The sequence below is a fragment of the Hippocampus guttulatus genome, chromosome 2 (genome assembly GCF_054856545.1).
Source record: "Hippocampus guttulatus isolate MCC_2025c chromosome 2, RoL_Hgut_1.0, whole genome shotgun sequence".
Lineage (NCBI taxonomy): Eukaryota > Metazoa > Chordata > Actinopteri > Syngnathiformes > Syngnathidae > Hippocampus > Hippocampus guttulatus.
Genome location: NC_141262.1, coordinates 21,526,620 through 21,587,567, shown reverse-complemented (window position 1 = coordinate 21,587,567; position 60,948 = coordinate 21,526,620). Strand labels below are relative to the sequence as shown.

Below are 60,948 nucleotides of genomic sequence, written 5' to 3'. Positions count from 1 at the left end.
TGTTCTTATACACATCCTGTATTTTAATTTTTAGTTTCAGTTCAGTTGTTTTCAACTTTTAGGGCCATACTTTTGCATTTCAACTGTTACTTTAAATATTTCAGTACACTTTTTGGAACGTATCAAAGTCAGTAGGCTCTATTGTCATTTTCTTCACATATGCTGGACATTCAAGGTAATGGAAATTACGTTCCTCACATTTCCAGATGTAGATGACACAAAAACAACACATCATGGTCATGTTCAAAGCTGAGCATATTGGCTTCTATTTATTTTTTTGTTCTTGAAAATATCACACCAGACCAGAGAGTATAAAAACAAAACCAAGTTTAATATCAAAAGTTGATTTTATTTGTACATTATATTTTACAACAGCGCCACCGAGTGGCAGCATCGGTCATGACAACAAACACGTGTTTCAGTGGTAACCTTTTTACCACAACTACTGCCACTTTTGTCCTGCTAATATGCAACTTAACCATACTAGTAAACTACTGTGCTGCTACATATCTGACATCTTAAGGTCAAACGAGCAGGACTTAAGTGGCACTAGCAGTGGAAAAAGGTTACTAGCAAGCATCAAGGGTTTTCAGTGAGCTTGAAGGAAGGCGGGGGTCACGTCAGGAGTCATTGGGAAGGCCGAAGAGTTTGACGGTCCCCGCCTCGCGACTGTTGTCGTACTTGTCGTCCTTGTCGTCGCAGGAGTAGGCCAAGAGGTGACGCTTGGGGTGCCAAGCCACTGTGAACGTGGGGGAGCACTGCACCTCCCACAGCTTCTCACCTGCCCAAAACACACGCACACGCAGATAATTTCAAATTTCACACTTTGCTCAGAATGCAAAGCAAGAAAACTGCAAGATGTTTTGATTCAATTTATTCAATTTGAAAAGAAAGGCATTTAGGAGTAAACAGAGCAAACAAACTTGCTTATTGATACGTTGTGTCACCAAAGGAAGTCAGTTCTCTCATTTGCGTGCCGTACAAACCTGTTTCCACCTCGGCGATGTCGATGAAGTGGTCCTCGGACGCCGACGCCAACATCTTCCCATCGTGACTGAAGCTCAGCGTCCTCACGGGCCAGTCTAGCCTGTGTCATGTCACGTCACAAACGGTTAGTTTTTTTCCTCCTCCCATCATGTTTGATTCACTTGGACCACACAAGATTACATCACCCCCACAAAATTGATTTTATTACATTGCAATGCGAGATCCCATCATTTGACACCAAATCGCGCGGCACTGCATTCGACAAAAGCGCGCTCACCTGGAGAAGCAGCGCACGCACACCAGCTCGTCCAAATCCCAGAGGCTGACCAGCGCGTCGTTGCTGCCCGTGGCAAAGTATTTGCCCGTCGGGTCGAACTTAATGCAGATGCAGTTGGATGGGTGCGCGTTGATGGACTGGATGGTCTTCAGCTCGGGGTAACTGCAACGACAAGGCGTCAAGCAGCAGGTCCCGGCTGGCCGAGCGCAGCCCCTTGCGTTGCGCTGGCGCCGATCACCTGAGGATGTTGATGCAGCCGTTGCCATTGGTGAGGAAGAACATGTCGTTGTCGTTGTTCCAGGAGATCTCGTTGACCTCGAACTTGAACTTCTCCTCGGCTTTGGTCTTGTGCGTCTTGGCGTCGATGAAGGTGACCACGTCTTCCTTGTTACCCACGGCAACCGTCTGACCATCCGGACTCCAGCAGATGTTGATGTTCTCGCCTTTTGTGGGGAAAAACAAAATGGAAGAGAGAGATGTTACTTGAATTTTTATTTTACAATGTTAATGTTTATGTTAAAATTGGTAAAAGCAAAACATAGAAAATGTTTGTACAGTTTGTTTGTACAGTATTTTACAGATTACATGCTCTCTTATTACATGTGTATACAGTTTATGGTGTAAAATAGTTTTAAAAAATGCTTTAAAAAAGTTGTTTTCTAGACTTGGAATGGATTCAAATTTATTACATTGATTAAAATGGGAAACATAGTTTCGGGTTTTGAACAAATCGGTTTTCGAACAGCCTTCTGGAACGGATTATGTTCAAAAACTGAGGTATGACTGTAGTTGACTCATCATATCATATGAAAACTTCAAATTAGGGTTTCGAGCCAGGATATTACAATTATCACGGAAAATATGACTGCGTTCAGACCCACTGACTCGTCACCGTGCGGACATTTCTATGCATTGGACTATGTAGCCGACTGTCAGGCTGAAACGATTCAAGTGGAGATGTGAGTGAACTATCTCGGTTACCACATAATCAATTTTGTATCATCGTTGCTTTTGCCAACCTTTGGTGTTGACGACGGCCGTGCACTTGGTGGTGCGCACATCCCAGATTCGGACGCTCTTGTCGCCCGATGCCGTGACAAAGAGGTCCGGGTTGCTGGGGTGCCAGCACAGCTGATCCACGCTGTCGCTGTGGCCGCGGTAGTTGTTTTCCTTCACCTGCGCACACAAACGGCGAAACATGACGGAGGCGTCATATGCTAACTGGCGTTAGCGGCTCAGTGGGCAAGAGTTTCAAAAGGGGGGGTGGGAAACCCTTCAGCGGAAAAGTCCGGTACAAACAGTCTAACCTCGGCTTACAACAACGCTCTTGCTCACTCACCGGAACATTTGTGAAAAAGATGACTTGATTAATTGATGGGATTTCTATTGGTTTAGCTTTATCCAGGTAAGGTAACAGAAAACTGATTGTCATTTGCAATGCCGGAATAATTGACTTGAAAGGTATTCAAACGTATAGCAGTAGTCTCGAGGGCGGCACAGTGTGCAACTGGTTAGGATGTCCGCCTCACATTATAGAGGTGCAGAGTTCGATTCTGGTTACGGCGTTTCTGTGTGGAATTTGCATGTTCTCCCTGTGCCTGTGTGGGGTTTCTATAGTTTCCTCCCACATTCCAAAATCATGCATGGCAAGTTATTAGCCCGCCCTAAAACCCTAGTTGTGAGCATGAGCGCTAATGGTTATTCGTCTATGTGTACCCTGCAATTGGCTGGCAGCCAGTTCAGGGTATACCCCGCCGACTGCCCAAAGACAGCTGGGTTAGGCTCCAGCATGCCCGCGACCCTCCAGAGAGCTGCAACGGATGGATAACAAGATCATAGTTATGAATGTATGTATATTTTTGCCAACACTGTACATTGAAAAGTTGCTCTGTTTTTCTTGTCGTGTCATATATTCAATGAACACAACGGTGGTTCTTTATTATGCCGAGTATGTTTGAAGTGGAAGTCATTGTGAGACGCTTTACGTAGGTGATACTTCATTGTTTTTAAAATGTTCATTTATTACACTAGTTAGCAGTTTTAGAATTTGTTAAATAATTTGGGCAAGTAACTTCACCGTGAGTAAGACGACTACAAATAGCAATACATTGAAGCCTAAATAACGTCTGGCTCTGGTCGCTCGTCCATTTCATTCATTCATCAGTCCGGCATTGGCGGCCGAGGCCGAACTCACCAGTCTGTCTTTTTCCAGGACAAAAACGCTGGCGGTTTTGTCGACGGATCCCGACGCCAGTCTCCTGCCGTCGCAGCTCCATGCCACCGAGTGAACTTTGGCCGAATGCGCCGGGAATTCGCGACTTTTGTTGTTCGTTTTGAACGTCTCCTGCATTGTTTGGTAATAGCGCGACGCCATTTTGACTCGTCTGCGTCACATGAGCGGAAACAGGAAGTGGTGGCAGCGAAAGGGGCGTTAGAGTGGCGCTTAAAGTTCGACCCCCCCTACCAGGGCAGAGTCAACGCACACGTTCATTCGGTACTGTACATGACTTCTGGTTATTTTTTCAATCCATTGTTACACAACAACACTACATCGATAAGAAATAATATTATGCACGAGTAAAATCGTAAAATTGAAAGAACAATTCGTTACATAATTAATTATTGCATTAGTATATCACAGTTGAACTTAAATGATATTTGCCACTTGCACAAATATTACTTTGTCAGATTGAGACCACTTTACAGACCCAATATCAACATGCAGAATCTTATTCTTATTTTTTAGGTTTATTTTATTTTTTAACTCTATCTGTAGTCGTATTTTAACAGGTGAAATGTAAAAATCCCGGGTAAAAATACGTTTTCTTTTGTGTGATTGCACATTACAACCTCTCGATGTCGCTGTTTGACAGATTGTGAATATGTACATGAATACAATTACAGTTACAAAGACTGAACGTGTTCAGCAATAAAAGGTATTTATTATTATTATTATTATTATTATTATTATTATAGACTATAGATAGTAGACTATATTGTAGTTTAAGCATTTGAAGATGCGGAAAAAAAAGCGGCTCGGATTGACGTCAGAGATGGGAAACGGTGTGTGCGTGTGCGTGTGTGAGTGGGTGCGTGTGTGCGTGTGCGTGTGCGTGTGTGTGTGCGTGTGCGTGCGCGTGTGCGTGCGCTCGTGTGTCTATGTGTGTCAATGTGTGTGTGGTGTTAGTGGTGGTGGTGGCAGGGCTGGGGTTTTGCCGGCTGCAGCGGTCCTCGGGGTGCCTTCTCATCTCTCCTCCACGAGAACGAACGAAGACATCTGGGCCGGCGGAACCGGGCTCCTTTTAACCCTTTCATACTGTCCCATCCAACGATTTCATTTCTTTTGGTTTCGAACTAAAAATACGTCCATCAACAAATGCTTTCCCGCTCGTCGTCGTCGCCGGTGGAAGGATGCGAAGAGGAGGAGAAGGACGCGCACATGCAGACGGAGGTAAAACCAACAATTCTTTCAATCAGTGATTGATTTTGACAGCAAAAGCTGGTAAATGCTCTCAATAGAAGCAACCGCACGTTTATGGAGACAGTATCTATGTGTTTGTTTTTAACTGAACAATGTGATGGAGGAGGATTTCTTGATGTGATTTACAATCTCACCGGCCGGCTTTTTCTGGCTTTCGGGACCCCTCCCTAAATTAATGTGCCCACTCAGCACATTTGTACAACCATATGCATATACAGTATACACTTTTTCTATCGCAGTAGGATGAAATTTAATACAGTATATTCTTTTCTCCCTTTCTAAACACTATATTGATTTTTATGACAGGAACAGCTCGTGATCCAAAGCATACCACAGCGTGTGTCCATTTTTTACTTATAACAATTTTTTTTTACATTTTAACAAGAGAATGCTAACATTTGCTGGCTAAGAGGCGTTTGAACCAGGAAGTGACGAGTCATCACCATGACAAACATGAAGACCAATCTGGGGATTGCTGGTTGTCACGGCAACGGCGAAGGAAGACTTGTGGTTAGAGGTCGTTCGTGGGGCATCACAGGAGAGGCCAGCTCATATAGATTTACATTTAATGATCAGAACAGTGGAGGTTTGTTGCGTTGAATGTTTCCGATGTTAAATGTTCATACTATCAAATGTTTGTAATGTGATTTTTGAGAGTGTTTCTGCTAATACATGTTTATTTATGTTTGTAATGTTTAATGTTTATAGCATTAACTTTAATGCTATAAACATTAGACTATATTTAATGTTTGTTCATATCAGTGAATTTTTTTTTAATTATTGCTGTGTTTAATGTTTGTAATGTTAAACGTTTGTAACAATTGAATATCTGTTGCATTGAATATCTGTAATGGTAACGGTTGCCATCGTTAAATGTTTCTAATGTAGCATTTAATATCCAGAACTATGAATGCTCATGACATGTGTAATGTTTGATATTTGAAAGTGTGACATGCTGCAAAATGTTTGTAATGAATGCAATGTTTGAAATTCCTAATGTTTAATGTTCCTAATATTTTGAGCCCTTCGAACAATAAATGTTATGTCGAATATGGGTAACGTGGTCAAAGAGGCACATGTCCTTGGTGCCTCCTGGGGGATTTGCTAATGTTAGCCATTAGCGTGAAAGGCTGCAGGTAGATGAGTCCTAAAAAGTGGGCCAAGTGCTTCCTGGTGCTGCTCGGAGGGCTGCTGGGCGGCAAATGAATGTGAGCGAGGATGTTTCACCTCACTATGATGCTGTCAGCTTGGCGTAGCATCACACCAACACGTTAGCTCACACATGTTTAGCTGGCTAGGCTGAAGCAGTGGATTACGTTGTGTGACCCTGTGTAACATTGTGTAACGGTGTGTAACGTCATGCTACACAATATTGTCTAACACCGCTAGTAAATTGTAAGTAGTTCAGAACATTGTTGAACATTATGTAATGTTGGGTAACGTTGTCCAACGTGTAACACAAGGTAGCGCTGTGAGACGCTCATAACAGAGCAGTGAAGTAGCACGCTGTCTTGCATTTTGTAACATGTAATGCTGTGTAACGTATTATACAAAAGAATGTTGTGTCACGCTGCGAGTAAGTTGACAGGAATTTTGTACAAATAAGTATATTAGTAGTACATTGCGTAACGTCATGTAATGTTGTATCACACTGTGTAACATTGGGCAATGCTTGCGTCCCGCAGTGCAGCAGACTCACAGAGCAGAGGGACGAGGCCGAGAGACAACTCAAGCACATCAAGAGGGGTGAGTCTCACCACCCCCACCTCATTTTACCCTCAATGCTAACAGGCTATGCTAAAAGCGGCTAATAAACACACACACACACACACATTCCGCCTAGAATAGGCCAGTTGACACCCCCCCTCACACACACACACACACACACACCTCTGGGGTGGGTGTGACCGGTCAACGTGTCAGTCGCAGAAATCCTCTCATTCCTGTTTCTGCCATGACGATCCACACAGGTAAGAGTACTCTATATCAGGGGTGTCCAAACTCATTTATATTAATGCTTAGAATATATTAATAATGTGCTGTTATCAAATATTGTTTGCTAACTCAATTTAGGTGCTATGATTACTTTCTCCATTACGGTATTTGATGTAGATTGATTGTCTGCCTTTTGTCAGAACTAAACGAAAGGTCTTGAAAATGATCTGCTGTTGATGTCACAGAAATTGTATGCATCAAAAGTATTTGTTGTATAGGTTACTTGGTGTCGGTATTGGTGAGTTGTGAAGAGTTCAGTACTTGCACAGGTATCCATCTGAAAATCTTCACAATCTTAACTGACTCGTCACAATATGCAAACTAAAGAGGGAACCTCTCAGAAAGAGGAGGTTGCAGTTTTGTGCTGTATGGAAATGTATCCATGAAAATACATGCCAGCTGTTTTTAGTGCACGAACAAAACAGCAACAACAAATATTCCACCAAAGCCTCCTGTTATAAACTGAACTGTTGCCTTTCAATGTACTCTTCAAATAGTTCGACGGGAGATGTTTATTTATTTAGTGTAATGTTCCTTTTCTGTTCCTTTGCTTCCCGAAACTTGGCGTCTTTCAGCGTTCACAAGTACGTGTGCATCAATATCAGCCATCAAACCCTGAGTGGCAGCCAATTTCACATCATTTCAGTGGTCGTCAGGGCTCCCTCCAGTGGATAAAATTAGGAATAGCAGTTACTTCTCTTCCGAACTTCTTACTTTGTCCAAGTAAATTCGTTTTCTCTTTTTAAAATGTTTTTTTTGGGCATCCCGTGAGTGACCTTTGCCCATGTGATGTGTTAAATTGTCTGTCGTAAAAATACCTCGGGTAGACGCTCGCCCCTCCTCGAGGACTTCTCCTGTGCTGAATTATTCAGGCTGGTAGAGTTGAATAATTGACGCAGCTAACAGCAGCGCTGCGGCGCACATGAATAAATGACGGCCAAACGAACGGGTGACACCATCGAAAGTCAGCCCGGCTTTTTTTTTTTTGTCACACAACAAATCATTTTTCTTGTTCTGTATTTCATTCTTTAGATTTCATGTGAAAGACATCATAAAAAAAAGGACAGACTGCTGCTCTCGTCAATTTAAATCTGTTTTCGCGCCTGTCTCTCTGAGGCCCCGCCTCATCTGTGCCCTGATTGGTCAACACTCTTATGATCGCTCACACGATGGGAACGAATTACAAGTGAACACAAATGTAAGACTTTTGTTCTTGTTTTTCATGATCTGACCTCAAATATTTTTCTATGCACACAAAACGCCTTTCTCTCAAATATTTTTCACCTACTGTCAAATCTGTGTGATGAGCACCTGTCCTTTGCCAAGAAAATCGATACACTTTACAGGTGTGACATAACAAGATGGTAACTAGACTGCATAATTATTGCACAGGTAATCATTCCTCTTTAGCTGTCCACAATAAAAGGCGGACTTGTGTGCCTATGTGTGTGTGTGTGTGCGTGTGTGCGCATGTGTGTGTGTGTGCGTGCGTGTGTGCATGTCAGTGTCTCAGATGGTGATCGAGGAGGTGAGCGTTTTGCAGACACAACTGGAGATTGAGAAGTCATGTCGAGAGAACGCCGAGGCGCTCGCCACCAAGGTCCGCCAGCTGCCTGAACAATCCTCAACGGATTAGCCACCGTTTGCGTTCTCAGCATCACTCGGGATAACACGGATGACATATTTTACTTCCTCGGCAAATTTAAAATAAATAAAAACATTTTAAAAAAGCATCCCACAACTATATTTAGCAGTTTCACATTGAAAGATGTGAGATCATGTTTATGAAGCCTATTAATTGAAAATGCTTGCGTAAAACTGATTTTAAATGTATGATCACAACATGTGAATGAATGTGATAAATGAATTTAAAAACTAAATATATATAAATCATTTTTATATGTTTAAAATAAATTGCAAAAATATTTAGATATCAAATTCACCGTTAGAATTTAAAAAAATAATCAAGTGCTAAATATACAGATGTAAAATCATTCAAAATGAATCAAGAAATTATTGGATGAAGTAAATTAGTAATTTTTAAAAAAGCATTTTAATTACACAATTTTAAGGAGAAAAATCAGGCAAACTGGATGCAAATGTGTGATGTGGTGACATTGATTGACACTTTGTGATGCCCCACCCTGGACAGCTGAACAGCGAGAACAGAAAGTTGAAGTATGTGGGCCTATCGCCGCGGGCGCCGTGCCTGGACGAGCTGCTTCCTGGTATCTCTGACTGCGTCGCCATGGAGACCGACAACGGCGAGACGGCCGACGACAATGATGATGCAGTGCCCGACGCCTTTGAGCGCTACCGGCAGCAGGTCAAAGGTGACGCGCCGCAACAGTCACAGAAAGTGAAAACGAAATGTCGACAAAAGCATCAGGTCACACAGGAAGTTAGAAGAAAATAGAGGGAAAAGTTATGGGACACGGGAAGTGAAAACAAAAATATTTTTTAAAAAATTCAAAGACATACGAGAAGCGGAAAAAAATGTATACAAATGTATTGGGACACACAGGAAGCGGAACAAAAACAAACAGTGACACAAGTATTGCAACCCAAAAAGGGAAAAAGTTGTCAAAATCTGGACAAAAGTATCGGGACGCATGAAAATGTAGACAAAAGTATGGCCTAACAATTAAATATATGTTTGTGTGCGTGCATTCAGAGCTGCGGGAGGCAGTGAGCAGCCTGTTGGAGGAGAAAAAGAACTTCCTATGCCAGATTGACGACCAGCGGCGAAGAATCGAGGAACTCGTCGACAAGGTCGGCGTCTTTTTTGTCTTTCTCTTCTTGTTTAAAAAAAAAAGTTTGTTTTTTGCTCCAACAATGGCTAATGGAAACATTTTGATTTTTTACTTTGACACAACGCACGACGATGGCAGTCGGCGCGAGACGAGAGAGATGCGAAGGAACTTCGCCACACCGTGGAGCGGCACAGCAAAACCATCGAGAGCTTCAACAGAGGTGAGAGTCCGCTCACTTGTTTACACATTAACTGGTGACCAGTCACTTGTTTGCATGTGCACAATTATTAATTTGAGACCACACCATTCTGTCTATAATGTGCTTTGACAATGACCGGTTACCAGTCAGTTGTTTGTCACTATGTGCCCTGAAATCGATTGCCGATCTCTCCATTGTTTGTCCATCTGTACTCGCACATGGATGGCGACCAGTCCATTGGTGACTTGAAACGAATCCTGACTGATTGTTTGTCAACTGCTTTTCAATATGAGACTCGACACTGACTGGCAATTGTTTTATGTTTATCTTTAAAGAGGTATATTTTTATGGAAAATGAATATAATTATAATTGATTATTATTATTATTATTCATTTTTTTATTGGATTGTTTTGAATAGTTTTATTTTTCCATTTGCGCAGCTATGGCTGTTGTCGAGGACAGATGCCAAATGAAATTTGGTAGACATGCTCAGTCATGAGCAGACCCACAAAACGTCTTAAAATGGCGGATTTCGTGAGGCGGAAAGGTACGCTGGCTAACGGCGTTTTGTGTGGACAGTATCGATGATGGCGACGCAGGAGTACGAGGACATGAAGGAGCAGCTGGATTTGGAGCAGAGCCTTCGCGTCAAAGCCGAGACGTATGCGCACCAGGTCAGAGAACACCAAAATCACCAGAGCAAAATTTCAAGTGCGGAATGAAACCACTCAGTCAATCTCAAATGAACCGACTATTTGTGGAAATCTGTCTGTGCATTTCCACCGCACTGTGACATCACAATATGACTAATTTACATAATCCCACTCGCTGAAGTTTCTCAGACAAATACTTGGAAGCCAGATTTAACACCCCACTTTTATGAGGATGCCTAAAACAGTAGTAGCAAAGCCAAAAGGTAAGCAGAGCTGCAGTTTTAGCATTTGCATTAGCGCGTGATAATTGTTTGACAATGTTTGACAGCTGTCAATGCAGGGGTGTGTGTTTGTTGTCATCATGAGACAGAGCTGCCCCGAAAACGAGCCATTTTCGCTATGACGAGAAAGATGCTGCAAAAAAATGTCACTGTTTTGCGCTGGTGAAACACCATCAGCAACACACATACTCACTCGACTGTCTAAACGCTGCCGTAAAGCGTCAGGCCCAGACGATTCGCCTGCAGGTTTTCCGCGTGGCGCCAAATTAGGCTAACATCCGGCTGCTTCTGTGTGTGTGCGGAGCAGATGCTGGTGAAGCAGAAGGAGGCCAATCGTCAGAGCGCGCTGCTGCTGCAGAGTGCCGAGCCAGCCCTGCAGCTGCTAAGCGCCTTGGAAGAGGTTGCCGTCCTCACCAAGACGCTGGAGGACGAGCGGTTGCAGCATCAGCGACAGGTGACGATTAGTACATTTACTTTTCAGTGTTCAAATATCTGTTATTGCCTCCTGGTCGTGATGTGCAGTCCAAGCAAGTGAGATAATGTAGTTGCATATGTGTACACACCCACTTGTAAATGGGGATGCGGCAGTTATCAGTGTTGACCAATGATGTGAAATGGGAGACAGAACACACCTGACATAATTTTAGGTGCCTCTGATGAACTTTGAATAAAGTACAGATGTTCTAGTAGGCTTTTCCTCACAGTTGTTGTCATCATATTTTGTGTAAGCTTTTTAATCCACTCTGTCATTGTTAACTTTTAGCAATCCAAGTAGACGTTCCATGGCATTACAAAAGCCCCGGTTTTACATTTGTCTCATTCTTCACTTTAAAAAACGTTTGAACAAAATTCAGGCTTGTGGAACGTGCATGTTAACCGGAATGCCCTCAGTATCCGGGTCCCAATCCTTGAGTGGGTTTTCTCTGGGTTGTCTGGCTCCTTCTCACATTCCAAATCGCATCCTTCTTAGATTCATGAAAGACTCTTATCGTCTTTAGGTGTGAATGTGAATGTTATCGATCTATTCGTGCCTTACGATTGCCTGGCAACCCCTCCTGACGACCTGCGCGTGCAGGTGTGTGAGCTGCAGGCCGAACTGGACGACAGCGACGTGAAGAAGAATCTCGAGAGCGTGCAGAGACAAGCGGAGCTGCTGGAGGAGGAAAAGAAAGACATGCAGGGACGACTGGAACAGATGGAGAAGGACAACCAACAGCTGCAAACGCAACGTATGTACAAACATACACAACCTAACAGAGGTGGGCAATTTACGAAATGTAGCCGGTCCGTCTTTCGCCATCTGCCTCGGCCCACGTCAGTGACAGGCTGACTGGCATTCCAACAGTACTGGTTCTTTGTTGCACTTTGTATGTCTTGTGGTATATGTCGATATTATGTTGGATGTCCTGTCCTCTCTCTTCCAACTATTGTAATCTGTGTCTCGTGGTGCATGCCCTTTGACTAATTTGCCAAGGTAAATTGCGACCACTGCACCTTGTGTTAATAAAATGTATTAAAACCAATTCAAAATGACGTAGGTGAACATATCATGAGCAGATAAACATATTTAAAGGGGTAAAACACTACTTTGTGTTCCTGGAATGTTTTCGTCCACCGTTCTGTGGTCTATGTTCTTCGTTCTGTCTCTGTTGTTTTCAGCAGACAAACAAGAGCAGATGTCATCTTCTTGTTCTTGTTGTCGTCCGCAGTCCAGTTGCTTCAGAGGGTCGCTATGACTACCAACACTCCTGCACCCCCTCCTCCACCTCCTCCCCCTCCTGCTCCCATGGCCCCTGGTGTGGCCTCGCCCCCCGTTCCCCTGCCACAGCCTCCGCCCCCGCCCCCTCCTCCGCCTCCTCCCCCTCCTCCGCCTCCCCCGTCCAGATGCAACCCCCTCAGGTAAGGAGCACCCGTGATATTTCTCCTAACACGCCAACCGTACCACTCGTACCTTGAGTGGTGCAAGCCAAAATGTAGTGTTTCGACTAGTCGACTCTAAAGGCTCCCGTGTTGTAGTTGATTCCCTAAGGTGTCATATCCTGGTTGACTCTTGGATCTCATGTCCTAGTTAACTCGCAAGGCACTCATGTTGAAGTCGACTCTTCAGGCCTTTGCATATGAGTTGACTCTCTAGGCGTTCATTTCATAGCTGATCATAAAGGCTCGCATGTTGGACTAGTCGACTCTCAAGGCTCTGATATCATGATTGAATTCACCAGGTGTCTTGTCTTAATTGATTCTGTAGGTTCTCATCTACTGACACTTGGACTTCATTTTGTAGTTGCGTTTTTAGGCCCTATGACCATTGACTCGGCGGCCCGGTAGTCCAGTGGTTAGCACGTCGGCTTCACAGTGCAGAGGTTCCGGGTTCGATTCCAGCTCCGGCCTCCCTGTGTGGAGTTTGCATGTTCTCCCCGGGCCTGCGTGGGTTTTCTCCGGGTGCTCCGGTTTCCTCCCACATTCCAAAAACATGCATGTCAGGCTGATTGGACGCTCTAAATTGTCCCTAGGTGTGAGTGTGGGCGTGGATGGTTGTTCGTCTCTGTGTGCCCTGCGATTGGCTGGCAACTGATTCAGGGTGTCCCCCGCCTACTGCCCGGAGATGGCTGGGATAGGCTCCAGCACCCCCCGCGACCCTAGTGAGGATCAAGCGGTTCGGAAAATGGATGGATGGATGGGTGACCATTGACTCTTTAGACCACGGGTCACCAACATAACTGGACACCAAGTAGTCCCCAAGAGCCAGACGAGTAGCCCGCAGGCCTGTTCTAAATATAGCTCAAGAGTGATCGGCCATTGTGATTTTCTCGAAAATTTTAAACATGATTATTTGGAAAACACTGGCAGGGATTTGTAGAAACAATAATAATAATAAATTCCAAAGGCTCTCAAGTCCTCATTGACTCTCTCGGCTCTCATGTCATAGTTGAATTTATTGGCCGTGTCTTAATTGACTTAAGTGTCTCGTTTCTGTCGCCCCCAAGTGGAAAGCACATGATGTGTTTCCCAAGTGTCAAAAGAATAGATTCAAGTGTCATTAAAATGTCATGGATCGATGTGATACTTTTTCAGTTCTCTGATTGCCATCATGAGGAAGACGTCCAAAGGATCCAAAACGTCTTTGAAGGTGGAGCAGCCGGCAGGTAACGGCCATCTTGTTTCTGTGGTGAACAAGCTAACTAGCTAGTTAGCTTATGCTCACGAATATTTTCACATCTTTTAGCATCTGATGATGCCGCTGTCTTAGCACGAGTTAACGAATTCTGATATGTTTTTGTCATCTGATTATGCTGCTAGCTAATGTTAGCACAGTAACTAATTTTAGTGTCTTTTTAGCATCTGATGAGAACGCTAATTAACTCCATAGAACATGCTAATTATTGTTTGAACGTCTTTTTTAGCATCTGATGATGCAGTGAAGGTGAAGGCCGTCAACGAGATGATGGAGCGTATCAAACATGGCGTGGTGCTGCGGCCAGTCAAGAGTCAAGACAGCAAGGTTAGTGTTTTTGTTATTTGTGAACTATTGTATGGGGTTTTTTTTTCCCGAGTATGATGCTGAAGTTTCCAGTCCAACATTCACATGACGCCATTATGTCTCCTCTCAAACTCAAACTTCCATGAAGCAGCAGAGAGTTGCCGTCAAAGTGAGTACATTGACAAACGTATAGTGTAAGGGAGTAAATTAGTAAATTGTTGTTTCTTTTTGTCGGTCAGCAACCTCCAACCAGCGAGGAGAAATCTCAGGAGAGTGCCATGGATGAACTCAAAGGCATCCTGGTACAATGCACGTGCACACGCTCACACACACACACACGCACACAAACAAACGAAACTACCCGCATTGTGTCCGCCTGCAGGAGACGGTGAAGCGCAGTCCCAGCCGAGGCTCCCAGGAGGCGCCGTCACCAACGGGGAAGAAGGACAGCGAACTGGAGGTTATCCTGAGAAGACGGCGAAACAAGGCGGGAGAGACTGGATCTGGAGGTACAACTGCTTCAATCTATTGGAGTTGACTGTCATGTCATAGTTGATTCCGTAGGCTCGCAATCCAAAGTTGACTCCCTTGGCTTGTTGGAGTTGACTCTATGTGAAGTCTATTTCACTCTCTCAGCTCTCGTGTTGTAGTTGACTCTCTTGGCTTTCATGGAGCAGTTGACTCTCATGTTGTGGTTACCTCACTAGATTCCACCAAAGTTGACTCTGTCAGCTGTCACATTGTGGTTGACTCTCTTAGCGCTCGTGTTGTAGTTAATTAAATTTGTGCTCGGCTCTCATCCCGTTACATTTGAACCGTGCAATGTTCAATAAATTGAGTGACGTTTAATAAGTTTTACACGCATCCCATTGACCCGGCTTGTGGGTCCCGCCGCCACGACGGCAGCGTCACAGTGACAAGTGAGCAGGCAAATTTCACACTCGTTTCACGCTCCAGGCTACACTGCGTGTGACCCGCAGTATCAGCATGTCTTCAGCAGAGGGCGACCAAAGTCAGGTCATGTCATTGGTTGATTGACATTTCCATGGAGAATGTTTGAACCGACCCGGCTCGACCTCATTCATTCTATAAATTATTAAGAACTGTACGTTCGAACATTATTGGATGCTCTCGCTCACACGGGCGATGGAAATCTTTCGGCGTTCATGTCATAGTGGATGCTATGTTTTGGTTAAGTCTTTCGGGTCTCATATCGTAGTGGACTCTCTTGGCTCAAGTGGTATACTGGAGTTAGCTCTCACGTCATTGTTGATTAACTAGCTCTCATGTGGTAATCGACTCTGTAAACTCTCGTGTTGTGTTCTCTTTTTTTCCTGGTCAGACGAGCGTGATGGTCATCTGAGTCACGTGTCATCCTGCGACAGTTTGAACGGGAGATGCGCCAACAGCGAGTCGGGAAAAGATACGGATGGTTCTGTCACACCGTCCAACCCCACGGTGGCCTCACGGCCGGTTGGGGAGAGGCGAGGATCTGGTCCTGGACTCGTGGTGGTCAGGAGGAGGAGCTCGGACAAATCGGGAACCTGGCAAGAAAGACAATCCGGTAGCTCTGTGTCGGAAAAAGACACGGCCGACACTCCTGTCCAAAATGGCTGCGAGCACAGGTGGACGACCAAAGCGCGTCTTTCGAATGAATTATTCTTTTGTGTTTAGATTGTCAGTCACCCAGGTCAGGGTAATCTGCCAAAGAAGGATTGAAGGCAACTGCACCCTACTTGGTTGTTGAAGACTTTTCACATTTAACCCTGGAGAACCCACGGGGTCAAATTTGGCCTCTGTAAATTCTGCTACTCAAATGCTACCCTTAAATCCCAAAGGGTCAAATTTGGCCCTAATCCTAAATTAGAATTAAAGCATTGAATATTTGAAAAAAAAACACATATATTTTGGTGTTCAGTGAACATACAGTTTCATTTAATGTATAAATCATCATTTTCCAAAGAGGAAAAGGGTTCTTGGGTTCTCCAGGATTAAGGCTTTTCACTTCTAACGTGTACGTGTGGAGTTCCCTAAAAAATGCAACAGTGGGTCACAATTGTAAATGTTCAATACCAAGCTGTGGTTCACCAATTTTTAGGTGACCGCACTCCTCCCTACACTTCAACATTGCAATTGCTTTTTTCCTTGAGCTTTTGTCCATGGGGTGAACACGCTTTTCTCTTTCAAGTGCATTATTTTGGGAGAAAATCCTTTTGAGTGGGGTTTTTGGTCACATCCGGCCATAATGTGGTTGAAATGCTAGAATGCTAGTTGAAGTACTTGCATGTTCTTGTCCCGCAAATATATTCTCTCTATGACACTAACCTCTCGAGGAGGCGCCTGTGCTTGTAGAGGAGACGGGTGTTCCAATCGCTCATGCCCATTCGAGTGCTTGCTCACGTGGAGTTCGGTTGGACTTTTAATAAGCAAGGAGTGTGGTTTTAGGCATGCGCCGCGCGTAAGGTGTTCTGAGATACCTATGGTTTGGCATGAAGTAAATAACTTTGAATTGAATTGAACTGCTTTGAATTGAATTAATTTGAACTGAATTGAATTGCCACAGCTGATCGGTGGATTTTGACAAAAGCTCAATTGTAATACCGAGATTTAATTATGGATTCTTTTGAATTCAAGGTAAAACATCTTCAACAACCAACACGAGTCCAGTTGCCATGTTGTTTATCTTTTTTAAATTGATTCTAGAATCCAAGATTAATTTGTGACTTGTTTCCGCTCCGCAGTATTATTGAAGACGCCACCACAGCAAAGACGTCCATCCGGTCCAATGGTGTTGGCCATGGTGAGGGCACGCGCTCTGCCACCTTTGTCGTGGGCGACATGAATGACGGTGACACCGAGAGCCACAGCCAGGGAGCGTTCTGAGAATATTTTCCTAATATGCACGATTGAATCACAAACAATGCACTGACGCTGACGCTGTTCCATTTTTTTTTTTTTTTTTTTTTTGGAAAGAGACGTGAGGTTTTGCTCGAGTTCATACTCGGAGGCTAAAAGGCTGAAATGCTAACATGCTAGCGACCATAGCCTGTTAGGTCACATGACTGACATTATTTGAAACACAGATGCAATTGAACACCTATTAACTCATAAAACAAACAATCCAAAGACTGCTGTACATTTGTTTCCAACAAACACATGAGTTTTTTTTTTTGCTAACATGCTAACAATGATAATCTGATTTGTCACATTTCCATGCAGATGCACGCTAACACTACAACATTATTTCATACAACAAACAATCCACAGAGACTGGCTGTACCTCTTTTTAAAAACAGCAGAACGTGAGGTTTTGTTCCATGCTAACATGCTAACGACCACTTCCTGTTAGGTCACATAACTGACGTATTGCACAAACTTCAACCCTTACGTTAGCTCATCAAACAAAGCATTGAGGATTAACAGCTACTGCTAATGTTGACGCGACAATCTGACATGATTAAGGAGATAACATACATCACATCACAACATAATGGCACCCCCTGTTGGCCAATGAAAGTAATGCTAGCTTTAATTTAAAAAAGTCAAGTCAAGTCAAGTCAACAGTATTTATAGAGCACTTTCAAACAGCCATCGCTGCATACAAAGTGCTGTACATGGAGCAATTTAACATGCACAATAAACAGTAAGACAAATCGGTAATAAAGGCGGTAGAAAGCACCAAACAGTAAAACCAAGAACAAATCTAAGTCATGCTGAGTCGAATGCCAAAGAATACAAGTGAGTTTTGAGGAGGGTTTTGAAGATGGGCAGCGAGGAGGCTTGCCGAATGTTTAGTGGGAGGTCATTCCAGAGAGAGGGACCAGCAACAGAAAAGGCTCGATCCCCTCTGAGCCTCAGTTTAGTTCTTGGTACTTCTAATAAAGTCTGGTCCACAGACCTGAGGCGCCGGGCAGGTGTGTAGGGGCGGATGAGCTCAGAGAGGTAAGGTGGCGCGAGATTATTCAGAGATTTGAAAACAAATAAGAGGATCTTGAAAATAACTCTAAAATGAATGGGGAGCCAGTGAAGGGATGCCAGAGTAGGTCACAAAAAAGGGCCTTTCAAAATATTTTTGTCACATTATTTTAGTGAAACTTTTTGTTGCCTTTAATGTTTTTTTTTTTGGTGAGATGTGTGTTTCCACGTGATGCAGGCTAACTTTTTTTTGGGTGGTGCAAATGATACCTTGGTGTCACTTTGTGTCGGTGTGTTGTGTTAAAAAAAAATCTCAACATTTTGAGATTATGAAACAATAATTATTGGGGATCGATTACATGTATTGTTTTTTCCAGAACAAAAATTCAGGACAAATAAACAAAAGATGTAAAAGGTGCATTCCTTACCATACACTGATTGACCATTTTATTGGGAACGCCTTCGACAGCTTAATATTCATCCATCCATTTTCTATAACCAAAGCCTTGCTTAGTACGCAAGTTATGCTTTGGTGCCGTCTAGGGGCATGACACAAACTTTTAGGGGTGCTGTCAAATACTCGCAGAAACTTAATTTGAACCCTTTTTCTTCTTTCTACCCCCAATTTTGCTGCTGTAGACTGTAAATTTCCCCAGTGTGGGACAAATAAAGGATATCTTAACTTTGTCTTGAAACACTAAACCCAGGCCTGAAACCCAATTTGAAACCCGAACTATTGTTTGAAAGCCACATTTTTTGTATGAACCCCATTTTAAAACTCGGTGTATGGTGTACCTAATAAAGTGTCTATTAAGCATCTTTTTTGAGGGACTTGCATGCAGTTGCTTCTCGGCGACCTCACTTCAGGTGAAAACGTCTTCCGTCTTGCCAAGGTGTCAGCAATGCCTCACTTTGATTTTGTTATGTTTGGAATAACTTGGCATCATCCAGCATATGACTTTTGTGGAAATGAGTTTATTTGATTGGTTGGACATGACGAGAGCCTCTTATGCATAATCGAGGACTCCTACAGGCCTCTCACACACAGCTCCCGTTGCCTTTTTTTTTTTAACATTTACACTTCACTTTCGGTGACTCTTGATGTCGTGTGTGTTTGGGATATATACATAAATATATGGAGTGTTGAAGGGTTTTTAAATTTTCATGTAACCATCACTTGAAAAGTTAAAATAAATTGCAATGCAAACTACAATTTGTGTCGTCTATTTGGCAGAAGAAAGCAAATGTCAGCAGACAATATTGGATGTCTCAGCTGTTTTCAGGTTTGCATCCACCACCAAATGAAGGACATCAATACAAATGTGCTTCAAATGACACATTTGCACATCTCGAGTTTAGAAATCTGCATTGTAGTACAATGCTGCTTCCTAGTGGATATTGTCATTTTAGTGCTGCTATGTGGGGGACTGAAAAAAATGTAAACAATGAGGAGAAGAAAAGTCATTATGCAGTGACAATGAGCTAAATTTCTATGTTGGCGTTAAAAAGTCCAAATATATATTTTTTTAAATAAATACAACATAGGATTAGAGAGATAATATTTTTCGAGACAAAAATTTCGATACATTTATCTTCAAGACAAGAAAAATGTCACAATGATATAAAAATGCCACGACAGTGAGTATAAACTGTGGTTTCGGGGCAACAATTAGCATTTTGCAGAAATTGTCATTTTTTTGGAGATATTATTATTATTATTATTATTTTACATGGATTAACCTCGATATTTGTGTGTTTAAAGTTGTTGATTGTTTCTGGGGAAAATGATTTTATAAAAATGCAAAAAAATATATAAATCGCTTGGAATTCAAAATATTATTCACATTCCCTCAAGTTTGATCACTCAAATTGATGTCAAGTTTGGATTTGGCCCATCAATATCTTTGGATACATTACTATAATACTGAATTTAAAATATTACTAAATTAAAAGACAAATAATAATAACAATAACAACAACAATAATAATAATATCTGTAAAATGTGTCGGAACATGCGCGTGAAAAATTCACTTCAGATTTTTCGGACATAAAATCTTTGTGCCGTCCCACGTCACGTGACTGGTCGTATGACTCTCAGCTGCGTTATGACGTCAAACGCGGAAGAAAACAGAGTCGCAGCAGTCGGACGGACTGTCGAGTGTGCCGTTGCATTTTTCACCGGCGTTCTTTTTTTTTTTTTTTGCTCATTTTATTTCACCTTAACCAGGCAAACATGAGGAACATTGCAATGTATGCCGTCACGTTGAGCATCTTGGGAGTTGTAGTTTTAACCGAAAAGCAGCATGGGTGGAAGAGAATCAACAAAGTCGCGGTGAGGACGACTAGAAAACGTGTCTGTGTGTTTGTTTGTACATCCCCTGTAGTAAACATAATGACCACATGTTTGGCTTTATCAAAAGTGCACATTATGTTTTTTCGTGTTAGATTTGCATTGAATTTCACAGGACATTCTGTCCGGTACGCGTATTTCAAAACTAGTCTTTCCGTGTGCAGTTTTCAGGCTTCGCGTGGAAGAACTGCGGGAAACCAGACTCGCCCGCGGTGCTGAAGACCCTCAGCTTGTCTCCCGACCCTATCAACATCCCCGGAGACCTGACCGCGTCCGCGTCGGGATCCACATCCGTGGAGATCCGTGCGCCTCTGACCGTCAGTACTGGACACACGCACACACGAGTGGCCCTGCTCAAGGGCGTATTTTGTCATTTGGCAGCAACAAACAAAGTCAGTCCTTTAAAGCGAAATAAACTTTATTAATCCGTTTTGTTTTTTACGAGGCACAATTTGCTTGCCTTAAAAGGTAAATTCGACCCAGGCGGAACTTTTACCACAACTTTTTTTCTTCCTCTTACTGACACCATTAAAATACTTGAACAGGCTTTTATTGCGATGATGTGTCAGCTCCACAGGTTGATCGTCGTGAGACATTGCTTGGAAACCCAAACTTGAAGCTCAAATTAGAAAGATTAAACCTGACTTGAAAGCTTCGTTCGAAACCCCAACATTTCTTGACTTGAAACTGTAACGGTGAAAAGACATGTTGATCCTCTCCTTTTTCATCTATAACTGGTTCTAACAACAAAGAGTATGCAGAAAAGTGGTTATGATCGAATGACTCTGTGTCTTATGTGCTGTGTTGTATTATTTTGTTATTGTTATTCTGACTTCAAGATGGCGTAGCGAGAGTGGCTGCCTTTACAGCAGCTCCTATACTTTTTGTTCTTCTACTTTCCTAGCTTTTCTGCTGTAAATTGGAAATAAGATAAGAAATGTCTCCATTGTGAGACGAATAAAGGTTTTCTTATTCTTATTCTATTATTATTCTTATTAACCTTTTTTCTTTTTTGTAACTCTGCTTTGAAAGATTTAAGTCACATTTGAAACCTTCACCTAGCCTTGGACCCTTGATTTAGAACACCGACCTCTGTTCAAAATTCTACTTTGACACAGAATTGTTGACTTGAAACCCAAATGTGAAACAAAACCCTGCCTTGAAGCCCTCCTTTGAAACCTTAACCTCTCTAATTTAACACCCAAGGCCTTGTTTGAAACCCTACGTTCGATCTGCTCAGAAGTTCATGTGACAATTGTGTGATGGCGCCATAAAAAAAATGTTAACAAGTCTAATCTCGTGACAGGTCGTCACGCTAAACAGTCAATGGAGCACCACTATATTTGATGGTCACAATACAAAAAGTAAATCCTTTCAAATTTGACTTTGAACAAGTACTGCATGTGACAGGAAGTGATCTTACAACAACCTGGCAGCATTTTCTGGAACATCATGCAAGTGTTTGTGTTTCCCGGCCAGGTGAACATAACTTTGGAGAAAGAGGTGGCTGGTTTTTGGGTGACGATACCGTGCATGGATGAGCTGGGAAGTTGTCACTATGCTGACGCCTGCGACATTTTGACCCAGCTGATTCCTCCTGGACAAGACTGCCCAGAACCACTACACACCTACGGACTGCCCTGTCATTGCCCCTTTAAGCCTGTAAGTGGCACTGCACACAACACGCCAAGTACACAACAACTGGATTAGCATTAGCACAAGATAGTCACTTCCAACTAAGTGCTTATATGATCCCCTTTAGTGATCGTGATAAATTCCGGGTCGCTTACGGTGATCAGCTGCGTGCGTTTACCTGGTCGAAAGTGACAGTAGCCAATCAGAGTCGCCTTGGTTTGTGTAGCGTGGTGCACCAAAGATTTGTAATTTCATTGTGTTTTTTTTTTATCTGTAAAGCACAAAAACAGGCCATTTGTTTCAACCATTCTCAATCACACCACACATCTTCACTTTTGAAGTGGTGGCACCTACTTTTGAGCCACTTGAAAGGCTGTGAAGGCCGCCCTCTGCTGGCCAGATTTCGACATTGCAGCCTTTTTTACCATAATACATTTTCCTCTTCATTCTGTTATTTTATTTTTGTACATTTATTGTAAAGTTGAGTATTTTTAAAACATGTATTTGTATGTTTTAATATTGTATTATCTATTGCACATTATTATTCAATATTTTAAATTTACAGTCCTGTTCATAAAATTCTAAAGTATTATCTACTCTAATTGGGGGGGAATAAAGACAATGACCATTCTAGATAATGAGAAAAAAAATGGTGTTAACTTTTATGTCATCTTGTCCAGCCCATCTGCCAAAATTCATGGGGAAAGAAATTGCGCACTAGCATCCATGCCAACACTGTTGCTAACCAAAACAACAGTTTCCAGTCCCACAAACAAAGTAGTTGGTGAATCATCAAAATGAATTTCGATTTGGTAATTCACCTTGTTGCTCAGCAGAATTTATCCAAAAGCCAATGGGGAAGAAAAGCTTTTTTTTCTGCCAACTCTGTAACTCACCAAAACAGCAGATCACAATCTATCAACAATATAAAGGAATGATTCATGATAAATACAGTCAGAAAACGTGCCAATAAGAGTCTTCAGCTTTTTGTCCGACCAATGTCACTTGTTACTAGGCAGAATGTGAACTATAAAACAGTCGTTTTTCGAGTCAATCACATTCTGCTTAGCAACAGGCGATCAGTGGGAAGGCAGGAACAGGAAGTCAGCAAGGCCTGTCAGAATGAGTTGCAGACATTTATGCTAGGTTCACACTGAAGTCAAATATGACACAGATCGGATTTTTTGCCTGTATGCAAGCTGTATCTGATTTTTTTTTTTTTGATCCAGTCTGATCAGCTCAATTCCGAATTTTTCAAGTCGATTTGGGTCACTCTCATATGTGGTCCGAGAATGGAGACCAAAAAAAATCTGAATTGAGCAGGAAGTCTTACAGTGTAAACCCAGCCTTAAATGATTACTCTGTATTAAATATTAACTCTTGTGTTTATTGTTTTGAGGGCTCTTATGCGCTGCCTGAGTCAGATTTCTTCCTGCCCTTCGTGGATGTTCCGTCGTGGCTCACGAACGGATATTATCGTCTTCAGGGAGTCCTGGGCGGCAGTGATGGCACTGAGCTGGGCTGCCTCAAGGTGGCGCTGTCGCTCCATTCTGAATAAACGCCTTTTTTGAAATTAATAATGTAGGATTCTTTACTACAGAGATAATTCTTTTTAAAACTGCAATAGCCTCATGTTCATTTGCTTTTTTTCTTCATTAATAATCTTTTTTTATGGAATTTGCTGAATAAATGATGGAAAATGAAAACAATGGAGGTTCAAGATGGAATAATTTGCTGGCGGTTGTGTGAGAGTGTTGCACAGTGTACAGTTTTTTAATAAACATTTGTTGATCATTTATCTCATGTCAAGAACCAAATGACAACTTGCCCCCCGCAAAAAAACATTTTAACACCTGTTGTCCGCTAGAGGGTAGAACATTTAATACGTTTGATCAATTGACATGCTTGACATTGTTTTTCGAAGCAGGCATCTTACTACTCCGAGTAATACACACACACACACACAAACAGTGAAAAGTGAGTGCTGACACGTGTGTTGGTTTGCACAGGAGGGCTCACAATGACAGGAAGAAACAAGGAAGGCCACACAAACCCACACACAAAAATGACAAATGTTCTTGTCTCATGACAATTATGATTAAATCTCCCAAAACACACAAACATATTCTTTTAAATATCAACTTGAATGTAATGGGTCAATAACTGTCACCTGAAAACAAACACAGTTGAAATGTCATGTGACCATACATAATCAGTAATCCATATCTTGTGACAATAAACACATAACTATCGATAATGTTCACACGATAACATAGTTGTGCAAGCGCAATAACATCACATGGATTTCATGTCATGTGACCGCAAACCAATTTAATCATGTCTTGTCTCCCACCTTCGAACGTTCTCATATTAGCCCGTTGCTAGCGCACGCCACCAACTTGTAATGTAGACCGAATGAAGGCCTCACCTTTGACCCCGAGCTTGAAGTTTGTTTGTTTGAGGCAAGTAGAGTGGGCCGCGGGGTGGGGGTGGAGGGTTGGGATTTAGGGGGGGGGGTAGACAATATAACATGTCCGTCAACACTTGAAGGCGGGCTGACAAATGACGTCAGTCGTCGAATAGAATAAAGGATGATAAGGTGCATACTGATGATGTAAACAATATGAGGAAGATAGAATATATTGATGTGATATGCATTTTATTTTATTCTCTTCTGATGTCATTAGTTGTTTTAGCTGGTGTGCATCCAGGCTGGTCAGATGTCAGGCAATCAGATTAGATTACCAATGAAAACAAACACACACACACACACACACGCACACACACACACACACACACACACACACACACACACACGCGCTGCCTGGATGTAGCAGGCAATCATATTGCAGCAGGCTACTCTACTACTACTCTAGCGTTTCCATAGCATCTCAATTCCTCTCAGCTCATCAGTACAGCACTAATATTAGGAGCTCTATGGAGGCAATAAATATATGACTTCATCCTGACATATTGCCTATCTACATGTTGTGGCAGCACCATTTGTGTTCATTCTGTTGCTTAAAGGGCTAAAGAACCACAATTTAGATGCTTATTAGCATTAAGCTAGTAAGATGAAGGGTTAGCTATGTGGTTGTTTAAATGACAAATCCCCTTTGCTTTAAGTTTAATTAGAATGAACATCAATTGGGAGAGGTAAAAGCTGAACTAAGCGCAATGCAAAAGATGGGCCAAATGACTACTTGTAGAACGAAAAATTGGGTCACTCTTATCTTAAGTTACCACGATATAAGCTCATACTATAAACCAACAGAAAATACTGTGTACATACTGTATATGTATAGATACTGAAATTAAACATATCTAGGATCATTTCTAGTAAAGACAGAATGAGAAAGAATGCACGTTTGTTGTGTCTCGTGCCACCCCCGCCAATTCGCCTCCTTCTCCAAGCAGGACATCCCGTCTACGGCCTTCACCGCCGCCTGACCGCTTCCTTCATGGGAAGAGAAAAGAAATGCGGGAGAGGAGGCGAGGGAGATTAAGACGGGCGAGGGGTTCAGAGTGGCCGAAGGAGTCGACTGGCGTGGCGAGAGGCCGATGAGATGCTGATGTAGAGGGAAGCAGAAGGGGTCAGGGGTCAGCCCGCAATCAGCGGCACAGAACAATTGAAGAAAAAAAAAGGAGGGGGAATGAGTTCAGCAGCTGTCAACACGGGCAAAACATTCTGTCACTTGACTATAAACACAATTTAATAAACTTACATGGAAAACACAAAATCATGAGACAAATGTTCAACGGGATGTGACATGAATGTAAAATAAAGCCAGGTGACAAGAAACACATTTGATTGGAAATAGAGCCATGTGACACTGATCACATTAAAGTGTTAATAATGTTTTGGAATTGAACAGAACAAAAGATTACAAATACTTTTATTTAAAACAATCAAACAATATTGCCTTAAAAATTGCTCTGTAGCATAATCCTAAAATAAAACAGAAAATGCCATTGACATGCTAACAGTTAGCATCGATAGCCACAGTTCAGGAACAACGGATATTTGAACGGAAAAGATGGGCCGACGCATCTACGATTGTTCTTTGTTCTGTACGTCTTTTATCCTGCCCCGAGGTGCCAAGGTGGACACACCAGAAGGAGCAACCCAATGAATCGGATTGCAGCATTGTTAAATTCTTTACAATCTGTTTAATTAGGTTCTTATTTTCCTCATTATCTTATGTTTGAAGACAAGTATGTCGTATATGCTAAACATTGGCTCACTACAATGACGGCTCAAGCAGAAATGCGTCTTTTGCCACTTTGGACATTTTTTTCTGCATTTTTCAATGCTGCCTTCCGAGACCACAAACAACAACTCCACAACAAGCACTGCGAATAGAGTCTGAAAGCTATAATTGTACCCCTGTGAATGTAACAAATGTGTCACTTGTCGACAAATTTAAACTGCCACCACATGAACATAACACCCGAAACCACCGGCAATGTCCATGAGTCGCCTTCACGCCACACAGAAAACTTTTGGAATCATCCTCAGGTCGGGAAGAGACTGCAACCGGGTGTCAGGTTTCCTCCAGACGGGAGGTTTGGGGGGATTGTCCTCCTGCTTGTCTGGGATTCATTTGCATACCACCCTTCCCACCTGCTTTCCCATTGGCCAAGCCTGTAGCATGTGTGTACTCACTTCCAAACTTCCTCAGTCGAGAAAAAAACTTTCCAGCGGTGAGGAGGATGATGAAGTGCGCGGCGAGATGGTGGGAGCAGCTGTTGGAGTGAGCAATGCCAGCGGGGATCATAATCGGCATGATGATTTGCTCCTGGAGTGAAAATAAACCTGGAAAACCAACTTTTTTTTTGTTTTACAACTGGAAAAAATGATCTGATGCTCACTTTTAGTCTGAGCTCATTTTTGAGGATTTTATCACAAATTGTTGTTATCGACTTTGAGCACGCTGGACGGATACCTGAATCTAACCTTTTCTCCCAAAACGTAACCTTTTGTTTTCGAACTGGAAAAATGATTTGATTGTCACTTTGATTTGATTTCTTTTTTTTTTTTAATGTTGAGTCGTCAGTAGCCATCTTCGTCATGTTTCTTCTTCAACTCCTTGTGGTTCTGAACGTGGGCTGGAGGGCTGGCTGCTCCGAGCCATCGTCCATCACCATCCAGTACCGCGTCTGGGAAGAGCAACCTGCGGGAACCCGGGTGGGCCGGCTGGTGGACGACCTCTGGCAAATGGACCAGGTGGGTCCTCTGGAAAACTTCCAGGTTGTGGAGCATGGGTGGGCCCTTCCTTTTGCCATCAATGCCGGAGATGGTGAGGTCTCCACCCAGGGCCGTTTGGACCGGGAGGAGCTGTGTCGCGGTGCAGACGAGTGCGAAGTGGCCTTTAGTGTCCTGTACAGGAAGAGTGGGGCGGTGCACTGCCTGCGGGTTCACGTGGAGGTGATGGACCTGAATGACAATAGCCCCAGCTTTGCCAGTCCCGTCCAGGAGTTGGAGATCTCGGAGACGGCCGGATTACGGATGAGGATTCCGCTGGAATGCGCGGTGGATCCAGATGCAGGACCCAATGGAATTCAGACATACACGTTGTCCGTCAACCAGCATTTTGCGCTAGATGTGACTTCTGCGCTGGGTGGCACCAAACAGGCGGAGCTGGTCGTGATCAAAGAATTGGATCGGGAAGTTCAAGGATCCGTCGAGCTCACCTTGACCGGGTGGGACAAAGGGAACCCGCCGAGGTCTGGGAGTGCTTTAATTCGTGTTTATATTCTAGACTCCAATGATAACAGTCCTACCTTTGAAGACAGCGCCCCCATGGTGGAGATACCTGAGGACACAGAACGTGGGACAATGATCATCCATCTAAGAGCCACGGACCCCGACCAGGGTGCCAACGGGGAGGTGGAATACTCGCTGAGTAAGCACTCACATCCTGACGTTCAGAGGCTCTTCTTCGTGGATCCACAGAGTGGCGCTGTGAGCATCAGAGCTCCTCTGGACTACGAGGCCCACACCTCTCATGAAGTGGTGGTACAGGCCCGCGATCGCGGACCCAACTCCATTCCCTCACACTGCAAGCTCCATGTCAAGCTTGTGGATGTCAACGACAACGCCCCGAGGATCCACATGACCTGGACTCATCCCAGCTCTCCAGCTGCGACGGTGCTTGAAGGGGCGCCAGTAGACACCTTCCTGGCTTTGGTGAGGGTTTCGGATGCAGACTCTGGAGAAAACGGGAAAGTGACGGCTATGATGCAACACGGTTCCCCCTTCCATATCAAAAAGATCCCCGGTGAAAATTATATGATCGTAACTGCGGGTGTCTTGGATCGAGAGAAAGTGATGGACTATAATATCACACTGGTGGCGCGGGATTACGGAGATCCGCCATTGACCTGCGTGAAACACCTGCCTGTCCTGGTTTTGGATGAGAACGACAATACGCCGGTGTTTTCCTCAGAGGTCTACAAAGCCTCATTCAAGGAGAACAATGTCGCAGGCTACCAAGCCCTCAAGGTCCAAGCGCATGACACAGACTTGGAGCTCAGCGGCAAAGTTTTGTACTACCTTTACAACTCCAGCGACATAAAGTCTCCCACCCAGCCTTTCTCCATCCACCCAACCAGCGGTGTTGTCAGCGTCGTTCAGCCGCTGGACTATGAAGAGTACCACTCATATTTATTCCTGGTGGAGGCTGTGGACCAGGGTCACCCGCCTCTTAGGACCACAGCCACGGTGCAAATTGACATCCAGGATGTGAATGACAACTACCCGGTCATCAAAGATCCGCGGCCCAAACAGGGCGTGGCTCAGCTCAGTGTTCCCATCAATGCGGATCATGGGATCATTGTAACGGAGCTGGGTAGCAAGGGTGAGGAAGGATTGACCGCTTTGCCCACCGAGCACTCAGTCCCACAGGGATTTGACGGATTTCTTGCCTCCACCATAAAGGCTGAAGATTCCGACTCGGGACTGAACGGACAACTCCAATACTTCATCACCGATGGCAACCCCCTCTTCTGGTTAGATCAGGCCACGGGTCAATTATTTGTCAACACCACCAACGCCACCCAACTCATCGGGAAAACAGTGAAGGTGGACATTTCTGTCTCTGACATGGGGACCCCCAGCCTAGCCACCAAGGCCACACTGGAGGTGACTTTCATCAACCTCAAGGATCACTTGAAGAACTCATCCACTGGGGACCGGGGGCGGTTCAGTTTCACCATGATGCTGGCCATCTGCTTGGGGGCGACGTGTCTTCTGCTACTTCTCGCCATCGCCTCGGTCACAACCTTCTGCAGACCCGACAAAAGGGAGTACCGGGCCTACAACTGCAGGCAGGCTGAATCCACATACACGTGCCATCCGCGCCGTCCACAGAAGAACATCAGAAAGTCGGACATTCAGCTAATTCCCGTAATGAGGGACCACAAAGAGGAGATCGTTCTGGAGGACAGTGAAAAGACGCCACTCACCCCGTCGCATGACCAACCCACGGAGAAGGTCTTAGAGTTGACGCCACTGATGATGAACTCGAGCTTCCATTCCCAAACACACCTCGAGGGCGATGTCCTTCATGGCAGGACTCTACGAAAACCTGCACACATCCAACTGGACCCCACCTTGCCTCTGACGCCGGTGACTTCCTATTGTACACTTCGCAAGGCAAGAAACCAGTCGTCAACGTCGTCTTCAGGATCCCATTCGAGCACGGTGAAGCGGAAGACGGCGGAGACGGCAGCTTCGACACCTCAGGCGACTCTCAGAAGGCCCAAGACATCAGAGGGTCGCGAGTCCAGCGACGCGGAAAAGCAACAGATGCTCCGGAATCTGGTGCGACTGTCCATGGCAGCCTTCGCCGACTCTATTGAATTCTCGTCGGCCTCCCCAGAAGTGCAGGTGAGTCCTCAAACGTTTTTTGTGCGGCACCTTCTGGTGAGGTGGATCCCACCATGTCAAAATGTACATTATATGTCACATCACATGATGAAATCAAACATCATATACATAACCTGATTTACATGCATGATATGAGTTACATATAGCAAATGATGTACATACGGGTATATCACTTGATTTACATACATGACGTCGCTTGGCTAACATGAGTGACATTAATTACATGGCATGACTTACATACAAAAACAATCACTTCCGTAACTCACATGACACAGCACGATTCATACATGTTGCATGACTGAAATAAGCTACTACACATGACACGGTGTACATATGTGAGATTTACAAATATGGCTCTCATATGCTTCATGATTTTCAGTACATTGTGTCACGTGTCACGTAACGAGGTGGTGGTGGACCCCAAAAAGCAGGCAAGAGGGAGGAGCAGGGTGTATTTGAAGAAGTGTATTGATAAATCACAAAACTAACTCCTAAACAAACAAAGTCCAAAGTATCAAACAAAAACCATGACTGAAGCTCAAAACTATCAATAACGGAAACATGACCTAAACACGACAAACAAACAAACATGACAGCAGCCAAGAGCAAACAATGACCCGACAATGAGTGCTCATGCTGGGAGTCCTTTTAAAGCCACTAATTACCTAACGACCAACAGGTGCGCAGCTGCAGGGAAAAGCCCCACAGTGCCACCTGTTGGTCACAAACCGGAACATGACATTGTGTGACTTAAACGCGCCACATGATATGACTTACCGGAACAAAAAAGATATTACAGTCCACCCCCTGCATAGGGTCGCAGATTTTTTTTCTCCATAGCACACAAGAGAAGACGACCTGTATGATTTTCTGTATGTCACACAATTTCCACAAGCCACTCAACTCATCTTGACAGCATGTGACTTACGTGTGTCACATGATTTGCATATGTGACGAGACTTAAATGTCAAATGATTTACTCTCACACATCACATGACTTCCATACAGCATATCATATCCAGAAGGGGCAAAAGAAGTTCGTGCCTAACGTGCTAAGATGCTAATGCTAATGATGCGTTTCACTCGGTTTGTTGTCTGGATGAATGTGTGCCGTAAACCCTCGACTGCTTCTGAGCAACAATGGATGACACGAATTACAAACAGTTATGTGACTTCCATCCGTCACATGATTTCCGTCTTCATTCCAACTGGATGTGATTAAGGCTCCAGTAACTTTGCATTAATGATTTCCCTCCATCTCCACAATGTCTTTTTAATGCCTTATTTACTCTCTCTTTCTCCTCTGCATTAATTGTGTTCGCCCGCCATTGCCAATGTGTGATCACTTAGGATTCAACATGTGCTTACAGTTAGCGTGTCGCTAATTAACTAGAGCCCCCACTTGCTGCCTTGCCGTCCTCTCTTGCCCTCCCCCGCAGGCTTTGAAATTAATCTGAAGTGAAGTCCATTAGAGAATTGGGAGGAACACATGCACGCGTACACACACCACTGCCAGAGTAAGTCATCAAACAGGAGCCTGGAAGAAAAAAAAAAGCAGTGCGTCTGTGTGCGTGTTCGGTGAGTGATGAGTGTGACTGCCAAAAGCAGAAAGCGTATTCACGCGCCGGTGTATCATTCGTCAGTGTCATCTGCCTCCAGAGATGCTGCTTTCAACTCAAAGATCACATATCAATGCACAATGAATGTGTGTGTCTGTGTGCGTGTGCGCTCGAGTGAGCGCATGTGTAAAACGACACCATCGTTCTGCTTTGCAAAGAAAAAAATTTTTTTGCTGCAAAAGATTTTACGGCATTCAGGTTGTGTCTAGGGCAGCTCAGTGGTTGACTGGTTAGCGCGTCTGCCTCACAGTGCAGAGATTCAGGGTTCGATTCTGGCTCTGGCCTTCCTGTGTGGAGTTTACATGTTCTCCCCATGCCTGTGTGGGTTTTCTGCGGGTACTCCGGTTTCCTTTCACATTCCAAAAACATGCGTGGCAAGTTTATGGTCAATCGTAGTCGTCAGTAGGTGTGGTAAGTAGGCAGCCCTGAGTAGCAGTACCTGTGGCCCCTTTCACGTTGCCTTCATGGTACATCAGAGGGTGATCGGTCAAGCTGTCATTTATTCACCCATTCATCACTTTGAGGGAAAGGAAGCAGTCAGCGTTTCTACCCAACATGCATCAGTCCTCACCCGCCTCCGTGGCCCACTTGGCACCAGTACCGCTTCGGACGTCGGCCTCCTCCCTCTGACTTGGAGAGGAACTTGCCTGTTGCGCACACACACATGCACACACACGCACATTTCAGCGCCCATCCTGGAAGGAAGGCAGCCAGAAAAGAATAGACTTTTTTTTTTTAATGTGAAGGTCACTTCCTGCAAAACGCACGTGCAAAAACACACCAAGTCGTATATACATCTACACACACGCATGCACACGTTGATAGATTAACCTTCACTGGTGTGTGCGTGTGTGTGTGTGTGTGTGTGTGTGTGTGTGTGTGTGTGTGTGTGTGTGTGTGTGTGAGACAGACACCAGCAGCTGCTTCTCCCATAATGCTAAAATCACACACTCTCACTGTGTGGTTGGTTGGCGTTATTTTATTGTGACTCACACGTCGGTACATATCGACTTCCACGCGTCAAAGACCTTATATGCCACTTACGTCACATGATTTACATACATGACTTCCAAGCCTCAAGTCACTTACATTTGCGCACATGCCATGACTTATGTGACTGCCACGTGTCACGTGACCAACACAGGCCACCACTTGTCCATGTCACACGACTTGCATACATGCTATGACTTACAGGACTTCCACATCACATGACTTCACTGTATAAAAGACACAATGTCCTGCGTGTCACATGACAGACAGGAATAAGTAGAAGTCAGGAGTCATGACTTGGTTACGTCATCACACACACAATATAAAATATAAAATAAAATCGGCTACGTTTTTCCGAGTTTAATTTACTAGATAATGAGATTTGCCAATCAGAGCCCACACCTTTTTTGCATACTGCCATGAAGGTCAAGGTCAACTTTATTGTCAAACATGCTTACGTATGACATGCAGCATACAGTAGATGAAATTTCTTCCTCTCAATCCTCACTGCAAATATGCATGCAAACATGCTGTGCATTAAACACACACAGCTAAGAAAGATAGCAGCTACACTGTATACATAATATGTAATCTGAACAGTAGAAACTAATTAATGGCCCATTCATTCAAATCATATCTAAAGAGCACAAGGACAAAAACAAATCCTTCATAATTCTAAACGCTGCCCTTGACTGAGCTTTTTAATGATTTATCTCTTTTGTCGAAATGATGACTGTGGATGGTATGATGAACAATGACTTCTCAGCTACGTTGTTTGAAAATAATGGATAGGAAGGACAATACAAGAGCCAAATGCACTATTCTAAAGTCAGAGTCGTATGAAATTTGGATTCAGACATAGTTTCGGACCACCTCTGGCTACCACGTTGCTCTGCCACTGATGTTGATTGGTTAAATTTGCCGTCCGGATTGTATTTGGATTAATGGGCTGCTTCCTCAAGACGCCGGCCCACCGGGCATACACCCTGTACAGCAGATGGCCAGTTCAGCCTTTTACTTTGTTGTTGATGGACTTGAATTTAATTTTCATCCGTGTTGTCGTGCAGCAGATTTCTCAGCTGCTGTCGCTCCTCCGTCAAGGTCAGCTGCAGCCTCGGACCAACTTCCGCGGAAACAAATACTCTCACCGAGCTGCCGCAAGGTCAGTCTGCATCCTTTCTCATCTTCTTCGTCTGTCCACAAAAAAAAAAAAAAAAAAGCACAGAGTACATTGAATGGACATCAAGTTCACAAATCAATTTGTCCCCCCCCCCCCCCACACCCCCCATGAGTGCAAACATGAACTTTTAGGAATGGTTGACTTTGGAGGGGGAGGGAGTGGTAGGGTGTTCCTAATATTTTGACCGTTGCATGAAACTGGAGAAAGTGGTCAAATCATTAGGAACAGCTCCCAGTATGATGCAGTACAACACTGGGAGCTTAATGGAGACCCATGATCGTGTGTGTGTGTGTGTGCGCGTATGTGAGAGACCTTCCATGCCTGAAATAAACGGAACAGATAAACAGGAAGTCACATGTCATACAGGACGCGGGCCGTCATCCGATACTTGAATTTGAGCAAAAACTAGACAAAGCCGCATCTTCAGTGATGTATTTTTGTTACGTGTGTGCATGCAGGTACACAGGTCAGGACTGTTCTGACTGGCAGAGCACCAAGGACAGCGGGCACGGAGAGAGCGAGGCGGGCGACATGGACTGGGAGGTGGGGAGGGACTCACCCGTCGACCCCCAACTTGAGGAGGGATTGCACGACCTGCTCAACCAAACTGGTATGCCCACGCACACAAGTGAAGGGACTCAAATGTTGAGGCACGACGATATTATTCTTTCCTTTTGCAGCAGATTATTTCATCTGATTCGCTACTTATGGAATGTTTAACTTCTTTTGTCCTTAACATGCCACCCACACATTTTTTGTGTTGACATTTTAAGTGTGTTTGTGGGTCATGGTGACGCACACGTGCATGTGTGTGTGTCTTCCTACTATTGTGGTGGTCTGAGGCTTGAGGCCCCTTACAGAGGGTAATACCACCAAAACCAACACCCCCCCTCGATAAACACTGTGTGTGTGTGTGTGTGCGCGCGCCTGCTCGTGTGGAACCTTTGATTCCGTCGCCAACATTCCAGTGCTCTTTTTTTTATTTTTGGGCCCTTTGACTTTTTTCTTTTTCCTCCTGCGGGGTGGAGATTTGGTTTCACTTCAAGAGGAGGAGTAATGAATTAATGCAATTTCCCCAACTTCTGTACAGTTGAGGTTTGGTTGGCAGAGTCACGGGTGAGCTGGAGTTAAGAATCGAGACAGTAAAAAAACAACGAGGGGATTTTTTTTTTTTTTAAACAAAGTTAACAAAGTTAAATACAAATAAGAGAGCTAAGTCAAACACCACTATGGAAATAAATTTGAACCAAGAAAACATGTTAAGAACCAAATTAATCGCCAAATAATAAAGAAATCATTTCATTCATTCATTCATTTTCCGAACCGCTTTTATCCTCACTAGGGTTGCGGGGGGTGCTGGAGCCTATCCCAGCCGTCTTCGGGCAGTAGGCGGGAGACACCCTGAACCAGTTGCCAGCCAATTGTAGGGCACACAGAAACGAACAACCATTCGCGCCCACACCCACACCTAGGGACAATTTGGAGTGTTCAATCTTCATTCCAGGAATTGTTTCGAAATATGAAGTTGAGGAACAAGTCAAATCCAGTAAAAATTGAATATGAGGTCAACATGCAAAACCATTTTTAAACTCCTGAAAATGTGAACCAAATCAATCACGCAAAAACAATTCCAAAAACAACTTTTCACATTTCGGCTGAAGTCCAAAAACAAGTAAAGTAAAAATCGAGTCGGTCAAAAAAAAAATAACAAAAAACAATTTTTTTTTTAAGTCAATGAATGGTCGCCATCCAGTATCAGGCCACAAATAGACAAATGATGGACTGTTTACCAATCTCTCTCTTAAAGAAACACAATCATCACTTTTTCATTCAAATACTGTATACTGTAAAATTGCACACAGATCCAAACCAGTGCTGTGATACAAACGTTCTAAGTGTACAGTTCACTGTTTCTGTTCCCAGCTGAAACTTTAAAAGCTTTTCAAGAGGATTTAAACTTCTGAAACAAAGACAGGAAAGAAGGGGCTCAACTGAGTGGGCGCCAGATCCCCAACTACTGCTTGTGTGTGTGTGCGTGTGTGTGTGTGGGTGCGCGCGCCTACTAATGGCTTGCATGTGTCTGACTGAGATTGTTTGACTTCTTTTTTGAAACTACACCTGAGGCGACTTCTGTTGTTCAACTGTTTGCCATTTGAAACGTTTCATTTGTTGTTTACGTCTCCTTTTATTGTCAACCAACACTTGAAATGTACTTTTAACACCTGACATTAATAGAGAAAACTTGTCAAGTAAAAATCAAACAAAAAAAGCAGACAAAAGCTTGATCACATTAACAGGAGCAAGACAGACGAACAGATGTGGCCAGAACAAAAGAACAAGAAACACTCACAGAAAAAGAGAATAGGACAGAAAGATGGTCATAACAGGACTACAAGAACAGAAAAAATCAGGAGCAACACAAGAACAGGCAAGGAAAAGGAACAGAAGAGCCAAGGTCCAAACTAGAACAAAAACAACACAACAGAAGAGCGAAAAAAAAAAAGAACTCAAGCAAGTCCTAAATGGACAGGACAGAAGAAGAGCAACAATGAAGACAGAACAGAACACTGACTGAGAAGGAAAGGCAGGGATGAACAACCACAAAAAGAGGAACTGCATTGAGAAACAAGCAAAACCAGTCCAGAAAAGGAAGGACAAGGCAAAGAAGACAGAGGAAGAAGGACAGGGACAGGAACATAAATAGGCAAGAGCAATACGGGAAAAGAACAGGACAGGCAAGGTATGAACTTGAGCAGAGACAGACAGGACCAGAGCAAGTCAGGCCCAGATAGAAAAAAAACAGGACAAAAGAAGTACAAGAATAAATATAAAAAGCAGAACTAGAACACTGATATGTTAGGACAAGGGGAGAACAGGACAGGCAGGAATGGAATAAGACGTACATCAAAAGAAGGACGAGACCAAGAACTGATGAAGGATCTCGACAGGACAATTCCAGATCAAAACAAACATTTCCTGTACATTGACTTTCTCAAGTTCACTTTTCTCATGTTCGTGAAAGAATTCAAGGCTGTGACAACACAAACAGGAAGCGTAGAGAAATCCGCCATCACAAAAACAGCGATACCGTGACACACGTGTTCTTACAGAAGACATCAGTGACCCGTCGTGGATGGCGCGTCTGTCTGTGACTCTGTCGGGAGATTACCACGACAACGTCTTCATGCCCAACGAGCCTCCATCCTCTGATAGCGAGCTGATGCCGCGTCACGCCTTGGACTCCTCGTCGTCCTTCTCCACTTTCGGTACTGCAACAGAAATTTTTCTCTGTCATGATGTCACTTAATGCGGTTTGATGATCTTTTTAACCATTCAGCTAGAAAGATGTATTGACTCAATCGCCACCCTGAGAATTTATTTTAAAACCTTAGCCCCCATTAGCAGTTTCACAGGGCAACATAAGATTGGGAACGTATGTCTTTCATGAGTAAACCCACAAAAAGGTCAGGAAGGCATGCACCAAAACATTCAAGAGGTCAAAAATTTGGTTTTGAAGGAGCCATTTAATGGGCATTTTGGCCATTCACGCCTATTTTAAAATTGATCCCCCTCACCTTGTTTCACTGAAAATGATTCCATTTGGTTGGCATATCTATTGGGACTTGACCCACAAAAAGCCACAAGAAAGCAATGCCTGAAATAAAATAGCCATTTTTGGGGTCATTTTCAAGCATGTTCGCCCCTGGAATTTATTTTGAAAATCCAACCACCACCGTCAGAGTTATGCAACTTTGATAGGCATGTCGATCATGTGTAGGTAGACACTTGTAAAAAAAAAAAATCTCAACAAGCCATAAAAGAACAAAACAAAACAAAAAATAACTTTTGGTTTGATGTGGTCATTTTAGGGTTCTTTTCGAGACATTCTTTACGCGAAGATTTTTTTGGGGAGGCCGGGGGGCAATTCAGCCTGCAAAACAAAATGTACAAAGCAACATGAAATTTGCTGCTCACATATGTCACGAGAAGACCTACAACAAAGTCTCAAGAAGACAAGCCGGAGAAGACACAACATTTTCCATATTGGTTTGAAACAACCATTTTAGGGGTCTTTTCCAAGCGGCCAGCCCCTGGATCCTGATTATTTTTTAAATTCGGCTCTCAAAGTTGAGTTTTCCAGAACAATATGAAGTTTGGTTGACATCTTTATCACAAGTGGTCCCACAAAAAAAGTCACAAAAAGTCTGAAAAGACTATCTTCCTTTTTCCTCACAAAAAGTCTGAAAAGACTATCTTCCTTTTTCCTTTGAAGCAGCCATTTTATAGTCATTTTGTCCATTTTCACAATACTGTATCGTTTTAAGATTGTCAATGATGAGGGCCAGAAACGACTGAACACATCCATGAATGCATTTTCAAATGTTTTGAGACAACTCACAAGCTCTCGTTACCTCTCTCAGGAAAAACCCCAGACAAGGACAGCCCACTGGGCGGGGCCTTGCTCTCAGAGGTCAGCACGCTCTTCGAGATGCTGATGACGCAGAAAGCCGATGCCCACCCGGGCCCTCGAGCCGACGTCCTCTACCGGCTGTCTTCGGCGTATCGACGCTCGTTGGAAGCGGATAGCGCTACGCCCGCTACTAGCAGCCAAATGAGAGGCCTGCCCCCACAGCCTGGACACTTTTGACACTGGAAACCAAAGAAATCACAGCGAGTGTTATGTACTATCATTTGCTCTGTAATTTAAACTATTAAGTCATTTGTCCTTGCTTGACTGCAACATTTCCAAACAGGAATGTAAAACACAAAAAACAAAACAAAAAAAACAACGCACACCGTGTCCAAATAATGCCTACATTGCCGAAATTTTCCTTGACTGTTGTCAATTGGACCTGTTTGAATTGTTCTGTTTGTTTCGCTGCATTTATAGCAGTTCAGGTAGTCTGGAGCAACACAATAGTGTCTACAAGTATAAATGACAACATTACAAATAAATGAAAACAAAATCCTGGTAGTCCAGTGGTTAGCACGTCGGCTTCACAGTGCAGAGGTACCGGGTTCGATTCCAGCTGCGGCCTCCCTGTGTGGAGTTTGCATGTTCTCCCCGGGCCTGCGTGGGTTTTCTCCGGGTGCTCCGGTTTCCTCCCACGTTCCAAAAACATGCATGGCAGGCTGATTGGACGCTCTAAATTGTCCCTAGGTGTGAGTGTGGGCGTGGATGGTTGTTCGTCTCTGTGTGCCCTGCGATTGGCTGGCAACTGATTCAGGGTGTCCCCTGCCTACTGCCCGAAGACGGCTGGGATAGGCTCCAGCACCCCCCGCGACCCTAGTGAGGATCAAGCGGTTCGGAAAATGGATGGATGGATGAAAACAAAATGTGAAACGCTTTTACGAAGTATACAGAGTTAGATAAATTTCAGTCAGTCTGGGAGGTCTGTGAGTCTCTTCAGAGTGAGACAATCATCACAAACAAGACATTAGGTCTGAGTTTGTTGGGTTGATTTCCTAAATTTCCGACGTTAATCATGAAACTTCGACGTCATGCTGCGCCCACCTGCAATGACCAAAACATTTTGCTCGGCTCTGTAGTCTGGGGAAAAAAAGGCCTTAAAATGGCTGTTTGAAAACCAAAATGTCTGCCTACCTGTATCTCTTCAGGTATTTTTTTGAGACTTTTTTACAGGCCATCTTATGACAGACATGCCTACCAAATTTCATGTTGATCAGTCAAAGTGGCTCCAGGGGGATGGATTTAAACAAAAACTGGAGTTTTGAATAAGGGGAGTCCATGAACAAAACAAAACAAAAAAGTCAAAACAGGCATTTACATTGTAAAGTAAGAATTCCCAACTCAAGACTGTCTAAAAAGTATCATTTTATTTGGTTTTGGGTGGTTCACATTTTGTATTTTAAGTTTCATTTCGTCATTTTGTTTGTACTCCTGGGCCACCGTAGCACAATGACAGACAAAATCGTCATACCGAAAAGCAAGAAGCACAGTTTCGTTGTAAAAAGATGAAATGTGGCATTTATGACTCTTTTTTTTTGGTAATGTCAAACGTTGATTGCACTGACAATTGAATGGTGTTTTAAGGGAATCCAATCTTGTCTTGTGTCAACACTGAATCAAATTAGGCTTTATACTCAAAAGAGGAAAATGAAGAAGACAAGTTGTCACGAGAAGGTCGCTGGGTGGAAACAATGAAGAGGGGGAAACAGGAAATGGGAGAAAGGAAGTAGCTTTGATGGCAAATAAATGGGGGGAGGCCAATGGCCACCAGACTGTTTTATATTTGCGAATGGCTCATTAAGCGAGGTCTACCTTATGTATGTGGGGGTGTACGGATATGGGGGTCGATGTATATGGGGGCAGCATGTCTGGTGTTCACCTGCTGAGAACACATGTTGACCACATTGCATGAGCAGACTTGAAAGTGTGACAAACTATGGTAGAAAAAGCGCTCTGTACATAATTTTGGCTCCTTGTTACACATGTACTTTTCTTTCCAAATAAAATGAAGCTCACGTTCAAACCCTGACGTCTGTTTGTGTTTGCGTACACGTGAAATAGCATGTTTGCTAGGTGCACTGGCCCCCTCTATTGGCCATTAGTCGCAATTACAACCTACGGACATGGAAAGTCCTTTTGTATTCGAAATTCTACGAGCTCGGCAACTTTGAGTTACAAGGATGACAGTGGTAACGAAATGGAGCGGCAATAAAGCCAAAACTGGCGATGACAAAAGATACACTGACGACAACAAAATGAGAAACGACATAAACAAGCGCAATCATAATGACAACAAAGTCAAACACCCACAGTGACAACATGAACAACAAACACAAAAGTGGTACCATCGAGACAACAAAATAGGCATCCATCTACCGGTACTTTCACGTCCATTAAATTGTGAAAAATTGGATCGTGATTGGGACATCCATACAAAACAACCACAATGACAACCAAAGAAAACACCAAACAGGACACAACAAAAACATTGAAAAGATTACAAAATGGGCAGCAGTGACAAAAGCAACTACGGTCATTACAACAACACCAAAAACAAAAGCAACAACAACCACCAGAGTAACAATGACAACACAATAAAAAACAACAACAACAACACACACACAATAAGAACAACAATAAAGAAAAACACAAAGAAGAGCAACAGCAGTGAAAACAACAAAATGTGGGCTTCAAACGGGGGAATTGGCCACCTCACCTAGCACACCATCACAATGATAGAGTGACTGGAAGTGTCACAGAAAGACATACAAAATGCAGCCATCCGATGGAAATATGTAGTCACGTTGAAGGCTGTGATGTGGATTATGTTGCTTATACTTCCTGAGCTTTGTTGTCATGGTAACCTAAGTGAAATATAATATAGTGTAAAGGCTTTTAAAGTGGGCAAATCCTCTCTCCCACGCTCCCATCTGCCATGTTGAATAGCGTCCGTTGCACATTTGTCTTGATGATGAGGTGAAAAGGTTCCCGCGCTAAGCTCTCACCGACTCGGCCGTCATACATCAGCCCGCTTTTCAACAAATGCTGACTCGACCGGCCTCATCTTCCACTTAGTCGTTTGTGTGAAAGCCAAAGAAAGATTTAAAGCTCAGGCGAATTAAACAAAGAGGCAAAGCGAGGTTGCAAAAAAGAGCAAAACAAACACTTTGCTTCCCTGGCGGCGTATACGTGCGCGCGCGGCTAATGCGCTTCACTATTAAATGTGTCACCCGCGACTCGGAATGCGAGGAGAAATGTAATAAAAATCTGATTAAAAGCAGTTCGCTATTGAAGTTCAGAGTGCGCTGGCCCGCTCCCTGCGGAGTGGCATACGCATAAAAGCCGAGGAAATATTAGCCAAACAGTAAAAGTAGGACAACAACAGGTGTTTAATTTTGTTGCCGTCATCTTGAGATGATGAAACATTGCAAATAAACCAATTTAAAGCCCAGAAACCAGCGAGGAACGTTTGCATATAAGGGCAAAAGTACAACAAAGTTGCAGCAACACAATAGAAAGGCCATCACTTGATTTAAAAAGTACACAACATTCTCAAGGTGAACTCGTTGAGAGCTCGCTTCATATATCCAGCTAGCAAAGAAAAACAGCAATAAAAACGATGACTCTTGAGAAGAAGATGACAATGACAACAATGATAACCCCACCAAAAATGACAATAAAGACAGCAACAACATCCACAAAAGCAGCTACAGGATGTCAATTAACAATGACAAACGATGGAAACAACCATGAAAATAAAGACACTGACGAAAAAAAGCGAACAACAAAATTGCCAGCAACTAGACAAGATAAGACAATGAGCAACAACAACAGCATGGAAAGAAATATCATAAAAGACGAAAATGAAAAGAAATGATACCAAAGGAAAAAAGACAGTAAAAGAGAATCACGAAAAAAATAATGCCAAAGGAAAAAAAAAACCCCACCATCTGCTACAACTCAACAATGACAATAGCAACTCAGCAAAAAAGCATTGAGACAAGCACATCACCAAAGACACCCCAAAGATGGCAACAAGGAGGCAACAATAAAAGGATCAAGAATGGCAACAAGAAAGACGGACAGCCACATAGACAGTAGACAACACGAAGTAGAACAAGAATGACAACGAAACAACAAACGTTGCACTTTAAACGGAGAAGGGCAACAAAGCTAACAATGATGCCAAAGGAAACAACGGCTAACTGGGACAGCAACAATAACAGCAACTAAAGTGCATTTTGAGATTACCCACTGTTATTCTCTTGGTGAATTGTTTTTTAAACAAAAACGATTAATGTCAGGACAACAGAGGACAACAATAACAAGAGAACAGCATCAAATCATGAACGAGTCTCTTGTTGTGTTGTTGCAGATCTAACCACCAGAGGACAGCAGCCACCCGCGCATCTACGCGTCTAACTCGGGGAAGTGACAGAACAACACCAGCACGTGTTGTCGTCCATGCTCCCCAACAAGCAAAAAAATAAATTAAAAAAAAAAAGTGTCAGACTTCTTTTGATTTTGAACAAGATATAGCCAAAGAGGTGCTAATGATGCTAACAGGAAGCCTCCAGTGTAATTTAAAACATTTTAAAAAATGACAATGGAAACCAAGACAGCAACGGTTTCAACATTAAAGAAAGCCACATAAAAGACAGCAACAGAAAGGATAATGAGAAGAAAATGACAGGCGGCACGATGGTAAACTGGTTCACACATCCGCCTCACAGTGCAGAGGTGCGGGGTTCGATTCCGGGCCCCAGCCCCTCTCTGTGGGCTTTGCATATTCTCCACGTGTTTTTGTGGGATTTCTCCTGTCTCCTCCCACATTCCCAAAACATGCGTGGACGGGTAATTGATCACTTTAAATTGTCCCAAGGTGTGACTGTGCAGGTCATCGGAATGTTCAGTGTAATAAGCGGTGAGGTGTTGTGGTTTGCATTGGCGTCAGCAGAAGCTGCTGATGGGGTTTCAACCCACCTCCACTCCAGCTGAGTGGGCTACAAGGGAGTGGGGTCCAATTCCAAATAATGAGAGATGGCCGAGGCGATATGGCAAAACGAAGGAACGCGACAGAGACGGATGAAGGGATGCTCACATGTATGAAGAGCGCCGGCCGCTTTCCAGGTCTCGACCCTTTTCAAATTGGAAAGCTGACCGATCTCGGGCCAAATAAATCAACATTTGGAGGTTTTCACGTTCGCAAAATTGTTGCAGCTGTGTTCATCGAGGGAGACTGTTCCATTTAGTATTTGTGGTGCAGGTGTGAAATAAAAAAAAGTCCAAGCCAAAAAAATGCGTGGAAATTGCAGCCCCATGATGGTGATGGCACAAAGTGAACATTTTAGGCTCGTCTTGGCCATCCACTCAAAATCCAAAATTCAGCTTCCAAAGCCAGGATGACTCGGTGACATGAAATTTGGAAAGCATATCTGTCATGAGGGGACTCAAAAAAGTTTCAAGAACACATGCCTGAAAATACAGAAGAATGCTCCCGCTTGTGTTTCAAGCCATTATTTCAAGGTCATTTTGTCCATTTCAAGGTGTCCTTAATATGTACAGTCTTTCTAAAGAGCTTGTTTTTTTTTCCTTCTAAATTTTGTACACAAGACAGAAATACTGAATTCCAAAACTGTTTCGCGTTCGACAAAATTTCGAACAACTACATGAACCTCTCACGTACATGCACTCAAAGTCAGTATTCACAAAACTCAAAGGCAGCTGATGGAGCTGAACTTGGTAACATTCCTTTGTTGGTTGCTTTTTAAAAGTGTGTCTGTCTGTTCTGCTCATCAAGATGATTGGCAAGAGACAACAGCTGAGGACAAGCCGGCAGCTGTAACACGTTGACTTGATGAGCAGCGCACCTGGCCAATCACACAACACAACGCAACCAGTTACGACAACACACAATGACGTTTCAAATGAAGACTTTCGCACCGGCTGCGAGTCAACACTCTGGCAAAAGGCACACTTCACGTTTTCTTTTAAGGTAATAAATACAGTGGTATCTCTACTTCCGACCGTCTCTTAATATGACATTTTCAAGTTACGAAATGCCTCAACAGGAAAATATTGCTTCTAATTACGAAAGAAATTTCAAGATAACAAAGGTAAAAATACAGGATGGGTTGCTAGTCGCATCTCCGAGTTTCCTGAATGCAACATACTGATAGCTGTTCTGCCATTGGCTGTTACCGAGCATCTTGCGGGCATCCCATTGGCTAAGAAGGATCTCTACCGAATGTGTCTATGCGTGTAGATAGTTAAGTGTGTATGCAGCGTCCTCATCTTTCGCCTCTCGGGCCGTGAGGTGTTCCGATAGTTTTACGTAAATGTGAATCCCCAGAAAAAGTGTTCAGCAGTCAGGCGATCGCTCACTCTGCTGATGTTTGCCTTGGACATTTTTGAAAGATTGTTAAAAGCCGACAAAAGCAGACATCCTCTGCTCAGTTCTTTACAAAACGTCAGGCAAAAACCCCTTCTGAGAGAGAACATGAACTAAAGAGGGCCACAAATGACGAGGATGCAGTTAAAAGTTAAATGACCATCATTTTCTTTTTTTTTTTACATGATGCACAACTCTCATTTATTGCGCAATAATCTAATTTATAACATATTTTGATGCATTTTTATGCTTTAGAAAACATTTTTGTCTAAATTTTGGGGAACTTGGAACGGATTAGGGCATTTACATGGAAAACACATCTCGACTGACAAAATGTTCTAGTTAAGAAATTTCCTCCAGAACCAATTTATTTCGTAAGTAGAGGTGCCGCTGTAAATGAAAATGCATGTGTTGTTTCAAATCCAGACTCGAGTTTCATACAACAAGGGTGAGTTGCTTTGTTATGTCTGACTTAGTCTTTGTCAACAAGTACTTTGATTCCGTAGTTAAAAAGGTTTTCCAAAGAGGGAAATGCGTGAGTTGGTATGCTTTGGCATGAACGCTGTTTTTGCATTGTCATCTTCATGCTGAGTCGCCGTCTTCACGTTGTCTCCTTCTTGTCGTCGTCTTTGTCTTACCGTCTGCGTTGTCACCTTTGTGTCATCCTTGCGTTGTGCTACTATTGTCGCATCACCGTTTTTTGGGTTGTTATCTTTGCGGCACCATTTTCACATTGTCGTCTTCAAGCTCTTGTCTTGGCATTGCTGTGTTTGCCGGTGGCCATTTTCTGGTTGTCGTCTTTAAGCCATCGTCGTTTTGGTGTCAGCGTCTTCACATTGCCATCTTTGCGTTGTCCTCTTCACGTTTTTGTTTTTGACTAACCATCTTTACATTGTTGTCTTTGTGTTACTGTCACCGTGCCGCTGCCGAATTCTCATCTTTGTGTCTTCTTGGAGTTTCCTCTTAGCTTTGCCGATATTGTGTTGTCATCCGTGCGTCATGTCACAGTCTTCATATTCTCATCTTTGCCGCCGCCGCCGTCGTCCACCGACCTCATTTTGCGGGTTAATGAGAACAAAAGACGGACGGCAGGCTGCGGATTGTTGAAAGGTTGGGCCGCTTCTCCGCTGCCTCGTAGCAAAGTGTAACACCTCGTAACACGTAAATGCCACCCATCAATCAACACCAGTGCCCGGCCAACGCTATTAACCACGAGAGAAACTTTGCAAGCACCCTCAGGCTCTTGCACAATATCAACATGAATACCATTATCAATACCAATACCCATAAATATTAATATCACTACAAAGCAAGTGTGCTGACGGACGCCAGACCTGCGAAGACTTGCCAAGACTTTTTCTTGTGAGGAGTATGCTTCGAGGGTTTTAAGCTAGCAAAACCCAGCTGGCAGCCGTCATACAAACGCAGTACAGCCATACCTCGGTTTTTGACCATGATCCGTTCCAGAAGGCTGTTCGAAAACCGATTTGTTCGAAAACCGAAACCACACTCTTTAAAAAAAAAAAAAAAAAAAAATCTTTACTGAACACGTCTGCTCACAATGGAACGCTACACGAGGAAGTGACACTTCCTCGTGTAAAGAAGGCGAGAGGAGTCAAGTGGCGCATTCAAGTGCACTCAGTTTGGTTGAGAACCGATTTTTCGGGCGTAATCCGAGGCATAAAAAAAACTCAATTTTTGGTCGAAAACCGATTTGGTCGAGAACAGAGACGTTCAAAAACTGAGGTTTGACTGTACATACAGCATGGCATTTTTTTTTTTTTTTTTTTGGTCCGCCTGCTGTCACTGTTTTGCGATGAACCATTCCAAAAGGTTTGACTGTGCGGCTTTATAATGACATGTCAAGATTCATAAAGACAAATTGTCTGGTCCTGATGCTGCTAAACTGTATCCATAAAAAAAAAAAAAGACAGAATTCTGTGATACCAAAAGAAACTTTAACAAAGTACAGGGTGACCCAAAAAGATGCGTACCCATATTTTATTCGATAAAAAATCAATTTTTTAACGAATGTCTTTTCTGTTGCAGGACGTGAAAGGTGAACCTATGGATGATCGTTTTTAGCTATAGTTGCCCCAAAAATGTCTTGAACAAATCAGCAGAAGATATTCTCCCTGGAGATCTATTTTGCAACAAAATCATACCAGAGTGTACAGATTCAGTTTCGAAAACTGTCGCAACTTTCCACCAAAATCAACGATTGTTAGTTGGGTTACGAAGTTCAGAGAGCATGGGACTGTAGTGAACTTATGTTCTAAAGCCACAGGGGGAACTTATTCAGGCAGGAAAAAGAGTGCAAGGACAGAAGAAAACATTGCTGCAGTGAGGGACTCAATAGAACGCAGCCCTAGGACACATCTTGGGAAAGCCATAAATTGACTAAAAATTGACAGAAATAGCTGAAACTCTGGTGAATGGTCTTCCATAAACTGAATAATGTGTGGTTGTAATTTGAAATAAATAGCTTTCTAATCAAACTCACAATTGAAATTTTCATGGGTACGCATCTTTTTGGGTCACCCTGTCTGGATATTTTTGTTAATTTTTTTTCCCAGACAGAACTTTTCAGGTGGGTCTCCACACATTCTTTGAAAGACTAAAAATATGTTGTGACCTTCAGACAGACGTCAGTGATGCCACCTGGCTGGTGCGCAGGACAAAGAATTCTTCCTCAACTACTTTGCCCAGAAACTCTTACTTCTCTTCTCTTCCACTTCACACTCAAAGGCTGAAATGTTTATTACCAACCTCAACGTGTTGATAGATTTTTTTGAGGGCTTTAGGGAGTCAGGGGTGCACTTGCTGGGTTTTTGGAGGGTTCGGATTCCCTTTATAAGGGCTTAGCTGTATTTTGGGGGAGCTTTTTTGGGAGCTTTTGTTGGATTCTTTTTGGATGCTCAGGTTCACGTTTAGGTGGGGGCTTCAAATGATAGTTGATGTATTTTTGGGTTTTTGTGGGGTTGAGGAGCTTTTCTGTAATTTTTTGAAACTGCCATGAGCTTTTTTTGTGAGCTGGATACACTTTTTTAAGGCTTAGGGTGTTTTGGGAGTGTTTGGAGGCTCAGATTGCTGTCATTTGAGCTTGGTGCACATTATGGAAGTTTTCTTGGGAGCCGGGGTGTGGTTTTTTTTTTGTGTGCAACTCAGGCATATATTTATGGAGTGCGTCTGGGGGGGGTTATGAGTTCTGGTGAGCTTTGTGAGGTTTCGGATGTCCTTGGGGAATTTTGGAGATCAAGTGCTCGTGTTTTGAAGGTGCTTGGGTGCACCAAAGAGGTGCTGGGGTTCACTTCTTGGGGTCCTTTTTGAGGTTTTGGTGTTATTTTTAAAGGCTGGCTTGCGCGTTATGTCTTTCATCCATTTTCTGGATTCGATCCGGCGTTGGTGATCGTGTTGAAGTTCAGAAGAAAGCAAAGAAGGTGGTGAGTGTCAATGCGGCACGCCTCTCAAACGGTCTGAGTGTCGGTATGCTGCAGCAGGTGCAAAGGTTTTCTCCGGTGTAAACATCCCGTGGTTGTACTGCGTGGCGTTGACATTTGGCGCTGATTTGAGCCGGCAGTGATTTAAACGTCGCTGTTTTGTTTTGCTTGAAAGTCGGCCGAGCAGCCGAGCAGGAAATGACATTTTAAAAAGCGTCTGATGCTTCTGCCCGGTCGCGTGGCCTTTTTACGCCAACGCCTCGCAAATAGGAACAAAATAAAGTATTACCAGATGATTGTATGCGGCGTGTTTGGCTTTTACACAAACATTCTGACACTTTATTTTTCATTTTGATTAGTTGGTGGCATTACAAACTTGAATGGACGGAAGAAAAAAACTGGAATGAAAATGGAACTATTTTGTTAAAGTTAACAGCCTGTAAAAGTTAGCATTACTCTTAGCATTGAGAGCTAATAATTTAGCTAACTCATCTATAAGTTATAATAATAATAATAATAATAATAATAATAGATTTTATTTATAAGCGCCTTTCAAGACACCCAAGGACACTTTACAATAACAAAAAACACAAAACAATACGGGTTGAGCAGCGGCAGCCAAAACGCGCCAGCGTTCACTCAACCCGAAAGTCAGAAAGAAACAAGGGAGGGAATGATAAGATCGTCAAATGTCGAACTTTCTGAGGTCTTCTGAGATTGTAAACTCATCCTTTGGTGTGAGGTGTGTTTCGACAGGATTTGGACTGTTTTTAGAACTTTTTTGAGGGGGGGGGGGGCTTCAAGGCCCCTCTATCAAAAGCAGACGGCCCTTGTACAAGGCAAAACTGTCAGTTCCGGCGGAGATTTTCCCCATTACACATATCAATATCCCTACCCCCCCCTGCACAGCTCTGCCTTTCAGCCGTTTTAAAGTACCGCAATTCCTTTAAATGCATTTCCACAAGAGGATTAATTTTAGCCAGGGGTCAGCTTCCTGCTGTACTCGTTGTTTGCTCATGTCAACAAGGAAGCAAAGCTCATCTTTTTTTTCCCTGCACGTTATCGTTTAAATAACAGATTTGTGCTGCCATCCTGATCCAAAAATGAAAGGTCACTCTGAGAGGCAGACCAGACCAGAGAGGCAAACCACAGTGGACAGGTGCGACAGACAACAAACAGCACGATGCTTTCTTTATTGGGCCCACCCCCCATCCCCCCCAACCCTAAAAAAATGCGATGACAATAATAAATAAGACAATAAAGTTGAAATTGTCATGAAAGTGGAGAAATAAGGCAGTACAGAATTTGTGATACATTGACATTGAAGTCAACGTTAAATGAGAAAACAAAGTAAAAAAGTCTGTAAGTGGAAAAAATATATATATTTTCTGAATTGTTTTGTTCCCCCAAACAAAATCAAACGGACGTTTGGATTTAAAAAAATTAAGTCACCAGTAATAGTGATTTATTGTTATTATTATTATTATTATTATTATTTTGTCATGAATTATAGCACAAGTTGGGCGGCGACTGCTTGACTGACACATCAACCAAACCATGTCAGTGATAAAAGGAGGCAAAGACGGTAATATAATTTCCTGGCTTGGTTTGCCACATTCTGTTGTCACCTAGTCTTTGAAAACCGAGACCAATCGCCACCAAAATTCATATGCACATTCCTACACTTGTCCACTTTAACCTGTGCATATATAAAAGTGAGTTTTATTGACACTAAATGTGAGCTCCTATGAGGGGGAAAAACACTATCACCTCCACAAAATGTGCTGATTGTTTGTTTTTTATATTTATGTATTTTACAGATTTAAGTGAACTAGAGCAGGAATTAACATATGAATTTTGGTGGCAATTAATCTCCGTTTTCAGACATTTAGCGACACTGAAGGCAGGCTGGCAACTGGCTCCCGCTAGCTCCCACGGCTAACATCACGGCAGCTGTCGAGTTAGCAATTAGCGTTAGGCCACTTAACAGACAAGGTTAAGCAATGGACACAGAAAAGTCCAAAAAGTCCTTATTTTAAAAACTTCATTCTGGTTATATCATATATTCTATTACTTTCATAAGCTTACAACGTGTTTTAAAGTCAAACAAATACAACTTCCCCGCCAAGAGACTTAAAAAAAAAAAAATCCTAAGTAAAATTTTCCTTCATTCTTGAGTAAACTGACTTTCTTAATTAAAAAAAAAACAACAACTTTATCCTTTCCCAAAAATGTGTCTATCACTTTCACACATGCTTGTACTCGCACTCGTTATTTTGGAATTCGGAACCGTTGCCGGAATTATTTTGAAATGTCCGCCTATGGAAAGTGAGGATTCAAACTTTTTTAATTGACAAACTTGTGAGTTTTAATGACAAGGCAAGGGTGGCAAACATAGCCAATGCCAAAAAGAAATCATTTCAAAATGGTTCCTATCCAGGCAACTTCAGCTTTCAATCAAAAGTCACTTTTTCCGTCTCGCCACGCACTTCCCGGCCGGAACGTCCCGTAAGTTGGACGGCGGCGGCGAGCGTCCGTTGTCGTTATCTGTCTTCATGCTTCCACGGGCGCGATTGATGTCCTACTCCGATGGAAAGTATTTATGATGAAAGCACTCATTTTTTAAACAGCCCTTTTAAAAGCGGATGGCTGCCATAAATCAGCAGCCGCGCAGCGTCGGCCAATCCCGGCGCGCTCCCTCAGGAATCCATTAGTGCTATTATGTCAGCCTAAGTGGACGGAATGGCTTAATCCAGTATCGATCCTGTGCCGCTCATCCTGTCCCAACTCGCCCTCGGACGGCAACCGCTCACGCGTGCAGCTAGCTTGGCTAACTCATTATCTGTTTGTGTGTGTGTGTGTGTGTTTAAGGGTCAATGCAAAAGCAAGATTGCTACCATAGCAAGATAGCTACGTACACTTATAGAATATGTCCACCTAGAATGGACATTGACGTTACGATCCTGTGATTCCGCTTAGCATTTCGGTTCTTCCATTCCTCGTTGTTGCCGACTCGTTTAGTTTAGCTTCTCTTTATTTCCAGGTCCTGTGGATCCAACCTAAAAACTGTAAAAATCCATCCTCTCCATCGACAATTGCTTTCTGATCAGGAAGTCAGTTGGTGGCCCCCAATCTGATTTTTTTGAGCCATCTTCAACTGGGATCGGCAAAAAAAGCTCAAAGCCTCTTTTTGGAAGATTTGTTGCGCTCATATCGCTAATTTTTGCTCAGATGTCCAAGCAAATAATTGGCTGAACAATGGCTTGTATATCTAGAATCTCGTAAGTCGTGTCACTATCTCAAGGCACCACCATATCACTGACCGTAACCAAACACCTTTTTTTAGCGGGTTCCGTATTGCAGAGCAGAGACGAGCGCCGCTAATTAAGAGTGCGCCACTGATGAAATCAATTATTTAGGAATGAAGAATAAGTTAAATTATGCATCAACTCAATATTAGGAAGCATAACAGGAAGTAAGTGGGTTGAATTTTCCAAACATGATGATCCTCACGTTATTACCGTCTTCGCTATTTCCACCCCGTTGCGATTCAGCCAATCGAAAGCGGGATGATGACAAATCAGCAGGTTTGAAAAGTACGATTTTGGTTATTCTCACCTGTGGTTCCCAATTCCAATCATCCAGTTCCTTCCCATTTTCAACATCTACGGCCAAAAAACAACTTGCTGGTGACGAGTGCACACGGTGATGTCATCATTAAGCGACAATTACAACCAAAAGTTGTCAGAAAACTAAGTGTGTGTGTGATTTTTTAAGCCCCGATAATCAATTTGACTTCGCAAAATGAAATCCTGACACCAGTTGATAGAAAAGACCACAATGTCATTGTAGTTTGATGTTTACAAATGAATTGGAACAATCGGCAATTCTGATCATTTCCCTGTGGTCTCTTGAGTTTCCCGATAGTTTTCTAATAATTCTCATCGCGCTAATATAATGAGGAATGAACAAATTAATTTCACATATGTGGCTGACAAGGGCCCCGACTTTGTGAAATAATAACACAGGATATGACTGTGCTTTCGAAAATGCAGATTTCAATGACAAATTGTATTTATTTTAATTGCATTCTGTTATTTTCCATCTGGGGAAAACATTGATGAGAAAATGAAGCCAAATGAAGTGAAAGTTGCTTAATGAATTGCCTCCACTGAGGTGAAACATCTCAGCACACCTGACACTTTTTTATTTTTGTTTTTTTTCTTTTCCCTCATACTTCCACAGAAGATGACGGATCCCAGGCAGCACATTATTCTCAAATCTCAACGTAGCTTTCACTCAATTTGTGTTGGAATGTGATTTTTATGCGACACTGCCCACAACCACACACACACACACACACGCGCACACATATAGTAATGGCCTCCCTCCTCCACGTCATCTATAAATAGGCTGAAGCCGAGCGTGAAATGAAACGCGAGAGAACAGCGTGAAATGAGAGCTAAGTTGGGGAAAATGGAACATATTTATCCTTTTGTTTTTGAAGACAGGCGGCAAATAGCACTTTTATTTTACACACGGCCACGCAATCTTCCCAAACACACCCGCCATTATGCTGATTCCACCGACCGGCTCGTTTCGTCCTCGCCGCCGTAATGAGTCCTCTTGCGCTCTCCCGTTGTTTCAAAATAACAGGAATTATTTCATGCAGCCAATGCAGCTCGCAGCAGGAATTTTCTTTTACGTATGATTTTTTCTTTATGACAGCGGCAAGAGGGGAAGTTCATCTTATGCTAACACAACAAACAAAAACTTCAGCGGCGGTTTTAGATCAAGAAATCTGAGCGGTGCACCAGACGGAGGACTTGATTCAAGTACACAGACTTCTTGCATGTGTAAACTTCAGCCAGTTGGGGATTCCGATGAATCTCCACATCACACAAGATGCTGCGTCTTGAGTCAGAATGGTAGACTTGCTATGCATTTTAAGCATGGCTCCTTAAAACTTTTTTTGTGGATCTTCTCATGATAGACATGTATACACATTTCATGTTGCGAAGTCAAACTGGTTGCCGATGCAGATTTTTTATTATTATTATTTTTAAATATGATTGGGTGCGTAACTCAGCCAGATGACACTAAAATGTCATCTGCAAAGCAAAATGGCAGACCTTGTGTCTTTCTGGACCTGGCTTCTTGAGACTTTTTTGTTGTTCTATACATGATCGACATTTTACCAAATTTCGTGTTGCTATGTCAAACTGCTTGCAGATGCTGATTTGGTATATATATTTTTAAAAATGATTCGGGGCGCAACTGAGCCAGATGACATTAAAAAGCAAAATGGCAGACTTTGTGTCTTTCTGGGCCTAGCTTCTTGAGACTTTTTTTGTTGGTATATACTGTACATGATTGACATTTCCACCAAATTTCATGTTGCTAAGTCAAGTTGATTTTTAAAATTGAGGCAACAGTTGCAAAAACAAGCCTTAAATGTCAGCTTCAAAACAAAATGACACACTTTCTGTGTTTTGGGGTTGGCTTCTTGAGACTTTTTTTAGGCTTCTCTTGATAGATAAATCAACCAAATCTCATGTTTGATTTTTCAAAACATTGGTGGGGAGGCTATATTACCACTTTCTGAAGCTTGGGCCAGTTCACCGGGGTGAGCCTACTACTCAGATATTCTGTCCATTTTAATATTGCAAAGCCCTCTAAACTGGTTTATTTGACCCCAAAAAAGTACAACAAAATAAAACAGTATCAAAAGGCCGAATGTAGAACGTTTTCCAAAACAGAACGAGCGAGATAATCAATGCACCAACTCAGCAAGTTTGCTGTAAAATGATGCCTCATCATGATGAGTGCTGTGAAGCTAACACAGTATAATTCCATGGGCTTAAATAAGCGTCAATAATTTCACGAAAAGTTGATTTATCTCACGGGTAAGGCGGTGCATTTTGTATGCAAATGTAAACCGTGAGACAGATGATTCATCAGCTATCTAATGCTCTCACCAATAATTCCCCAATGGTTTTTGTTCTTGGAAAAGTGCAACTGAGTTTGCATGTTGAAAAATGTCTGGAATGTTCACCAAATAAACAAAAGTAACATGGCGGTTTCATGCCACTGCATAGTCATTGATTCATCCCAAACTGCCACTGACATGACAATGACATTCCACGAGACTTGCACTGACTATCAAAAAGGAAACGACCGTTCCATGAGCACAACAAATATTGAATAAAACCAATACTGATATACTTTGTACCCCCCCCCCCCCCCCAAAAAAAAACCCCAAAATGAGCAAAGTTTGTTTTCAACTTTCGTCACTCGAATGGCAGCGGCTGTGGCGGTGCGCAATCAGCTAGCTGAGTAAACGATTATTTTCAGCAAGGTGGGGAAAAAGGTCAAACGCTCAGCCGGTGACGTTCATCAGCGAGGGCTGCAAAGGTCGCGTCATGTCTGCGCACGTGCGCACGCAGCCTCAGGCATGTTTAGCTCCACTGGGCACCTCCTCTCCAATTCCGACCCGACCCCACAGGGGGATCCACGTCAGCATATTTAGCATCTTCGATGAGAAACTGCAACTGCTTGAACTTTGTGATTGCTTTGGAATCTGAATCACTTTTATCCCCCCCCAGACAATTGTCATTCTTCGTTTTAATTTCAACTCTGTTCCATTAATGAAACGTCCATTCAAGAACATGCCACCCATCTGTCACCTGTCACAACCTGACTCATCACACATTTCCTGCCATCAGACAGTCCAGTTTCCCGTTACTTTACCATCAATGGCATTACAGTACCCTACTGGTGACCACATATTGTCACTCAGCTGGTAATAACACGGTAGTGACATGCATGACCTGCCGTTAGCTACCACTGACTTGTCAATGACTTGCCACTGCAGACACTGCTGACAATTCACCTGCCACTGACCTGACAGCGACATCACCGTCATCTACCAATGACATGCCACGAGAAATGACACCGGCCTGCCGTTGGATCATCACTGACTTCTCAATGACATTTGAGTCAACAATTTCTGCATTAAAAATGTGAATGTACTGATTCAGGAAAGTGCATCTGATGCCATTTTCAAAGTGACGACATCATCACAAATACTAGTTGTTGGGGTAGTGCGGTCATTATTTTTTTTGTAGAATGAAGGCGGCGTCAGCAGCTTTGTTGCATTTGTATTTTCAACATGTAGGCCGCTGCGCCCATTCAGTCACATGATGCGGTGGTGATTTAGCACGTATGCTTTTGGTGTAGCGAGACTAGCGCTTTGGGGGGTGTATGCACAGCGTACTTCATCAAGCTTAATTTTAAAGCTGCTCAGTCGGCGTGTTCCTCCGACATTCCTCCTCAAGCTGGCCTCCTTTCCCCCCACGCCCCCTTTTCCTGCCGCCTCAGCAGCTTGCCTGCAACCCACCCGCTCAAACATGGCTGAGGTGAACGCAGTTGATGGCGCCGCCGTCTCTTGAAGAATCCATCAAGACTTCTGAGGAACGACCGCGCCACCTCACAATCACTCGACATTCACTTTTACCGCCACTTGACAGAAGCGCGCCGTTACCGTGCCGGTAGTCATGCCACCGACCTGCCATTGACTCGACTTGGACTTTTCAGTGATGTCTCTCTGATGTCCATCTGAGCATGAGTGATCTGACTTAATCGCCCGACACCCAATTTTAGCAACATTTCCCCCCCCCCTCCCCCTGCAGCCTGACACGACAGAGTCCTGCCAGTGACATGCTACTCGACATATCATTGATCTGCTGATGACTCACTGATAACGTTTTAATGACCTGTCACTTATCGATCACTGACATGCCACAGAACTGTCATGGACTCCACACTGATTTCTCAAAGACACGTGACATGCCACTGGACCTTCCTCTGACCTGCCACTTAACAGTCAGTGGTATGTATATATATATATATATATATATATATATATATATATATATATATATAGTTTTAATCTCCTGACATTGTCTGCGAAGCATGTGAAGAGCGTGAAGGTTGGCGTTTATTTAACAGGGCGGGGTGTTTTCCGAGGTGCCGCTCCAGTGGCAATGTGTAGAGACTCTCCTCCGGCATGTCACAGATGACAAAGTGGCTCGCTACACGCCGCCTGGGTGTCATCCTGGTTCTCGCTCCCACTCGTGGGCTTGTTGCCGCTGACTCCGCCCACTAGCAGCAGTAGCAGGTAGAGTTAAACCTGGTGTTGGGGGAAAGTACTTCTTTTGCTTCTGCTTTCTGTGTTTCAAAACATCTTATTCGGACCGATTCAAATACATACAAGACCGTTTGGCTACACAGTGACGCGAGCTTCACTTCGACGCCAACCTCGTGTTTCCCTATAAAACCGATTGACTTGGTACAAGGTAACAAACTACGTGTATGAAGTTAACTCATTACCGAATGGATAGCATGGAAGAAGACAAACCACTGCCAGCGACATGCCGCTTATCTGCTACTGACCTGTCACCAGCAATGGCTGTTTTCTACAAGTGATTTCATAACAGTTTTTAAAAACAAAGACCGTCCCATTTAACTGCCACTGACAGACATACTACTTACTAGACATTCCACAGATATGCAGCTGATCCGTGTCTTGTCTGAGCCTAGATATGCCACTGAGATGTAACTGGATATGACACGGACACTAGACATGCGATTTCGCTTCCGCCGACTTGTCACTGACATGACACTTCTCTCCCACACTGAGCTACCACTGTACATGCCAGTGACATTTATCTGTCACTTACCTGCCACTGTCCTACCACTGATCATGCTGAGACCTGCCACTAGTCACGTTACTGATCTGTCACTGACTTCCCGGAAATCCGTCACTGGCATGACACTGACCTACCATAGATTTGTCGTTGTTCTGTCACAGACCTGCCGCTTTGAAATGACTTAGTTGCCACTGACCTATCGCTAACACGCTGCTCACCTGTCAGTGATCTGCCACGCCTGTTGCCAATTTGTAGTTATCGCCACTGAATTGCCACTGACCAACCAAAGGCGGGTCACTGATGTACCAAAAGTCCTGCCACTGCTAAATGACAGGGTGTCGGTCATATAGCTGCCTGTGACATACTACTGACCTGCCACTGGTTGTGTCCAAATTTCCAGGCTCTGAAGGCCGTATTTTCCGCCGCATGATGTCACTTCCTGCACAACTGGACCGCACGTGGTATCTGAATTCAAATTACAGTCATCCATTGCTATATTCATTTATCGCAGCTTCACTACATCGTGTTTTTTTTATCCCAAAGTACTATTTTCAGAAAAAAATGCCGAATGACTCAGAGTTTTTTTTTACATGACTGTACGCGTGATTGGTTCCCTGCGCGACATCGACCAATGACAGCAAGAGTTGATTTATCCTGTGAGCTGATTGGCTGCGCATCTTTGCAGCCCCGCCCAGCACCTTCCCTTGTGCCTCATCACGTAGTTGACTCTCTAATCAGTGTCTAGTCACGCTGTTGACTCTGCCAACGCTCCATCGCTGTTTTTCACTTGTCACGGCAGGGTCCCAGGCCCCATTCACCACGATGAGGGAACACCGTAACTGTATCCAAATTCCCTACGATTTATGCGATCCATGGAGGCGACATGAAGGGGAGCCTTTGAAGCACACAAATTGTCGTTCTTCAATTTGGAAACCACGTACGGTCAAGCCGCGCCGGAAATGATGCCATGCGGCCGCAAACGCGACCTTTAGAGGACGCAGCCTGTGAATTTGGACTTAGACTACTGACATGATGTTGACGTGACGCAGCTGCTGCCAATTTGTAGTCATTGCCACTGCCACTCGCATGCCAGTGGCTTGGAACTGATCCACCACTGATAAACCACTGAGCTGTCGCTGACGTTTAATGGTGAAAAAAAATAACAAAAAAACCCCCACTGTACTAATGAGTGTTGCATTAGGCATATTGCAACTTGTATATATTTATATTTCATGTCCGTGTTTACATTTTCATGACTCCAGGCGGGACGAAACATAAATAAACGTCCTTTGGGGAGGACTCTCCGCTAAATCCTTCTGAATGATTGATTATGACGCAGCCGATGTGTCCACTGTAGCCGAATCATAAAAAATAAAGGAATACTTTAGATTTGCTCTTGGCTGCGGCTTGCAGACATTTCCAAAATAATCCTGCTCAAATTGCTATTTGGAGAGGCGGAGCGGAGCGTAAAAGGATGAAGGAGCACATAAATCAGGAGCAAAAGTCCATTCTTTACGAACGGAACATCATGCCAAAGACATCTTCTCCTTGGAAGTCGTCCCAGCTGCTGCAAACACACACGACAGCCGTCCAACTGCAAAGCCCCATCCGCACATCAGCTTTTTATTCTGCCGCAGTGTCTTCAAGTCAAACGAAAACATCTTCACAAGGTTAAATCGCGTGAAGGCGCTTTAACACAAAACTGGCAGCTGCATATGACACACACGCAATCTTGCCATCGCCTCGTCACTGACCAACCAAACACCACTTGTCTGTCACCTGACCCATCGTAGCCCTCTTAGTGGCCTTTCGTTGACTTGTTTCGATCATGTTACTGACCAACCAAAAACCTGCAACGGAGATGTTACTTACTTGTCCCTAAAACATTGCTAACATGCAACTGACTGACCAAAGACCTTCCACTGATTGGTCGCTTACCGTTCACAGGCCTGCCACTGGTGTGCCACTCTCTTGTCACTGTCCTTACACTGACATACAAATGACTTGTCGCTAACCAGTTACAAAAGACAAAGCAAGGAAGCTTTATTTATAGAGCACATTTCATACACAAGGTAACTCAATGTGCTTAACATAATTTAAAGTACATTTAAACTTCATGTCCCAGGACATGAAGTGGGAGGTCAACACCAACTCCATCCTGAAAAGGGCCCAGAAGAGGATGTACTTCCTGAGGTTGCTGAGGAAGCATGGCCTGCCACAGGAGGTGCTATGTCAGTTCTACACGGCAGTCATCGAATCAATCCTGTGTTCTTCCATCACGGTTTGGTTTGGGGCTGCCACAAAAAAGGACAAAATCCGACTTCAACGGACAGTTAGGACGGCGGAAAAAATCATTGGCACCGCCCTACCCACTCTTGAGGACTTGCACACCGCAAGGACCAAGACAAGGGTACGGAAAATCCTACTGGACCCCCCGCACCCTGCCCACTGCCTTTTCCAGCTACTCCCCTCAGACAGGCGCTACCGATTCATGCGCACCAAATCCAGCAGAGACTTAAACAGCTTCTTCCCTCTAACAATTAACTCAACTAAACAGTAACCCAAATCTACCTGTATAGTGGCTCATTGCAATTTTGCACAACCCTGTGGAACAGCAGCCCGTTATAGTTATTGTAGCTGCAGCTCTGTACTCACTTGAACCACTGTCACTGATCTATATTCCACAGCACCAGACACTTTAAAGCGCTCCAGGACATCTGCATAATTGCACACTAGTTGTACTACAAATACTGCTACTGGTCACTTTAAAATGGTTCAATGATTTTCTGCACCAACTGTACAACTGTTATAGTATTTTATTCTACCACTGATCACTTTAGCTCTGCTTGATACTTTGCACAGTGTCTCACAGTTGTCACTGAGTGGTACCACCGCACTACGGTTCACTTACATTACGGAATGTCCTTCCATACTTATTTCTCATGTCCTTGTTTATGATGATACTAGTGCAGCGTGTTCTACCGGAGACAAATTCCTTGTGTGTTCTACATACTTGGCCAATAAAGATGATTCTGATTCTGATTCTGAAAAGAATTCCAAAAACCAACAAGATTAAGATCCTTAAAAACAAAGTGCAGAAATAAAAGATAACTTATGTAGAGTGCATGGAAAATATTTTCAAAATGCTTTGAAAGCTCTCAATCATAAACTACACTGTTGCTAACGTGTCACTGACCAAGCAAAGTGACCTATGACCTGTCACAGACACACCAGACCGATGTCACCATTGACTAACCAGCGGCCTACCACAGTCGTGGCACTTCCCCACCCAGTAAGCGGCCCTGTCCCAAAAAGTACGGCCTTTATTCCGGTGCAAAACCTATTAACAAAAAGAAGAACACAGAAAGGTTAAGTCTTTCGAAGCCACTTTGGCGCCTGACTGACAGAGCAGAAACCTCGGCTCTCCTTTGATGGCGACACTTGAGTTGTGCGTTGAAGACGAGCGTCCGCTCACGACCTTCCTCGACACACACCCCTTTGCACCCTTCGTCAGCGGAGAAGCGGCGACCTCTCCACCTTCTCCACGGCGAGGAAAAGATGGGATTTTCTCTCCCGGCTCGTCCCTTTCATCACCTGGCTTGTAATTAGCCCGAACTGAGATTTCTTCCTTTTGTCGGCTTTACTCTGCAAGGATAAACGTCTTTTGTGGCTCCTCGCTCACAATTTTTTTTTTCCCCTTTTAACAAGGGTTTTTTTCCCCCCTCTCCTAACTAAAAGTGGCTCCATGGGGAGCAGATAACCCAGAGGGAGTTCGTGCCTCCGCCTTTATCTCCCGCCACACAATTAGGCACTCTATCGCTCATCGCCATGATGTCGTTTCTCTTCTTCTTCTTCTCCTTCTCTTACTTTTACAAGGCGCCGGTCTTTTGTCGCCGCTTCCCTTCCGAAAAGTGAAAAAGAAGTGTGTGTTGTTGGTGTGCGAGAAGATAAGATGCTCTCCAACTGAAAGCGTTCCAATTCATCCCTTTTCAAAGCCGTTCTTTTGTTCGATCCTTCACCTGGAAAATGCTGAAAAGACACATTTCATTTATAAAATATGACATTTATAAAATCAATCAAATTAAAGCTTTGTAATAAACTCATCACGTTTTCATCAAATAAAAATAGTTGACACCAAAACAGATTGGGCTGAAATTTTTGTTGGCCAACCAATGCATTAATCATACGGCTACAGTTTTTAGTGCCGAATATTTTACATATTCTCATGTCAATGCCTGATTCATACAAA

General features: G+C 43.4%; 4 protein-coding genes across 6 annotated transcripts; 3 read left to right on the top strand and 1 right to left on the bottom strand.

The window, feature by feature from the left end:
* Nucleotides 1-310: 310 nt before the first annotated feature.
* On the bottom strand, nt 311-3,654 carry thoc3 (THO complex 3). Its single transcript, XM_086101599.1, has 6 exons — nt 3,459-3,654; nt 2,284-2,440; nt 1,503-1,707; nt 1,265-1,426; nt 987-1,087; nt 311-781 (listed from the first exon to the last, which is right to left on the bottom strand). Exons 1-6 carry the CDS (start codon nt 3,636-3,638, stop codon nt 621-623), a joined length of 966 nt encoding a protein of 321 aa, XP_085957725.1. The 5' UTR covers nt 3,639-3,654; the 3' UTR covers nt 311-620.
* A 696-nt stretch (nt 3,655-4,350) lies between these two features.
* On the top strand, nt 4,351-18,440 carry shtn3 (shootin 3). Of its 2 annotated transcripts, none has more exons than XM_086101571.1 (17): nt 4,351-4,715; nt 6,431-6,491; nt 8,246-8,340; nt 8,893-9,073; nt 9,415-9,512; nt 9,632-9,713; nt 10,273-10,367; nt 10,935-11,081; nt 11,703-11,856; nt 12,337-12,526; nt 13,700-13,770; nt 14,029-14,126; nt 14,257-14,274; nt 14,345-14,407; nt 14,488-14,614; nt 15,448-15,730; nt 16,847-18,440. In XM_086101571.1, the coding sequence occupies exons 1-17, from the start codon at nt 4,641-4,643 to the stop codon at nt 16,986-16,988; spliced, it is 1,980 nt and encodes a 659-aa protein (XP_085957697.1). In that variant the 5' UTR covers nt 4,351-4,640; the 3' UTR covers nt 16,989-18,440. The 2 variants fall into 2 exon arrangements, with proteins under 2 accessions (XP_085957697.1, XP_085957688.1); XM_086101562.1 differs by having other exon boundaries at nt 14,254-14,274.
* Nucleotides 18,441-20,151: 1,711 nt separating this feature from the next.
* On the top strand, nt 20,152-23,804 carry gm2a (ganglioside GM2 activator). The gene is made up of 4 exons (XM_086101586.1): nt 20,152-20,353; nt 20,536-20,688; nt 21,851-22,033; nt 23,406-23,804. Exons 1-4 carry the CDS (start codon nt 20,255-20,257, stop codon nt 23,562-23,564), a joined length of 594 nt encoding a protein of 197 aa, XP_085957712.1. The 5' UTR covers nt 20,152-20,254; the 3' UTR covers nt 23,565-23,804.
* Nucleotides 23,805-26,730: 2,926 nt separating this feature from the next.
* pcdh12 (protocadherin 12) lies at nt 26,731-40,180 on the top strand. 2 transcript variants are annotated; one of them, XM_086101549.1, is made up of 5 exons: nt 26,731-29,897; nt 33,577-33,668; nt 34,145-34,296; nt 36,797-36,952; nt 38,108-40,180. In XM_086101549.1, exons 1-5 carry the CDS (start codon nt 27,078-27,080, stop codon nt 38,332-38,334), a joined length of 3,447 nt encoding a protein of 1,148 aa, XP_085957675.1. In that variant the 5' UTR covers nt 26,731-27,077; the 3' UTR covers nt 38,335-40,180. The 2 variants fall into 2 exon arrangements, with proteins under 2 accessions (XP_085957675.1, XP_085957666.1); XM_086101540.1 differs by having other exon boundaries at nt 33,574-33,668.
* The last annotated feature ends 20,768 nt before the right edge of the window (nt 40,181-60,948 follow it).

Coding starts and splice junctions, on each gene's coding strand:
- thoc3 (XM_086101599.1), bottom strand. CDS start 3,638: ATGGCGTCGCGCTATTACCAAACAATGCAGGAGACGTTCAAAACGAAC. Junction 2,441..3,458: donor TCCTGGAAAAAGACAGACTG/GTGAGTTCGGCC, acceptor TTGTGTGCGCAG/GTGAAGGAAAACAACTACCG. Junction 1,088..1,264: donor TGCGTGCGCTGCTTCTCCAG/GTGAGCGCGCTT, acceptor GACATGACACAG/GCTAGACTGGCCCGTGAGGA.
- shtn3 (XM_086101562.1), top strand. CDS start 4,641: ATGCTTTCCCGCTCGTCGTCGTCGCCGGTGGAAGGATGCGAAGAGGAG. Junction 4,716..6,430: donor ACGCGCACATGCAGACGGAG/GTAAAACCAACA, acceptor TGCGTCCCGCAG/TGCAGCAGACTCACAGAGCA. Junction 8,341..8,892: donor CCGAGGCGCTCGCCACCAAG/GTCCGCCAGCTG, acceptor CACCCTGGACAG/CTGAACAGCGAGAACAGAAA.
- gm2a (XM_086101586.1), top strand. CDS start 20,255: ATGAGGAACATTGCAATGTATGCCGTCACGTTGAGCATCTTGGGAGTT. Junction 20,689..21,850: donor AGATCCGTGCGCCTCTGACC/GTCAGTACTGGA, acceptor TTTCCCGGCCAG/GTGAACATAACTTTGGAGAA. Junction 22,034..23,405: donor GTCATTGCCCCTTTAAGCCT/GTAAGTGGCACT, acceptor TATTGTTTTGAG/GGCTCTTATGCGCTGCCTGA.
- pcdh12 (XM_086101540.1), top strand. CDS start 27,078: ATGTTTCTTCTTCAACTCCTTGTGGTTCTGAACGTGGGCTGGAGGGCT. Junction 33,669..34,144: donor TCTCACCGAGCTGCCGCAAG/GTCAGTCTGCAT, acceptor GTGTGCATGCAG/GTACACAGGTCAGGACTGTT. Junction 34,297..36,796: donor CGACCTGCTCAACCAAACTG/GTATGCCCACGC, acceptor GTGTTCTTACAG/AAGACATCAGTGACCCGTCG.